The 72089-nt window shown below is 35.1% G+C and overlaps 2 protein-coding genes and 1 long non-coding RNA gene across 3 annotated transcripts; 1 reads left to right on the top strand and 2 right to left on the bottom strand.

Moving 5' to 3' along the window:
* Positions 1-27922: 27922 nt before the first annotated feature.
* LOC131943058 (uncharacterized) lies at positions 27923-34033 on the bottom strand. Its single transcript, XR_009386837.1, has 3 exons — positions 33921-34033; positions 33162-33274; positions 27923-28003 (listed from the first exon to the last, which is right to left on the bottom strand). It is a non-coding gene; the product is annotated as an uncharacterized LOC131943058 (long non-coding RNA).
* Positions 34034-54059: 20026 nt separating this feature from the next.
* Positions 54060-56632, bottom strand: LOC131943080 (uncharacterized). The gene is made up of 3 exons (XM_059303091.1): positions 56514-56632; positions 54933-55059; positions 54060-54218 (listed from the first exon to the last, which is right to left on the bottom strand). Exons 1-3 carry the CDS (start codon positions 56548-56550, stop codon positions 54068-54070), a joined length of 315 nt encoding a protein of 104 aa, XP_059159074.1. The 5' UTR covers positions 56551-56632; the 3' UTR covers positions 54060-54067.
* Positions 56633-68459: 11827 nt separating this feature from the next.
* LOC131943059 (alpha-N-acetylgalactosamine-specific lectin-like) lies at positions 68460-69903 on the top strand. The gene is made up of 3 exons (XM_059303070.1): positions 68460-68503; positions 68665-68814; positions 69404-69903. Exons 1-3 carry the CDS (start codon positions 68460-68462, stop codon positions 69795-69797), a joined length of 588 nt encoding a protein of 195 aa, XP_059159053.1. The 3' UTR covers positions 69798-69903.
* Positions 69904-72089: the final 2186 nt, after the last annotated feature.

The raw sequence follows: 72089 nt of genomic DNA, 5'->3' as shown, positions 1-72089 counted from the left end.
ATATTTTATTTTTAAAAATAGACAAAATAGGACTCTTTAGAGACCTGACATAACAAAGGGCTCTTTAATCTGTCCATAGTGGAAATACCTTTAGTAAAACAAACCTACCATCACTTTATCGCATGTTGAAGTATGTGAAATGGGCGTTTAAAAATGTAAGTGGCCTTAAAAGTCACTTACATTCAGATGCAAATAAAACAATGTCCTAGAAGTAACAGATATGTTGTTTTTTTTATTATTATTATTTATTATATTGACAAACATATTAAGACATTATAAAAATAAAGTCTTCTTAGTTTAGTGACGAAGTCTGAATATAAACGGGGTATTACACACACACACATATTATATATATATATATATATATATATATATATATATATATATATATATATATATATATATATATATGTGTGTATCTATATATATATATATTTAATTGCCAAAGAGAGACTATAGTTTGACCTGACTAGGAGGTAGTTTAGAAGTATATTCACAAACAGTATAAGTCATCATTAATAACAGTCACCGTCATGAAACGAAGTTAGGGTCATGGTGAAGATTCATATTTTTTAACAATCCGTATCGGACATATAACATTAAAAAAATTAACTGGAGGTGGCTAAAATGTAACGTCATTTCAAGAGGTGTCTGAAAGTTTTAAAAAACATTAGAGTGAGGTCGATAAAGTAAACACTTAAAATATGTTTTCATCATCATTTCCTGTTCGTGCCCAAGACACATGGGGCAGAAGTAGAGTTCATCTGCTTCAGAGACCTCGACCGATGAAGGGATAGTATAGTCAGCACAATTCCCAGCCGCCTTTGTTTCCCTAAAGAGATTTAGGTGTACGCTCCACAGATTTGAGGGGTTGCGTGTGGAGGGGGGGGGGGGGGCTGGTGCTAGATAACTAAAACCTACACTCCTAAAAATGACCGTCGTCTCATGCTTATTTAGAAATCTAAGTATTACGTTGGACGCGAAGCTTTCTGTCAACTTTTAAACGATTTTCAATACCTGAAAGTAGCACTTCTTTTTCGTGGCAACGCTATCGGAACTTGAGTACTGTTTCAGTTTGGTAGTCTAAATATCATAAATATACGGTCTCATACTTGGGTTACGCTCGAATTTTTAGAGACGTCCGACGTAAAGTATTCAATAAGTTACACATATAAAACACGTTTTGGTTAGACCTTAAAGAAGGGAATTATTTTAATCCGCCTTCAATTATCAACTAAGTTTACTTCCAACATACTGGCTGCTCTCACGACTGTTTGTAGGTTCTTATATGCTAATTCAAGTTGCCACACTATAGGGGGTTGTATGTAAATATAGGATAGCAAGTGGTTCTAATGTTATTAGAAAATGAAGGCGGTGGTAACATTTGTCAGCTATCCTCTAAGCTTGTATCCACCGCAGGAATAACGCTTAATTATCAAAGAGGGGGCGTTACATACTTTCAAACGTGACGGTCTATGGGGCAAGTGAAGTAGAGTTCACTTGTTTCTGTGAACTCGGCATATGAAGAGATAGTGTGGTCAGCACTATGCCTAGCCGCCTTTAAATTCCCTAACTTGAGTTAGGTACCCACCAGAGTTGGGTGGACTCAGGGACGGTCTACTAACGTGGTCATTACGTAGTCATTAAGTGGTCATTACATGATAATTACGTGGTCATAACGTGGTCATTACGTGGGCACTACGTGGTCATTACGTGGTCATTACGTGGTCATTATGTGGTCATTATGTGGTAATTATATGGTCATTACGTGGTCATTACGTGGTCTTTACGTGGTCTGATTCGAACTCGAGACTTACTGGTTAGCAGTCCAGCTCTCTACCGCTAGACTACTCCGTCCACTCAATTATTTTACACACACAAAAAATTATCTGTGATTGAAAGGTCAAATGCAATGTACTAAAATATCAAGTTAAAAATTAGTACACTTTAAAATTAAGAACATCAATAGTATAGGATTTTAGTTTATACTAAACTATATTAAATCAGCACAAAAAAACATACAACATGACGATGCTTTCTAAAATTAAAATAAATTTATTTACAAATGTATTGGGAAACACAATTTCATTCACTATTTTGTAAATTTTCTGAAAAGAAACATTTTTGGTGAGTGTTTTACTGTTTATCTCCCTTATTGTATTTAGTATAATGCATTCTGCATTGATCTTAATTTTGATATATTTTACAATGGTATATAAGTTCCATTAACCATATTATCCCAAGTTCTCAAATTTTTTAAATTTCTATTATTCAGCTTTTGGGCACAGAATAAAGAATATCTTTTCACAAAAATATAAGGTATGTTTAATGTGTTTAAATGGGAACAATAGGATCTGTGCTCTTCATTTTTTGGACATATCAATAATCACGATACGCTTGTAGTTTCACTTGCTAACATTGAATACCAATGTAATAAATATAAATAGTAAACACATATAAAGCGTGACTAATTTAGCAGCTGTTTGAAAAAAACAAAAACTATTCTGACAGTGATAAGTTCTACATTTTTACTTTCTCGTATATACGAAGTATAGAGAAAGTATTGTAATCGTGCAAAAAAAAAAATCGAGATTTTTACAAATCTCGACGTTTTACACCTCACTGATACGGAAAAACATAATTTTGCAATCTTGTCCGTATGTCTGTGTGTGTGTGTGTCTGTGTGTCTGTCTGTCCGTGTGTAAACACGATAACTTGAGTACCGTTACAGCTAGGTTGATGAAATTTCATATATAAGTATTATATCAAAATCGTAGATCCGTATCAACTTTTGAGCGATTTCCGACAACCGGAAGTGGTACTTTTTCTACTTTGAATTTTTCAGAAGCCTATAACTTGAGTACTATTTCAGATAGATAAATGAAATTTCACATGTAAGTAAAAGATATAATTCTCTACCTTCTGTTAAATTTTGAGTAATTTTTAAAGTACTAATAATATTGCGCACTATTATTCACTTTTTTATTGGGCATTAACTTGGTGTGCAATTAATTTGTCTACTAGATTTTATTCTATTTTTAAAACTTTAAGTATTTAAAATGGATTAAAAATCATGTCTATAGCCCGAGTTCCCATCCCCTGTTGTTTTATATAAGAATATTCGAGAAAGTTTAGGGGAGATCACTCCCGGTTTATTCATGCTGTAGGAGAAAAGACTTAAAATTATCAAGTTTTAAATTACTATTATAGTTGATCAATTTGGGTCCTGATTTATGTTTCTCTAGCATCCCCCGCCCCTTTCTACGCACACACTCTCATCTCATTATTTCACTATTTCAAATATCGTGGTACAATAATTCAGCCTCCGATGATAATTATCTACAGGGAATATATACTTTCAAAGGAAATTCAATTTATATGAGAGCATAGCATACATAAGGACAGTGGCGTAGCGAAAAGGGGGAAGAAGGAGGTGCGGACCGCAACGGATGAAACCATTTAGGGAAGTGACACCAAGGCAAAAAATAGCAAAATATAAAGAGAAAATGATAATTCCACTTAATTAAATGATTAATTCGATTGTTAAAAAAAACCTTTTAAGAGAAAATTTGACAAATCCTGACAAGGGTGGAGGGGGGAGGTGTGCAAGTTTGAGAGGGGGGGGGTGCAAATCGAAAGTTTGAAGGCGGGTGCAAAACGAAAAAAATTTAGGGGGGATGCAAATTAAAAATTGAAAGTTTGTCCCCGGGCGCTGGGAAGGGTCGCTACGCCTCTGGGGGTGTGGCACCAGACACCAGACCTCGCTACACCACTGCGTTAGGATCATTAATTAACTGACAAAGTAGAAAAAATGTAGGCAGCAGAGCCAAATCGATCATGCAGTGACTGGCTGTGTAGTATTGGGAGGCTTTACATCACAATAGGGCAGGAAACTTAAAACAGATGAGGGCGGTACCGTCAACGTTTTGATCCAACCATGACGAAATGCATTACAAAACCTGTAGGCGGTACAGCCAACTTTGAGCCAAAGACAATGAAACACTTTTTTTCAAACAATCTTCCCAATAACCAGCCAAAAAAAACAAAGAAAAAGCAGTAAATATGCCACGCTATTCAGCTAACATTTAAATCCATTACACAAGTTATGACAGAGGGGGGTTTTTACGGCAGGGATGAATGGGTATTTTAGTGCTGTTTGTGAAGGATCTTTTATGACCGAAACAGGGGCGGAACTACAGTGCCGCCAGACCCCGCAATGCGGGGGGGCCCAGACCGAATGGGGGCCCAAAAATCCCGGCTAAATTATTTAAAAAAAAATTAAAATAAAAAATTTAAAAAAAAAAAAAAAAAAAAAAAAAAAAAATAGGTCGAGGTCGAGTTATCTTTCTTCTACAGTTACAAAAAAACACGATAGTCGGCAAACGTCTTTGAAAAAAAAAGTACAGACTATAGCTCGAGAGACCGCCAGACATATAGACAACTTCAAAGACGCAGGGGCGGAACTACAGTGCCGCCAGACACCGCAATGCGGGGGAGGGGGGCAGACCGATTGGGGCCCAAAAATCCTGGCTAAATTATTTTTTAAAAAAAATGTAAAAAAAAATTAAAACAAAAAAAAAATTAAATTTTTTTTTTAAAAATTAGGTGGAGGTCGAGTTATCTTTCTTCTACAGTTACAAAAAAACACGATAGTCGGCAAACGTCTTTGAAAAAATTGTACAGAATATAGCTCGAGAGACCGCCAGACATATAGACAACTTCAAAGACGTAGCCTACCTTTTTACTTTTAGTGGCGTCGATTAGGAGAACAAAAAAAGGATTGTTATATTGTTTACATTATTAAATATATATATATATATATATATATATATATATATATATATATATATATATATATATATATATATATATATATATATATGATTGTGTGTTTAAACTACTGGCCTGGACTCTACAAAAAATATAATTATTTATTTCGATGTCATACATTTATAATTGCGTTCATTTTTACTTTAACAACTGTATCAATAAACTTGTGAAAGTTTAAGTTATCTCCCTTTAGCGAAGCATCTGAAGTTTTTGCCGGCACGCTTTGAAATCGGGCTGGGGAAATGTTGCGGCGACTATTCTGGTCTTCTAGACGACCGGAAAAAGTCGGCACTATTGATGTAGATGTTTATCGGCACTTTCTAGTCCCCTTCCCTTTAACCTTCCCAACTCTCACCCCTCCCCCCTCACCCCCCTCTCACCCCTACCCCTCACCTCTACCCCTCACCACACCCTTACTCTTACAATAAGATGTAATGCATAGATTAACGAACCGTCTATGAACTACTGAACTGTAAACTGACTACTTCTGCACATTTTGTTAAAGACACTAGTCAGTAGTTGTTCATTTACCTGATGAAGTATTTTGTTGACGAGTCTGATTCACACAACAAGGAAGGTAAGGCTCGTCTTTATATTATTAATTGTTTTATAATTAGTACACGTATTAATTGAACATTAGTTATTAACACTAAATACATTAAAGTTAATCAAATTTAGGATACAATGATCTAGCTTTTAAGCCTAAAAACAACCAAAAGATCTATATCACCTTTGAATGTATTAATGTTTAATTTCATGTTTAGCCCGTAACGGGGAGGGGTTATATTCGGTTATAATATGGGTGGGTCTTTGGCAGTGTTTCTTCCAGACTTTTTTCTTCGGGGGGGGGGGGGGGGGGCACTTGAAATTTTCGGAGGGGGGGGGGGGGGGGGGCGGACACTGTTAAAAGTATATATTTTCTATATAAATTATATAAATTTAATTTCTTTCGGGGGGGGGGGGGGTGCGGACCGCACCGGGTGACACCATTTAGGGGGGTGACACCAAGGCAAAAAATAGCAAAATATATAGAGAAAAACTCGAGGGGGGGTGCAAATCGAAAACTTGAGGGGGGGGGGGTGCAAATCGAAAACTTGAGGGGGGGGGGGGGTGCAAATCGAAAATTTGAAAGTTTGTCCCTGGGAAGGGTCTCTATGCCTCTGGGGGGGTGACACCATTAAGTGCCGCACCGGGTGACACCCGACCTCGCTACGCCACTGCACCCGATATATATATATATATATATATATATATATATATATATATATATATATATATATATATATATATATATATATATATATATACATATAGATATATATATATATAGGGGCCTAAAAAAATTTTTTGCGGGGGGGCCATTTTTTTCTAGTTCCGCCACTGGACCGAAAGTGAGGTTTTTATGACAGATAGGGGGGGGGTCTTTTAAGGCAGTTTGTAAAGGACTTTTATGACTTCTTTATTGTTTTGTGTTGTAGATTACCCTCATAAATAACTTAAAGTAAACTTCTCTGCGTAGTTTCGAGTAATATTAATCTAGAAAAATAGGGCTCAAGGTACCCCTAAACTCAGTGGTCACGTGATTATTAATAGAATGAAACGGAATCCCTTCTTCTTTTCTCATCTTGCATTTGAGTTACAACTATTGACAAGGATGGCACTCATGTTTATATATCTTCTTTATGTCACATATTTGTTCACATGTGCAATCTCAGATATTCTCTATAACGCAGCTCTCTATAAACCTTCTTTCCAAAGCTCAAGTTATCCGCTTAACGACAAGGATTTTCTTACAGCTGATCTAGCTAACGATGGCTCTGAAGATTTTTATTTGAACAACAAGCACTGCTCTCATACTAATGATGACAACCCCGGTTGGTGGATGGTGGATTTGAGAGGACTTTACACCGTGGAGCAGATTGTGATAATTAACAGGTGAATAATAATTTCATTACAAAACATTGTTAAAATTTACTTTTAACTTAAAAAAGCATCGAAATAGATAAGCAAAGAATTTTTTTAACGTAGGCTACATACCTATATTTAAGACTTATTCCCATTTTAAAATGTGCACTTATTTTGTAATGGCAAGTTACAATAGTTATTTATTTACTAGTTAGTGAATATAAATTACATGAATGAATTTTTAGAAACCAAAAAAAAAAAACACATGTATTCATATCTTTCAGAGGGGACGACTACATTTCATCTGTAAGAACAAGCAACTTTACGTTTGACGTGTTTGAGATAGACCCCAGGTTGTCCCCCAATTTCCCCATGGAACCAGGTCATGTCTGCTACTCCAGAACTGACCCGCTGGGCATTGGGGAGACGCTCACACAGAACTGCGACACGCCCATTGTAGGAAGATACGTTAGATTTGTAAGGTATGTTGTGGTCTCATTGTCTTTTTTTCCCCATTTAGTGGGTTTAAAAAGATAATAACACTAACAAGGATTAGACACAACGTGATAGAGCGCTCAGGTTATGAAAGGTTAAAGCGGCTTGGTATAATACGGACCACAAAATCTCTTAATAGATTGTGGCCAAAGAAACAGATAAAGTGTATTTTATCTGTCCAATCAACCATCAGGTACAAAACTGACATTATTTTTAGTGTAGGTGCATTATGAGGAATGCATAAACTCTTGCTTATATGTTCTATTCCTATTAGTAACTAGTTTACATGAAGAAGTGTACATGTCAAACTAGAACATTAGTAAACCCGTTGAGTTTGCTTATGTGTGATAATATAATAAAAACAGTTATTTATTAACATATTTTATTACAATATTTTAGTAAACAGGTTTGAGTTTGCTCATGTGTGATAATATAATAAAAGCATTAAATTATTAAAATATTTATGAAAAACAACTTATAATAGTGCTGAATGTATTTAAAATACTTTTTTTCAAATCAAAACCAGTAGATACTGTTTCTCATTGAGAAGTTATTTTTTTATTTTCCGTTTATATACAAAAACTAATTTTGTAAGCAACAAATATTTTTTTTAGACTTACGACTGCATATTTACTATTTGTGTTGGTCTACTACAGGTACACACGCGGTTACATAAATATATGCGAAGTCAAAGTCATGGTCAGCTCAGTAATGTACAGAGAAATATTTTATTCAATGAAGAAAAAGTTTGCTCTACAAATGATACCTCTTCTGACGACCTACGCCACCAACGCGGTGACATGCACAATCCTGTGTCTCCAGAGACGAGACAACGAAACGTGCACCGCTTTCAACTGGATCCGAACCACCAACCAGTGCCAGCTCTTAAGGGTTAATCCGCGCATGCGCGATTTGACTCTCAACCCTGACTTAAATACTGACTTTTATTTAGAAATTTAGTTAGGCTTCTAGTTGAGGTTAGATGGCTCATGGTTACAGGGTTACAGTTTTGGCTAAGATGTTGTGTGCTGGGTACTTTATGTTACCGTTGGTCGAGAAAATATTTCTATAGATAAATCTAAGTATCTATTAAATCCCATACACATTTTCGAAATTCTCTTCAAATCTGTTCTTTCGTTTACATAATCCCAACCTCCCAATATAAGTTCCGAGTTCCCCCTATATGTCTGCATCTTCCCTCACAGAAGTTCCAACCTCAACTTTATATTCACATCTCCCCCTTAATTTCAAAGTTCGCCTTTCTTTATGCACCTCCCCTCATGGTAGTTTTAACCTCCATTTTATACCTGCACTTATTATCACACATGTTTGAATCTCACTAACATATTTCACCCCCGCATGTCTTCAGTACCTGTGCTTAGATACACAAAACGTACACTTTGAAACATATAGAAGGCTAATTTCATCTCCATCTTTTACACGGTCCTTAAAGGATCCACGTATTGTGGAATAATGTAAGCATCCTTTAAATTACACGGTTATTGCATGCTTTTTAAAATTATTTTAGTTTTGAGCATAAAAAGGACAAAACAGTAACTCAAGCTAATTACTGTTCAATCATTTATTTAAGTATTTTGTTTTTTTTCTATTTTACATGTACCTTTTATACCGGCGACTTTTAATGGGTAAATTTTGATAGAGAAAATTAGTAAAATCTCAATACTCGCGTTTAAAGTTACCGAAAACTGACCAAGACTGACCGCTGCCTTATAAAAACTATACAATTTTAAAAGTTCTTAAATTAGATCGAACACTTGCAGATGAGACAAAAAGTTGGTATTTGGTAAGGTGATAGATCTAGTGCCATAGTCACCTACAAAATACCATATTGTCAGAAATGTCATATTTAGCAAATAAAAATTGAAAGGTTTTTTTTTTTTAATTATTAAATGGGCGAAACAGCGTCTGGAATTCAAACTTTTAATTTCCCCCTTTCTTTGACTACACATAAGCGAAGAAAACATTTGGATAAAAGAAAAATTATTTTAAATTTTTTACTTAACTGCTTTTGAATAGGTGCGAAAAAATTATAAAAAATTTCAATTTTTATAGCTCAACTCTCATCTCATTTTTTCACTACTTCAAATATCGTGGTACAATAATTCAGCCTCGGATGATAATTATCTACAGGGAATAGCTGTTTTCATTGGGAATTCAATTTATATGAGAGCATAGCATACGTTTGGATCATTAACAGTGGCGGAACTAGAAAAAAGGGCCACCCCGCAAAAAAAATTTCATATATATATATATATATATATATATATATATATATATATATATATATATATATATATATACAAACACAAACACAAACACAAACACAAAATACGAACATAGGATACTCATTGCTGGCGTGATCGGTTTTTTTTTAAAGAAAATGTATTTTTTTCAATAAAAACAAATTACAAAATCATATTATGTGTGTAAGTGCATTAGTCTGTTTTGTGAAAATCAGTTTTATTTCATCTCTGCTATAAAACCTCATAAACTCTTGTCGGTCAAAAGAATATAAAACATGAAAGCCTTGTATAAATAATGGTGTCTCATGTTATGTTCATTTTTATGTTTTTTTTTGTATTTATATTATTAATTTTAAATACTTTTCCTTTTCATACAATGGCATTTTTTAGTAAGTACTTTATAAAAATAATAATTAAGAGAAGTAATTGCTTTTTAATTTGTTTAGTACAAAATCTATTATAAGGAGCTTATGAGCACCCCAATTTGACTATGTAAAAAAGAAATAAGTCATGGAAGTGGTTTGAATGTTTGCTTATCTTTGATTAGTTTGATTGTAGGATAAAGAGGACTCGGCTTTCACAGTGGTTTAAAAACAAAAGGAAAAAGAATATACAAGAGCGCGGAGTAGTGTCTATAGAATAAAAATAATCCAACCGCAGCCACGGTTATCTTTTTTACAAAACAGCCATCAAGTTAAAAATGTAAGAAAAGTAAAAAATGTAACAATAAAAAAAAATTATAATGGTCGGCTGTGGGCCCCTAAATGGCCTGAGCCCCCGCATTGCGGAGTCTTGCGGCACTGTAGTCCCGCCACTGATCATTAACAAACTGATAGAGAAGATTAAATTGTAGGCGGCAGAGCAAAATCGATCATGCAATACTTGGTTGTATAATATTGAGAGGCGTTACCTCACAATAGGGTAGAAAACATATAACAGATGAAGGCGGTACCGGTAACGTAGTGATCCAACAATGACGAAATTCAGTACAAAAACTGTAGGCGGTACAGCCAACTTAGAGCCAAAGACAATAAAATAATTATTTTCAAACTATCTTCCCAACAACCAGCGGCGGAACTACAGTGCTTATAAAAAAAAAAAACTATGCCACGCTCTTCCGCTAACATTTAAATCCATTAGACAAATTGTAGTGTGAAATATAGCCAAACATCAAATTGAAATGACTTCTGCGATCCTTTGCTCTTCTTTGATAGCCAAATAGAGAACACGTAAGTGTTTGACCAATCTTCCAACAGTTTATTGTGGCGTATGAGGCAGGTGGGGGATGGGGACAAAATGGGGGGCTCAAAAATTGTCACTAATTGAACTTATATATTTAAAAAAAAAGTTATTCGTATTTCTATTGTTTTAACCATCGTCAAGGACGAGTTCTATTTCCCTTACAGCCAAACACGCTGTCGCCTGCAAAATTATTTGTAAAAAAAATCCATAGCTCTAGAATCCGCTAAATTTGTAATGGGCTTTCATGATGTACGGTACTTCTTTAGTTAGGGGCCTGAAATCCATTGTACAGTTTGCAATGTTAATAAGTGATTGTGATATTTATAGAACTTCTATGCTGTATCCTACAAATAATAAAAGATAATGTAATACTAGAAACTTCGGTTTTATAAACGTTTAGTTGTTTTTGTTTTTACAAGAAATGTCAAAGTGAACTTTTAAGGGCCTATACTTTGAATTATCTCCCCTACGTAGGTTTTATAATGGGCTATGTTGACGTACAGAGGCGCTTTGTTGTCTCATTCACGTTTTTTTTCTCGAGCCGACCCCCATCCCACCCCTCGAACACATAAATGTATCGCTTACGATCCAGTTCCTAGCCGTACATTCACCACTTTAGCACTAGTAAGCAGATATTAATTTACTTACATATTATTAGGTGCATCTCATTCACAAAACAGGGAAGTTAAAATTATTTTTCATATAATTTTTTAGAAATTAATTAGAACGTTTTGAATTAATTGAACATTAATAATAGTCAATTACTATTCAGAAATGAAGTTATGGAGGAGAGGTATGAGAGTCTGTTTTTTTTTTGATTCGTTAAAAAACGTGACGTAATATGTAACCCCCCCCCCCCCTCCACCCCCTCCTTAAATTAGAAGGTTATCCGACGCAGGAATTTGCCGCATACAGCTGTACATGTGAAGAAAATGTTTCTGTCTTTTATGCATTACTACATCATTCATCCGTTAGCCATCAAAATCGGTCATGCCGTTAGTGGCTGTATAAAACTGGCCCCGTTATATTCGAGCCAGATGTCATTCAATGGCAGCAAACTGGAAAATATGTAGGCGGGCCGGGTAACGTCGTGACACTGTCAAACACGGTGGGCGATAGGATCAATTGGAAGCCACTATCATATCGGCAGCCAGAACACAAACTGTGGGCGGTGTTTCATTCAAGCGGGAAGACTTTGCGAGACGGTCGAGAAAACATGAGTCGTTATTTAGCCATGCGTTCGGTACTGAGGTCAACGGATGATATAGAAATAGAGAGTCAGCTTTTGACCGGGGGGAACTTGTTGATTAAATATTTTTCTTTAGTGCGGACTGTATTTAATTAATTAGGCGTTAATTAGTGATAGTCATGGTTTTGTTAGCGAACTCGGTGAAAGGAATGTGACTTTCTGTAGTGGCAGGGTGATTTGGTGCGTGTAACAAACTTTATGGCAGGAATGAATGGTTATTTTAGTGCAGTTTGTGAAGGATCATTTATGACAGGGAGGGAGGTTTTACGGCAGGGAGGAATGGTTATTTAAGTGCAGTTTGTGAAAGATCTTTAATGACAGAGAGGGAGGGGTCTTTAAAGGAAGAGAAGGATATTTTACTGCAACAAGAAAAGGATCTTTTACGGCTGAGCCCCGCCCCCCCCCCCCCCCCGCCCCCCGAAGAGAGTCTACCGCCCTCCCCCCGAACGAGATGGAATTCATGTAGTAAAATTATACTTTTACTAGTGTCCACTCTCCCCCCCTGGAAAATGTTGACCACCCCCCCGAAAATATCATGTGTCCCCGCCCCCACCCCTCCTTCCCCCCCCCCCCGGAGAAAAAAAGTCAGGAAGAAACACTGGTTGTATGTTCTAATGTAGAGACAAAAAGTTAATGAACCTTTATTTTTCCCACGCATACTGGCTAATACAATACTAGTAAATTATACTCTAATTTAAGTTTGCATAAGGATTCTTATTTTAACTAAAGAAAACAATCTCAGAACTTTACTTTTTATTATTTTTAAATATTAAAATGTCCTGACCATACTAATTACTTTTGTACATGAATTATACCTAAATATCAACTTTCTTCATTCCACTCTATCGAATACCATTTTCATTGCCACTCCCAGTTGTATACCCTTCCATTCTTCGAAGTTATTTGTTTTAAAGGGGTCGGCGTGGTCGAGCTGGTGAAGCTCATGGCTGCGAAACCAAAAGTCTTGAGTTCTAAATAAAAAAACTGCTGTCTTTTGGTTTTGGTTGGACAAAGGCTATGTAGGCAAATAAAATAAAATACTTAAAAAAAAACTTTTTAAAAAACCACGTTTTTCTTGTGGACTAAAAAGTAGAAAATAACTATTTACATACATTTGATGACAAAAAACGTGGGTCGGGCAGATGGGTCGGGAAATTTGATGGTGAACGTACCCACGTTTTTTGTCATCAAATGTATGTAAATAGTTATTTTCTACTTTTTAGTCCACAAGAAAAACGTGGTTTTTTAAAAAGTTTTTTTTTAAGTATTTTATTTTCTCCTTTTTAGTCCGTTGCTACACATGAAAAACGTGGTTTTTAAAAAAGTTTTTTATATAGTTTATTTTCTACTTTATCTAATGACTTGATTAAGTATGAATTGACTAAGTGTTTATAAATACACGGACTAAAAAAATCTTGAGCGACCAGGATTCGAACCTGGGTTGTCGCGGCCACAACGCGAAGTACTAACCACTATACGATCACGGCCAGCGCGCTCACATCGATTGGGGCCGAAGTAACTGTGTCAATAAGCCTCCAGTCTTGTCGGTATCTTTAGAAATCATGTCCTCAATTTTATGGTCCTTGGGGCGTAATTAAATTAAGCTAATTACGGTCTCTAATTGCTAGTTTTTATGATTGCATCTGAAATTGTTAGGCGAAAGTAACCTGCATGCCAAATTTCAGATCTATAGAGCAATCAGAAGTGGGCTAATTTTCGATGTCAATTTTAACAACAAACACACAAACGCGAAGCTGAGTTAATAAAAACGTGTTAAAAAGCAGGCTGAAATTGTAGTTATATGGTGCGTAACTAGTTGACACGTATACTAAATTAGATTTAAGGGAATCTCTTCCGGAACTAAAATTAAGAGCGCAGAAGAAGAAGTATTTTTTTTAAACAATAGCCATGTTATTAATGATTTGAACACACTACTTTATAGATTTGTGTTGTAGCTTACCCTCATAAAAACTTAGTAAACTATTCTGCGTAGTTTCTAGTAATATTACTCTAGAAGAATGGGGCTCAAGGTACCCCTGCAGTCAGTGGTCACATGATTATAAATAGAATGAAACTGAATAGCGTGTTCTCATTCTCATCTTGTATTTGAGCTACAACTATTGACAAGGATGGCGCTAATGTTTATAATTCTTCCGTACGTCACATATTTGTTTACATATGCAACCTCTGATATTCTCTATAACGCAGCTCTCTATAAACCTGCTTTCCAAAGCTCAAGCTATCAACTTAACGACCAGGGTCTTCTTACAGCTGATCTAGCTAACGATGGCTCTGAAGATTTTTATTTGATCAACAAGCACTGCTCGCATACTGATGAGGACTACCCCGCTTGGTGGATGGTGGATTTGAGAGGACTTTACACCGTGGAGCAGATTGTACTAATTAACAGGTAAATAATAATTTCATGACGTCAGGTTGTTAAAATTGTATTTAAATTTTAAAAGCATCGAAATAGCTAAGCAAATATTTTTTTAACGTAGGCTACATAACTATTTAAGGCTTATTCCCATTTTAAAATGTACAATTATTTTGTAATAGTAGTTATTTATTGACTAGTTAGTTTATTTAAAGTACATAAATGAAATTTTAGAAACCAAAATAACACATGCATTCATATCTTTCAGAGGGGACGACTACATTTCATCTGTTAGAACAAGCAACTTTACGTTTGACGTGTTTGAGATAGACCCCAGGTTGTCCCCCAACTTTCCCATGGAACCAGGTCATGTCTGCTACTCCAGAACTGACCCGCTGGGCATTGGGGAGAATCTCACACAGAACTGTGACACGCCCATTGTAGGAAGATTCGTTAGATTTGTAAGGTATGTTATAGTCTCATTGTCATTTTTTTTCCATTTCGTAGGTATATAAAGGTAATAAGAATAACAAGGATTAGGCACAACGTGATAGAGCGCTCAGGTTATGAAAGGTTAAAGCGGCTTGGTATAATACTGACAACAAAATCACTTAATAGATTGTGGCCAAAGAAACAGATAAAGTGCATTTTATCAATCCAATCAACCGTCAGGTCCAAGACAGAAATTATTTTTAGAGTACGTGCATTATGAGGAATGCATAAACAATTGCTTAACTGTTCTATTCATATTAATAACTAGTTTACATGAAAAAGTTCACATATCAAACTAGAACATTAGTAAATCGGTTTGAGTTTGCTTATGTGTGATAATATAATAAAAGAAGTTATTTATTAACATATTTTATTACAATATTTTAGTTAACTGGTTTTAGTTTGCTTATGAGTGATAATGAAATAAAAGCAGTTATTTATTAACATATTTTATTACAATATTTTAGTTAATTGGTTAGAGTTTGATTATGAGTGATAACATAATAAAAGCAGTTATTTATTGCCATACTTTATGAAAATATTTTTGAATAACAACTTATAATAGTGCTCAATGTATTTAAAATATGTTTTCTCCAAATCAAAACCAATAGATACAATTTATCTTTGTGAAGTAATTTTATTTGTTTTCCGTTTATATACTACAAAAACTTAATTTTGCAAGTAACAAATACAATTGTTAGACTTCACATACGACTGCAGATTTACTTTTCGTGTTGATCTACTACAGGTACACACGCGGTTTCGTCAATCTATGCGAGGTCAAGGTCATGGTCAGCTCAGTCACCTACAGAGAAATATTTTATTCAATAAAAGAAAATTTCGCTCGACTAATGGAGCCTCTTCTGACGACCTACGCCACCAACCCGCTGACATGCACAACCCTGTGTCTCCAGAGACGAGACAACGAAACGTGCACCGCTCTCAACTGGATCCGAACCACCAACCAGTGCCAGCTCTTACGGGTTAATCCGCGCATGCTAAATTTCACTCTCAACCCTGACTTAAATACTGACTTTTATTTAGAAATTTAGTTAGGCCTATGTATAGGGTTCTAGTTGAGGTAAGATGGCTCATGGTTACAGGGTTACAGTTTTGGCTAAGATGTTGTATGCTGGGTACTTTATGTTGCCGTGGGTCGAACAAAATATTTCCATAAATAGAACTGAGCACCAACCGCCCATGTAAACATACAGCTCCAATGCATTATGTTAGAAGATCATCTTTCTATCCACACTCCCTTGACATAAAGTCCAACCTCTACTTTAGATCCACACCTCTCCACATATAAGTTCCGAGCTCTCCCTATATGTCCGCATCTTTCCTCACAGAAGTTCCAACCTCAACTTTATATCCACACCTCCTTCTTAATTTCCAAGTTCGCATTTATTTCTGCACCTCCCCTCACATAAGTATTAACCTCCATTAAGTCATTTTATATCTGAACTTATCATCACACATGTTTCAATATCCCTACCATATCCCACCCTCTCATGTCTTCAACACGACAGTACATGTGCTTTGATACAAAAAAAGTCCATTGTGAAACTTATGGAACACTTATACACTAATCTCCATCTTTTACACTGTCCTTTAACGATCCACGTATAGTGGAAAATATGTAGACAGTCGTCTTTCACACATCTGATGTAGGCATCATTTAAATTACACAGTTATTGCATGTTTTGTTTTTTTTAATTATTTTAGATTTGAGCATAAAAAGGACAATATTGCTTAGCTGTTTAATTTCAAAACAGCTTTGTTTTGGGATTGTAAATATACTTTTTTTTCAAAACGTTTGACCCAAGTTAATTACCGTTTAATTATTCATTCAAGTAGTTCGTTGTTTCTATTTTACGTGTTCAATTTTTAGCGGTGACTTTTTATGGGTAAATTTTGATAGTGAAAGTTAGTAAAATCTCAATAATCGAGTTTAAAGTGACCAAAAACTGACCTAGGCTGACCGCGGCCTCAGAAAAACTATATCATTTTTAAAGTTATTGAATTAGATCGGACACTTCGATGAGACAAAAAATTTGATTTTTGGTAAGGTGATATATTTGGTGCTCAATTTTAGCTAATTAAAGGGATATAAATGCGTAAGGAGTTTAAACTATTAATTTCCACCGTTTTTTTTGCGACAAAAATAGACGATAAAATCATGTGGATAAAAGAAATAACACCTTTTTTAAAATTTATTCTACACTGTTTTTAAATAGATGTAAAAATTAATTAAAATGACTAATAATTAATTTTTGGATTGTTACTTGATGTAAACAAAACAAATGCGTCACAAATAAACAATGCCGTTCATAAGTGTGTTTATAATGTTACACTTCAGCCCCCACCCCATCCCAGCACAATTGAAATTATGTCTTTCATATGAACACTCTTGGCTCTGTTTAAAATAGGAACATGAAATTTTAAAAAAAACTAATAAAATATAAATGCCCATGAGCGCACTTATCTTTCTCCCTCTCTCTCTCTCTCTCCCTCAGTCCGTAAAATATTTTCCGAGGCTATGAGATCAGTATCTTAAGGGATAAATGGAGAATTTAAGGATACGAAGGAACTTTAGTTGCAGGTAGTGCGGGAACTTTTGTGAAAATTTCGATTTAGATTTATGCACGTTTACATAGCACCAATTATATTCCGTATAAGATAAAACTGAGGAAACTGTCATAATCTCATTTAGTTGCAGTTAATGATTTCAATACTATTTCTATATAACGTTTTCGGTAAAGTGCAAATAAGTGCGATAACACAGTCATCCGAAAGCTCATTAGTAATTAATTAGCGCTTAGAGAAACGTGAATACAGCACATACATTAACACAGAATACAGATCTGTATAAATGATCAAAGCAGACTTTCACTCCCTATCGATTTGATCGTGGCATACAATTCCTGATAGATTCGATTAAAATAAAACTTTTTTGGCGATAGTGTAGCACGAATAAATAACATTTGTGTAGGATGGCATTACAGTCTTCAGTCTCTCCTCCAATGTAGTCACCTACCAATGTGGCGTTTCCTTGAATGTCTACATATGGATTGCACACGGCAAAAGACATTTTTCTTGCAAGGTGTCGCATGTGCAAGCTACCCAGCTGAGAAGCTATACAGAATGCTGCACGAAAAATTACAACGTGCTGTCTAGACATATCGTCAAACAGATGTATTGACATATTTGCGTGCTATAGCACATCTGTCATCTAGTTAACCATTCAAATATTACTTCTTTGACTATTCTGTTGGCATGCTTTTTTATCCTTAATTTATTCTATGTATTTTCAGGTACATCTACATTATTTATTTGTGAAACTTTTTATGTCTCATTATTTGTGTTCAATTTATACTTAAAATAAATCTATCATGCCTAGCACCAGCCTTTATGTGGAGACTAAAATATCGTTATTGACTTTTTTTTAGTAAATGTTAATTTCAATTAATGTACTCTCGGGAAACATGTATAATGCCGTATGAATCGTATCATAAATATAAATCAAATAACAGTTTCTAATTTCTATTTTTAAATATATTATGGCTAACCCCCCTATGTGGTCAAGCTCCGCTGTAGTCAAAGCCCCTCTGTAATCAAACCCCCTATGGTCAAACCCCCTATGGTCAAAGCACATGTGGTCAAAGCACCTAATACTGTTTTTTTGTAAGACAGCCTAGTATTGCCTTGTCATTGTTTTTATTTTATATAACTTATCAAAAGCACAAGTAACTTTTACTATTTTTTAAATAATTTTTTTTTTTTTGAAAATGCTAGCTAGCAAATACCAAAATAAGAAGTTGGCTACTTACTTACAGGTCATATTAAGCTCACTTAAAATTGTAACTATTAGGTTTTATATAGACACTATCATCAGTTTTCAGCATAGGGTCAAATCTCACTCTGTCTCGACTACTGTGTATGTGAATTGTGTGCGCGCGTATATGATTGATGTATAACGTATAAGAATTCTTTTTTTGTGTATAAGACGCCGAGGCAAAGATTAAAATAAAATACTTAAAAAAAACTTTTAAAAAAACCACGTTTTTCTTGTGGACTAAAAAGTAGAAAATAAATTTTTCTTTTGTGCTTCCTCGAGCTGTGCAGGTTCTTGTGATGACTGACAAAAAACGTGAGTACGTTCACCATCAAATTTCCCGACCCATCTGCCCGACCCACGTTTTTTGTCAGTCATCACAAGAACCTGCACAGCTCGAGGAAGCACAAAAGAAAAATTTATTTTCTACTTTTTAGTCCACAAGAAAAACGTGGTTTTTTAAAAAGTTTTTTTAAAGTATTTTATTTTCTCCTTTTTAGTCCGTTGCTACACATGAAAAACGTGGTTTTTAAAAAAGTTTTTTTATATAGTTTATTTTCTACTTTATCTAATGACTTGATTAAGTATGAGTTGACTAAGTGTTTATAAATACACGGACTAAAAATCTTGAGCGACCAGGATTCGAACCTGGGTTGTCACGGCCACAACGCGAAGTACTAACCACTATACAATCACGGCCAGCGCGCTCACATCGATTGGGGCCGAAGTAACTGTGTCAATAGGCCTCCAGTCTTGTCGGTATCTTTAGAAATCATGTCCTCAATTTTATGGTCCTTGAGCGTAATTAAATTAAGCTAATTACGGTCTCTAATTGCTAGTTTTTATGATTGCATCTGAAATTGTTAGGCGAAAGTAGCCTGCATGCCAAATTTCAGATCTCTAGAGCAATCAGAAGTGGGCTAAATTTCGATGTCAATTTTAACAACAAACAAACAAATCCACAAACGCGAAGCTGAGTTAAGAAAAACGTGTTAACAAACCCAGTGACCTTCAAACCTAGCCTACGCTAACAACCCGTATCCATAGTGCTTTCAGCGCCAATGATATCAACAATACATTTTTTTTAAAAAGGATTCTAAATTAAATGCATGAATTTTTAAATGATTAAGTGACAGAGTAGAATGAATAATAGGCTTTGTTCAACCAACCAACCCACCCCCCTCTCCTTCAATAAAGTATTCTTAAGAAACTTGTTCTTGCACAACTTACCTTAGACGACACTTCATTAAAAAAAAACTAACATTACACACGGTCAATAGCGAGATAGAGTCGAAAGAAATCTTTTAATCAAAGACGTCAACGTTCAAATGAAAACCGATATCGATTTTTACAAAAACCAAAATAGTTAAACAAAGTCAAATTAAGTTCACTAATTTATTATGTAATCGATATCGCTTTTTCTATCCTTACAGTCTTAATAAAAAGAAATGTATTTTTGTTGTTTTGTTTTGGGGCTTTTTCGATGTAAATTATGATACAAAGCATCGTGTATTTGTGAAAAAATGGAGATGTTAAAAAACAATATATATAACAGGAGCCAGAAAAAACTGTAAGCCCACACCTGTGAAGCACAGTGGGGAGGGCTCGCGTGGTCGAATGCTAGTGCACACTTTAACTAACCTGAATTTTTATATAATCCAAAGAAACGTTTTGAGTTAAATCAGCTGGAATGAGTATCTTAATCCAGAAATAAAAAGTGTTGAATGCTATTCATAGAGCTCACTATCATGTCCTGTGTAAAGAAGAGAAACTTAAATTCATCTGTCCAGTTGGACATCTGCTGTGAGTGAGTACTTTACTTTATGTGAATCAAAGGCAATAGTCCAAGCACATGCACATACATTATTTCCCCAACTGTGGATAGGTCTTTAACATTAACACAATGTACAGACATTTTTTGTCCATTCAATTTAGCTCTTGTAAAAATCTGTTTCAAATAGCTTCAAATGAAAAATAATAATGAAAACAGTTGAAAAAAATAAATTTAAAAAATGGCTTAGCATAAAACGAGAGGACTCCACATGGAAAAAAATTCCACTCTGAATTGATATTTTTGTTATCAGAAAATACTTTTAGTAAAAATTACTTGATTCTTCCAAATATTAAAAGCAAATAAAATACATTCATAGAATTAAAAAATATATTTTTAAATGAAATAGAATTGGGGCTGAATTAAACCGAATTTTCTGGTCACCCCTGAATAATAGTTCAGTCTTTTAAAAACCGAATTCATTACTCACTTACTTTAACAAACTGCAGCAGAATGATGTCTAAGTTATCTGCATGTCTCCTATGTTTCACCTATTTACATATCCTCATCTATACGGAGAGCCTATTTAATGCAGCACTCTATAAGCCAGCATTTCAAAGTTCGGAGTATCTAGTGGCATACTTGTATCATTTACCGGCTGATATGGCTACGGACGGTTCGGATGAAAATAGTTGAGTAGCAACCACTGCACGCATACAAATGAAGATTATCCTGGATGGTGGATGGTGGATTTAAAAGGTCTTTATAAAGTGGAGCAGATTGTTCTGATGAACAGGTTAGTTGATTTTTCATTACAAGAAATATATATATATATATATACATATATATATATATATATATATATATATATATATATATATATATATATATATATATATATGCTTCAAGGTGAATCTTTTTAAATGTACCAACAGAACAATACCAAACACAAATACAAAGGAAAACAAAGTCACTTGAACATTTTTCAATATTTTACATTCGGTTTGTTAACGTTGACGACAAGTGGGGTCATTGGGTCGGGTGTAGCCCGGTGTGCGATAATTGATGTTGTCACCTTGTCCCATTATAATTTGACTTCAACTCAAGAAGTTCTCTCCGACTAAAAACTAATGATGTGTAGGACTCTAACCTCAGTTTACCTATTAAGTTAATCACGCAACAATTAACATGGTTTTCTGTCATTTTGTGGGTACAACTTTACAGTTGCGTGTCAATAAAAGAGGAAAAGCCCTGTGAATATGTAGTTAAATAAAGTGCCTACTTTTATTAAAATATATACTATTATGTTACAACGGCTACATTTTCTACATAGCGGCAACAAATAACACATTATGATGCGAAAACGTAACGCAGTCACTAAATGAATAATGAATGACACATGCATTCATATCTTTCAGAGGGGACGACTACATTTCATCGGTAAGAACAAGCAACTTTACGTTTGACGTGTTTGAGACTGACCCCAGGTTGTCCCCCAACTTCCCCATGGAACCAGGTCATGTCTGCTACTCCAGAACTGACCCGCTGGGGATAGGGGAGACGCTCACACAGAACTGTGACACGCCCATTGTGGGAAGATACGTCCAATTTATAAGGTCTGTGATCCTAATTAGTGTCTTCAACATTTTTGTCACGAAACTCACTTTGTAAACATTGATATGACAAAAATCATATCATTTCCGGAACAAATGAGAAAAAACTATCTCGATAAATGAAAAATAATATATACGAGCCGGCCCGCGGCGTATTATACGCCGCTATTTAGTTGTTTTATTTTCTACTTTTCAGTAATTCATAATTAGTGCATTCGACAGTACCAACGCTGCCACTTAAAATATTTGCTTTAAAACACTATCAGTAGCTCGTTAAGGACGATAAACCCCCTCCTTTCCCCTAAGCCCCCCCCCCCCGTGAAAGTAAACTCCTCTTAGTTACCTCCCCTAAGTTTAAAATCGTTTCAAACTATATTATCTGCCCCTAATAGCCGTCATTAAACCCGACTCCACTAATGTAAACATAGCGTGAACCACAGCTCACCAGACCATGTGGGGGTGGGGATGGTAGGGAGCGCGCTTACAGCTTGTTTTCTAGCGGCTCCCAGAAGAGAATTATATATATATATATATATATATATATATATATATATATATATATATATATATATATATATATATATATATTTCTCCAGATACACAAAAGATTATATGAATATTTGCGAGGTCAAGGTCATGTCCAGCTATGCCATCCAGCGAGAGAGTACATTTACAAAAACTGCCAACACGCTGCTACAAGTGACCCCTACCTACACCACCTACAAGTCCAGCATGTCAACCTGCGCCAGGGAATGTCTAGAGAGACAGGACTCCGACACTTGCCGCGCCTTCAACTGGGTTCGAACCAAGAATGAGTGTCAGCTCTTGAGCATAAACCCTCGTGATTATAATGACTTGCTCGTTTCTGACTCGAACACTGATTTTTATGTCGAGTCATAATTTCACTAGAAAGTCAGGCCAACGTTATTTTCCCTTGTCAGTATAGACAGAGTATTTCTAATTGCTCGATTCTTCTTTTAACTTCTCGTATACGAAGTATAGAGGAGGTATCGTAATCGTGCAAAAAATCGAAATCGAGATTTTTGCAAATCTCCACGTTTTACACCTCACTGAGTCGAAAGGACATAGTTTTGCAATTTTGTTTCTATGTCTATGTGTGTGTGTCTGTGTGGATGTGTGTCTGTGTGTCTGTGGACACGATAACTTGAGTACTGTTACGGCTAGGTTGATAAAATTTCATATAAAATTATTATATCAAATATCTAGTTCTGTATCAATTTTTCTGTGATTTCCGGTAACGGAAGTGGACCTTATTCGTCTTTTGGTTTTTGCTTTCTGTCAAATTTTGAGTAATTTCTGTCTACCGGAAGTAGTACTTTACGCTATTTCCAATTTCTCAAGAAACGCCTTTGAATTTATAAAGTACTAATATTCAGAACTATTATACACAGATTCTTTGCTGTTCACTTGGTGCGCAATTTTTTTCCTAGTAGTTTCTACTAGCCATGGGAACCCGTTACACGTGAAATATAGGCCTATCTATTTCTAACTTTGTACTTGTTTGGAAAAAATAATTTATAAAATAGTTATTGGTCAAAACACAATGTGCTTTACTACACGTTGAACAATATTAGTGACAAAGCAAGTAAATGACTAAATAGCTCTAAATCCGACACATTTAAAATAACCAATATCTATTAGAAAAATTGAAACCAAATTATATACTTTATTAGTCACCGCAACACCATATTAAATCACACATTGATTAAGAGAATTACATGACCCCATTAAAAACCCGGCTGTTCAATGGTATTTATTTTGTTTTGTTTTTTAAATATTTTGTATTAGTTTTGGTCTAGATAATAGTATGCTTTTTATAGCGTACTTCTTGATAAGTAGATCCATAGATCTAAATCAAATTAGAATAAAATAGTTCATTGTGAAGTCACTTGATTCATTTACTTGTTTCCGCAACAAACATGGCGGCTTTCATGGAAGGCCATGATGCACATTCAAAAGTTTAACACATTATACATTTATAGAGCTAAATTTTCTGTCGACTGAAGATTTTTACGACACGTCTGTATACTATTTTATTAGGTTCGAACACTATGTTTTTTTTATATGTAAACTGAGATGTGACTTATTTTTAGATGTGAATGATAAAGGCGCCCTTTTGGGACTTGGCCGGACACTTGGCAGGTAAAGTAGAGTTTACCTGTGTCTGTGATTTAACTTACTTATTCCATTTTAAAATAAGACACACGTAGCCTAACCGTTGGCTGTCTGTAATATAATGTACCCACAAACTTTCCCTTCTTTTATACACGTCCTAATCTCTAAGTCATAACTTCAAGATATATTACTTCCCTCACAATACTTCTGATGGTACCGAAATGGGTGTAATATTAGTTCACATTTTAATCCCAATATAACCAGTGTTTCTTCAGACATTTTACCTCCGGGGGGGGGGGGGGGGCAGAGGCGTAGCGACCCTTCCCGGGGACAAACTTTCGATTTGCATCCCCTCTCAAACTTTCGATTTGCCCACCCCCTCGAACTTTTCATTTGCACCCCTCTCCCCTCAAACTTTGGATTTGCACCCCCCCCCCCCCTCCTCAAACTTTCAATTTGTTTTTCCAACCCGTTTTGGTGCCCCCCCCCCTAAAGTCGGCGCCCGGAGACATATGTCTCCCCCCCCCGCCGCCCCCCTTCGCTTCGCCTCTGGGGGGGGGCACTTGATATTTTCGGGGGTCAGAAAATTTTCAGGAATGCGGACACTGATAACAGTAAATATTTTCTATATAAATTCTATTTCGTGAGGGGGGGGGGTGCGGTACGGTAAACTTACTTCATCCCCCCCCCCCCAAGAGATGCCTGGAATAAACTCTGAATATATATAACAGGCTAAAGATTGAAGGGTAATGTAAACAAAAAGTACAATACTCTAAATCTACGCAAATTTGTATATGCGACAATCGTAACTTAAAACTATGTAATAGTTTAAGAATATATATTTTTAATAAGTCAAAAAATAAATTAACCAATAAAACTAACACACATTCTAATCTTGAAAGAGAAGCCAAATTTTAACATTTTTAGATTAAAATAAGTAAATACAGATACTAAGTTTGTATAAAGTATATTAAATTTAATTTAAAAAAAAACTGATCTAATGAGGTAAAGGAGGTACCCGTTATAAAATGTGATCAACATACTCAGTTTAACATTAATCTTATTTCGGAAAGACCAGTATTTGCACTTTACATAAAACTAACCAAAGAATGAAATAATTTATGGAAAGGACTTCATTTTCCTTTAAATCAAAATAGAACGCGAAATTTTAAATTTCATGTACAAGAGCATTTAATGTAGAATCCAAATGACAGTTTTACATAGATATAATTATATACATATTTGAACGAAAAGTGGTTTAAGAACAGTGTAAAATGAGTATTTGTAAATAAAATACATTGGACTTTGTATACTATCAAAAGTTTTTAAAAAGTTCAGCTTTAAATAAATTTTCTATTTAAGATTGTATACATGTATCAAAAATTTTATATGATGATCAAGACACATTTTATATATATTATTAAAATGTATTAGTTTATACTCAATCATTTAGACTTAATGTTATAGGTAACTTTAATAGAATCTAAGTATTATTTTAAATAAATTATCAAGTGTTATTTCCCCTTAATAATGTAATGCCCTTGAATACGCTTTTACTTTACGTTTATATATTGGTTTATTTCACTACCAAAAGTCAGCCAAGTCAAAGTCTCTGTGTGGGTATGACGGTCGTGTATGTTCTACACGACTCCTTTTTCCATACTTCTTGTGTTACAGCGGTCACCAGTACAAAAACATATGGATATCAAATTGTGGGTCAGGCATTTGTTGGTTGGTTTGATAGTCAGGTCGGGGAAGGCTCCGTCTGAACAACCACGAATAACATCTAGAACATAAGCAAATACAGCCATTATTAACAAATTATAAGCTAACTTGTTTAAAGCGTGATTTTTTTTTATAAATGAAGTTTATTTATATTTATATCGTTTATATCATTATTTTGTTAAGTCAATATTCGGTAGGAATTTCCAAGAAATAAAGTTTCAGATGAACCAATGTATAGATTTCATTTAATGGTTGATAATTCTCCATGTCAGCATACACTTGTTTTATTAAATGCCGTTGCGCATATTGTTTGTTATTTCAATAATAACAGAGAAATGTGTAAACTCTACTTCAGCTACGCCATTTGTACCTTTGTACCAACAAAGTTTATGTATAACATTTGAACGATTGCTCTATCTACATTAACTAGTCGTGTGTTTGTTTAGTTGGGGCTTTGATCGCAGCAGCATTAAGATAGAGCTGCTAATATTTGCTCAACTTTCTGCAATTTTAAACTTATGTTTAGAGTATAGCTATGATTTATATCTTCTTCTTCTTTCTTCTTCTTCGTTCTTAATTTTAGTGTTGGAAGGGATCACCTCCAACACAATTAAGGATTACGTGTCAACTGGTTATGCGACAATGATGCCATTGACTCCGAATTCAGCCTGCTTTTCTTTTTGGATTTGCTTCCATAGCCTTTGTCCAATCAAGAACAAACTACACGGCAGCAGTTGTTTGATTTTGGAGTTGTCTCTCCTAAAAGAGTGGCTTTCCCCAGCTAACGAGCCTCATCTGCCCGAGGGTTCGAACTCGAGACTTTTCGTTTTAGCAACCACGAGCTTTACCGACTCGATTACACCGACCCCTTGATTTACATCTGATAACAAAACAATCAATACTCACTGGTTGTGTTGACAAATGACATACAAGGGCCCGTGCACTTGATGGTCGGTGTGTTGAACCTCATTTTACCGTTGGCGGGACAATTACGGTTTGGTTTCTTAATGTTGCAGCCACTGTTACATTTGTAACACTCAACATTAGGTAGGGTTTGTGTGGTGGTGGGTTGGTTCGATGTTGTTGTTCTTACAGGGGTAACCGATGGTTGAGTTGTAACGGTGGTAGCTCCTGCGTTGGTAGAAGCTGAGATAGTGGTGGTGTAGGGGTACGTTGTGGTAGCGTCATTGACAGTCCGGGTGGTGAGTGTGTCGTTTGGTTTGCTGGTTGTTTCTTGAGTCGTAACATAGCTAGTCGTCGTGGTCCTGATTGTGGTGCCTGAATCGCTGGTCTTTTGTGGCGATGTGGTGGTGAATGATGAGGCTGTGGTGGCAGATGCTGTGGGGGTAGAGGTGGTAGTGTTGGTCTCATTCGACTTGCAAAAAAATGCTTCCACTGTTGATAAAATGCTTTTCACTGAATTGTAAACCCTTGCTTTATCCCCAGGCTTGCAGTATTTATCGGCATACTCTGTTAGACAACTCCTCATTGAAGTCGGGTACCTTCAGTTAAAATAGTTTGATTATAAAATCTTTACATTCCATACATGCTGAAAGAGAGTATAGAAAGTAAAAGAAATTCAAAAATATCACTGTTTAAAAAAAAATTAAATAAATAAACCACGTAGAAATAATGTCAAATATATGCCGGCATTATATTTCCGACAATGCACCAGGAACACGAGTACAAACAATACTGTGGAAAAAAGCAGATAACATAAAACATGACAGACGACAGGTTTATAAACTGTTGAGATGTAATTCTACTATACAGACTATCGAAGGTGAAGAAAAATTCTAAGTGTTAGCGCACAAAGAGAAAGACTCCAGACATTGACTTAAAATACAAAGCATTTAGAACTTTTTTTTAAAAATGTGATGCAAAACAGGGTTGAAAACTATAAAGAAAAATGTTAAATAACAAGAGCACAAGACGTAAATATAGATCTAATAAACAGAATGTCGAACAAAGAGCATACATGCACTCATCCTCACTTGGTCTCGATTGAAAATCACCGACTGACGATCTAAAATTTTCATGTTGTAAACAGGACTGCAATGCAACTAAATCTGTGAAATAGTCAAACCAACGTATGTATCAATGTATGTATGTATCAATATATATATATATATATATATATATATATATATATATATATATATATATATATATATATATATATATATATATATATATATATATATATATATAAGGGGTCGGCGTGGTCGAGTCGGTAAAGCTAAACCGAAAAGTCTGGAGTTCGAACCCTCGGGCAGATGAGGCTCGTTAGCTAGGGACAGCCACTCTTCTGGGAGAGACAACTCCAAAATTATACATTTGCTGTCTTGTAGTTTGTTCTTGGTTGGACAAAGGCTATGGAAGCAAATCCAAAAAGAAAAGCAGGCTGAAATCGGAGTCAATGGCCTCAATGGCTGATAAATTCGAACAAAGTCTCGAGTTCAAACGCATTGGCAGATAAATCTCGATCCCCTTCAACACTTATCATTAAGAACGAAAAAGAAGAAGATATATATATATATATATATATATATATATATATATCGATGGTCTCGGTCGCAAACCGTCTAACTCCGAAAATGTAAATTTTACAGGAGAGACAAAAAACTGATTATTTCCTCTTCGATCGCTCTAATACAAATTTTTTTTAAAGATATCTCCGAAGAAACTCTCTACCGACTATACTGTAGCGTTTTAAAATGGGTTTTGTTGATATTTACAAAATTATAGCAGGTTTAAAAAGATAGGCGGTTTGCTCGGTCTAAAATTCTCGGTGCAAACCGTCTATCTGTGCGCGCGCAGACTTAGCTGTTTTGAGCCGAGAATTTCGGTCTCAGTCGCGTTCGTTCGTTTTTGTCCAATGAACGTGATTTAGTTATGTATTTGTTTTTAAGTTATAATTAACACTTCATAATATTTAGATTATAGTTTTGGGCTCATATTTTAATTATTTGAGTTTATTCTACGATATGGGGTCAGTTTAATTTTTAGTAGAGATGTTTAAGTATGGCTTTATCGCTTTCGACTGTATTCATTATGTCTGTATTTAGCACTAGACTTGTTAACTGTTGAAGGTTATGCTTTATTTATTACATCTTTCTATTTTACTAAATCTGGTGGGTGCTGGGTTTGTAGAATGATAATAGTAAAAACAGAAACCGTATTGTCAGATATATTATGAATGAGATATAACACACTAATCACATTAATACTGACTTAATGTTTACTTATTTTACAAAAAATGTATCACAAAAAAATGTGTTTATTTTTAAAATGTATTCTTTGAATAAACGTTACATCAAGAAAAATTAAAATGGCATATATTTTTAAAATCAGAGAAATCATCATAAAAAGGTGTGTTTATGACTTGCTTTTAGGTGCTGAAATATGACAGCTTTTATCTTTTTTTTTTCCTGCTCTTGTACAACTTGACAGGGGTACAGATGATATCATAATCTTACGACCTAGCTTAGCAATTGCCATCTATCTGCTAATTCACTTTTAAGTAGACAGTAGCATCAGGCTTGTACTGCAGTGCACGAATATCTGTCGCTTTGAATTCTTGATAGGTCTGACTTGTCTTTTGAGATCAACTGGTCTCTTGTAGGGTAAGGCTGGTCTTTTTGAGAGAGGTTGGTGTCTAATGTCTGTTATGTGAGGCTGGTCTATTGTATGTTACGACTGGTATATTGAGAAAGGCTGGTTTCTTGTATGGTAAGACTGGTCTGTTGAGAGACTTGTATCTTAGAGGGTAAGATTGGTCAGTTGAGAGAGATTGGTCTTTTGTATATTACGACTGGTCTGCTGAGAGAGACTGGTCTCTTGTGAGTTACTGGTGCCTTAATGTTACGACTGGTCTGTTATGAAAGGCTGGTGCCTTTACGATTTGTCAGTTGACAGATGCTGGTGTCTTGTATGGTAAGACTGGTCTGTTGAGAGAGATTGGTCTGTTGAGAGAGGCTGGTCTGTTGAGAGAGGCTGGTCTGTTGAGAGAGGCTGGTCAGTTGATAGAGACTGGTCTGTTGAAAGAGACTAGTATGTTGAGAGAGGCTGATCTGTTGAGAGAGGCTGGTCTGTTGAGAGAGGCTGGTCTGTTGAGAGAGACTAATATGTTGAGAGAGGCTGATCTGTTGAGCGAGGCTGGTCTGTTGATAGAGACTGGTCTGTTGAGAGAGACTAGTATGTTGAGAGAGGCTGATCTGTTGAGCGAGGCTGGTCTGTTAATAGAGACTGGTCTGTTGAAAGAGACTAGTATGTTGAGAGAGGCTGGTCTGTTGAGAGGGGCTGGTCTGTTGAGAGAGGCTGGTCTGTTGAGAGAGTCTGGTCTGTTATGTGGTAAGACTGGTATGCTGAGAGAGGCTGATCTGTTGAGAGAGGCTGGTCTGTTGAGAGAGGCTGGTCTGTTGAGAGAGGCTGGTCTGTTATGTGGTAAGTCTGGTCTGTTAAGAGAGGCTGGTCTGTTGAGAGAGGCTGGTCTGTTATGTGGTAAGTCTGGTCTGTTGAGAGAGGCTGATATGTTGAGAAAGGCTGGTCTGTTGAGAGAGGCTGGTCTGTTATGTGGTAAGTCTGGTCTGTTGAGAGAGGCTGGTCTGTTGAGAGAGGCTGGTCTGTTATGTGGTAAGGCTGGTCTGTTGTAAGAGGCTGATATGTTGAGAGACTGGTCTGTTGAGAGAGGCTGGTATGTTGAGAGAGGCTAATCTGTTGAGAGAGGCTGGTATGTCGAGAGGCTGGTCTGTTGAGAGAGGCTGGTATGTTGAGAGATTCTAGTCTGTCGAGTAAGAAGGGTATGTTGAGAGAGGCTGGTCTGTTAAGAGAGGCTGGTCTGTTGAGAGAAGCTGGTATGTTGAGAGAGGCTGGTCTGTCGAGTAAGGAGGGTATGTTGAGAGAGGCTGGTCTGTTAAGAGAGGCTGATCTGTTAAGAGAGGCTGGTCTGTTGAGAGAGGCTGGTCTGTCGAGAGAGACTGATCTGTTAAGAGAGGATGTTTTATTGATAGAGACTGGTATGTTGAGAGAGGCTGCTATGTTGAGAGAGGCTGGTCTGTTGAGAGAAGCTGGTATGTTGAGAGAGGCTGGTCTGTCGAGTAAGGAGGGTATGTTGAGAGAGGCTGGTCTGTTAAGAGAGGCTGATCTGTTAAGAGAGGCTGGTCTGTTGAGAGAGGCTTGTCTGTCGAGAGAGACTGATCTGTTAAGAGAGGCTGTTCTGTTGATAGAGACTGGTCTGTTGAGAGAGGCTGCTATGTTGAGAGAGGCTGGTCTGTTGAGAGAGGCTGGTCTGTTGAGAGAGACTGATATGTTGGGAGAGGCTAGTCTTTTGAGAGAGGCTAATCTGTTGAGAGAGGCTGGTATGTCGAGAGGCTGGTCTTTTGAGAGAGGCTGATCTGTTAAGAGAGGCTGGTCTGTTGAGAGAAGCTAGTATGTTGAGAGAGGCTGCTATGTTGAGAGAGACTGGTCTGTTAAGAGAGGCTGGTCTGTTATGTGGTAAGTCTTGTCTGTTGAGAGAGGCTGATATGTTGAGCGGCTGGTATGCTGAGAGAGGCTGGTATGTTGAGAGAGGCTGGTATGCTGAGAGAGGCTGGTCTGTTGAGAGAATCTGGTATGTTGAGATAGGCTTTTCTGTTGAAAAATTAATCATAAAAGCATTTACTAAAGACAACTTACCATGTCGTTGAACATGTACGCCAAACATTTTGTAACCTACCATATAAACATTTCTTCACACGTATCTAAACCCTCAATCTAAAGCTAGTAGTGAATTAACAATTATTAAATTCATTGCACATTCTTGTAGAAATATAATTCGAATTATATTGTTTTGATTGATATTTAGATTCTAGAATGAAGATCTAGTTTCAAAGCATTGTGTTAGCCCAAAAAATTGTAAACAAATCAGTTTGGTTATTGACAATCTGGAAATAGGCTATATTAAACAAATACTATTTGTTTTTTATTCTTTAAAATGATAAAATGTAATAAAATAGTTGAATATAATTAATCAAATATCCTTACCTATAAGTACTGTGACTGCTGTGCTGTAAAATTGTGTGATTACGGCGTGCGACTGCGTTCCCGATCAAATGTGTATTGACAAATGTAGCGATATTCGTTTTGCGCCGAGATTTTTAGTGCTAGAAATTATAGGCGGTTTGTTCAGATGATTATATCTCAATAATCATTCTACAGATTTCTCTAATATTTTCAGGCATTATGGGGAATCATATTGGCTTTTGATTTATGTAAAAAAAAGAAAATCGAATTTTTTTGAGTTAGACGGTTTGCGACCGAGACCATCGATATGTATATATATATATATATATACATATATATATATATATATATATATATATATATATATATATATATATATATATATATAGAGAGAGAGAGAGAGAGAGAGAGAGAGAGAGAGAGAGAGAGAGAGAGATAAACTATATATATATATATATATATATATATATATATATATATATATATATATATATATATATAATGCATATGTATATTTATCATTCTGACTATAAAAATTTCGAAGTCGGTTTCTAAAAATAGATTTCACGTCTGCAGTTTACATGTGCATGTTTTGACGTCAATTGTTTCTTTTTGAAATTTAATTTGCATAATTAATCCGACAAAGACGCTTTAAATAACACAAGAGGTTAATCATTTTTGACACATTAGAAGGGGTCGTAACTTATGAAACGATGCATATTTTAGCAAGCTCAAAATAAGGCTATGGTGTAAATTTAACCCCAACAAAAAAAATCATCTCCTTTTAAGATGAAATATTAAAGGATATTTAAATAAAAATTTCAATTATAATAAAAAATCTAAAGCAGTAAAACGTTGTAGTCTTGTTTTAAGTTAATTCGAATCCACTACATTTATATATTGTCAGGCTTTTTATTTACATATTATAAATAGTAAAAATCAAATCTGCTTAGAGAGGCATAAAGATAATCAAACATGTTGTTACGATAGAATTTTCAGAAATCATATTTTGTAAACATTAATATTATAGCCTTTGGAATATCAACTAAAATACTTTGTGTATGAAAAATGCATTAAAAAACGTTTTAATAAAAGGCTTTATTGTAATAGTGTTCTAAAATGAAGAAAATAAATGGTTTTTTTATTTATTTCCTCCATTCTTATAGCATATTACATATAAAAGCTTGTTATTCAAACCTTTTTATACTATAAAAGAATCATCACCTGCATAGCCGTCTTCAGTGCAACCCCAGTCAGCTAACCCTTTATGTATGAGGAAGCCAGTCGTATAGCTCAAACTACAAATTTTAAATATCTGCCCCAGCAAGGAGCTGGCACTGTAAAATAAAGTTTAAGTTGTAAAATCTAAGGAGGACAAGATAGATAGATAGATAGATAGATAGATAGATAGATAGATAGATAGATAGAGAGAGAGAGAGAGAGAGAGAGAGTGAGAGAGAGAGAGAGAGAGAGAGGTAATGAAATCTTACGTTTCATATAATGGATCATCTATTAAATCCGAAATGGTGTTAGCTTTTATTATAATTATGAAAGGTATAAAAAAAGATCAAGTGAAAGTTCCAATCCAAAATGTTCTGTAAATTCTTTCCATATCAGTCGTATATTTCAGTCGTAATATTTTTTTTTGGCGGCAGATAATGGCCCGCGAGTCTCTAATTCGGTCATATGAAACAAGAGCATTATCCTTTCTTCGTTGGATACAGCCACGATAAATACCCGACTTGAGTTTGGAAAATTCAAGGTAGCTGGCAATACACCTGACCCTCCCTACCTCATGTGTTTAGGTCGGAAAAGCTAAACTCTACTCTCGTTGGCCGGACATAATAAAAAGCAGAATGGTATTCTGTCTTCCAAATTATTTTTGTAATTTGAAGATGTACGTAAAGTGATTGATATGTAAAACAAAATATTACAAATCTATCGTGATTATTATAACAGAACTACTAAGAAATAACAACCTACTTGCAGAAATGTTCACGTTGTGACGTCGCATTCTCCGCAAACATCGAAAAGTTGTTAAACCCTTGAAGCTGAACATACCAAATTTCATTAGTCGCAACAACAAGAGTGTTGCATTGGTCATCAACTGAAAAGTGTGTTACTATTTTTTTTATTTTTAAAAATATCACGAAACTGCTTAATAAGTACTACTAAATGTTTATATTAAGCATCCATGTAGCATACATTCACATAAAACATAAAGCAAATACAAATAATATAGATATAATAATAGGTCTACCACTATATAAAATGACAGTATTTCAATTACCATTAATGCAATAGAATCTACATGCAATAACTTAACATAATAAGAATATTATTACCACTACTGGTTTGATTAATAATTAAACGTAGTTCAAATCTACGTTCCTTTAATTAAAGTAAATATAATCTACTACCATTTCATTAAAATAATTAAGTTATACATACCACTAATTGAAGAAGATGTTGTGGTTTCCGTGCAGGATACTAATAATTGTTTTAAAAAATAATAGTATATATATATATATATATATATATATATATATATATATATATATTATAGAATTTATGTGTATAAATATTATAAACTATCAAAGAAAATTAATTGTACTGTTAACTTAAACTGCTTACATTTATTAATAATTTAAAAAAAAACACTTTACGTAATTAAACTTTATATTTAAATGAAATAAAGCGTCATAATTCCAAAAGAAAAATGAACTGAGCTTTATTTTCAGTTATAGGCTCATAGTTACTTTTTAAAAAATCATTCAAATCTTACCTTTTTTATTCATTGTAATAGCAAGCACCAGAGAAACCAACCAAAGAATCCCTTTCATGGTGCACAGGCTGTGTTGTAACCACATTCTGGTTCAATGCTCTTCGCCACACAGTTTGTGTGTGCAGGCAGTTAACCATAACTGTCAGAAGAGGATTACACCTGTCAGTTTATTACAAGCTAGTGCTGTTTTTGTCGGTTTGTGTTATACAGGGACTGACAGGCTGGAGTGCATTTTTGTCATAGCGTGCTAGCAGCATTATCAAGTGAACTTTGTAACACATGTTCAGAACGTTTGTTCATAGTGCTGGTCAAAATTAGCTTCATATGTCTGTGAATAAACATCGTTTAAAAGAAGGAATTAAAACTACTAATGATGAACTACTATTTAAATAATTAAAAAGAAAAGCCAGGGTCATTATATTATGTATTGAATATCTTTGCTAGAATTTAAGAAACGACCCACGCTTTTATTTTTGTTTATTTAAATAGTAGTTCATTATTTTTATTACTTCTACCTTATCTATTTGTTTTCATGCTCATTTTGTTAATAATTTTTTGTCACGAGATTCTTGTGTACTAAAAATTTAAAAACTAATGAAAAAATGCATAATAACAAACTTTAATGTAATAATGTACTAAAATGAAGAACAAATTTTATTTATAAAATAATGTATATATATATATATATATATATATATATATATATATATATATATATATATATATATATATATATATATATATATATATATATATGTATATATATGTATATATGTATATATGTATATATGTATATATATATATATATATATATATATATATATATATATATATATATATATATATATATATATATATATATATATATATATATATACTATTTAAATAAATTCCAAAAAAGCATAATTCTCTTTCTAAGTATTAGGAAAGGTATCCAATAGATAATATCTTGACTTACACATGTATTTATATTTAATTAAATAGTAGTGTATTAGTATATATTTAAAGATAATTATTTATTTTCTCATTTTTAGTGTGTTTATGCATAAAAGCTTGTTATTAAAACGTTTTAAAGCTTTTTTCCTTCTTCTTCGCTTTGTTATGTACGGACTGTAGAATTAGGGTAAGGTGACCCAGACAGGTTTATCAGTCTGCTGGGGCACGGAGTTTTAACACTCCAGTTTCGATCCATGACAAAGCTCGACAGACAGAAGACAAAGAAACAGAGTTTCTTCCAGGCATCTCTTCGGGGACGGAACCCCCCCCCCCCCATCCGGAATAGAGTCTACCGGCCCCTCGAAAGAAATAGAATTTATATAGAAAATGAATACTTTTTGCATTGACCCCCCCCCCCCTCCCCACAAAAAAAATTCGATTGCCCCCAGAGAAATAAGTCTGAAAGAAACACTGCAGAGAAACAAAGTTTTAAAAAAGTTTGTAATAAAAGCATGTAAAAAAAATATTGGCTTTGGTTAAACTAATCGGGGCTTTACATCATTACTTCTCTTAGACCAAAATTTCGGTTTCCCTTAGGTAAATATAGCTGGAGTGATCTCCTCTAAACCTTCTCGAATATAACAGTTAAGGGGTGGCACTTTCAGTCCAATCGTGCTATATAAATCTTTTCTATTATTTTTTTCTATAATTTTTTTAAAAATATAATAGAATCAAGTAGAAAAAGGATTGCGAACCAAACAAATGCTAACACGGTGTGCACGATAGCGAGAAAAATTAGTACTTTATAGATAAATCTGTAATTCATTTTTTAAAGGTTAGTTAAACATTTAATTAAGACACGTCTTATGTCAGAGTGCATAAGTCTTGGCCTACGTGAAACGTTTGAATAAAATCGGTCCGGTAGAAGTGCTATTTTTTTCAGTATTAAAAAATAGTTTAAAGTAATGCTTTCGATCACCGTAAATCACTCAAAATTTAACAGAAGCAACAGATAAAAATCCCATACCCGTGTATAAAATTGTGTCCAGCTAACTGAAAAAGAATTTAAGTTATCGGCACTTTAGAAACATGAAATAGACTAAACGACCCAGTCGTGTGCCAGCGCGTGGACCACATCCCCGTATGCTGTCTGTGAAGAGTATTTTCTAGAGCCCAAACGGGATTCGACTTAACGACAATTGATTTAAGCTGCAAAGTCTAATCTTTTATTCCGTTATGTACCGGCCTAAACCCACCATTCGATCATCTACACGTAGCACTCTCACTTATAAGCACAGAATAACATTGTCCACAGCTCTCTCTCTCTCTCTCCACCGACCCCTCCCCACCCGCGTCGTTCGAATCACCCTTGTAAAATACCGCTCCACAACACATCCTATTTCACTCGACCCGGTTGCTTCCCTCTCTAAATTCATTCACCAATAAAGCTTCAAAAAAGATTAATTCTATTATTAATATTCTCTACAGCTTCAGTCATATAATTATGTTTAACAGAATTAAAAAAATAATAATAACTCAATTCAGAGCTTGAATTTCCTGGATGTTTTAGAGACCGATCTCGCTATTTATTCCAGCCGCCGTTGAGGTTTAAACATGTAACCACTCAGGCATGTATGGCAAAACCATCCCCCGGGTCTGTTAACGTTGGCAGAGCCCCCCCCCCCCCCTCGCCCCAATGTGGGCTAGTTGTTGTATGTGTCACTAATACTGAACGTTGTGCAGTTGTGTGCTTGAAACAGACGGCCTTGCTGATGATAGAAGCTAACTCGGTGACGACTACAGAGGAAGCAAGCTTGTAAAAATAATGTTTTCTTTATATATATGATAATGAACTACTATTTAAATCACAAAAATAGAAGCGTGGGTTGTTTCTTAAATTGTAACAAAGTTATTCAACACATTATATAATGACTCAGGTTGAAGTCGGTGAAGTTAAAGGTGTAGCGTAGATGAGCAGTCACCGTCAGGATACATTAGGAAGCAAAAAACAGAAATCCTGCATTGGTTAAGTAGTACATAAAGAGAAGTATCCAATAGAAGTATAGTGTCATTGACGCTCACTGCGGTCTAGAATGTATACAGCCTTCTCATTTCGTAATAAGATTCAAATGGTGTATATTTTAACTACCCATTGTTATTAAATTGCTGTTACTATACCAAAATATAATATGGTTTACAAACATAAACATAAAAAGGAAAGTAAAATTATCAACATCAAGAGATTTATTTATGTATTTACTCATGGAAATAATAAGATATATTTGAATTAATGATTTATATACTTCTAATACTAAATTAATTAAGGTTAATAAAATGTCATCTGACCCATGGACCTATGGAGCGGCAGGCTCAAAAAGACATTTGTTTTTGAAGAATTAATCTATTTCTTCAATTTTCTTAAAAATGTATGCATGCATGCTTGGTTACTTTTCACATATTTTTGTTTTTCAAAACTGTAGATCGTGCTAGAGGACCATACACATATAGTATACAATGTAACACTATTCAACTACTCCAAGGGTCGGCAACCTGCGGCTCGAGAGCCGCATGCGGCTCTTTTGATGTCTAGATGCGGCTCTTTAGCTCCATGCACAAATATTAATAATTGTTTTATTTTCAAAACTTTTAAACATATTGTTCTTCAACACTCAGTAATGAACGATATAATAATAAATATAAACAATAAACACTCGCTATTTTATTAGAATATTTAGTTACTCCATATTTCAATGTGCTTTCTGTTAAATTGTCCAAAGTGTGGATATTACAAAGAAACTAATCGAGCTAAATGTAAAACTGCAAGGAAAGGAAAACCCAGCCTTGCATGAAGTAGTGGGTTGTTTCGAAAAATAAATTACTTTTTCTTGTTGAAGACACTGAGAGCGATACATTACTTAATTTCGAAAAATCTTTAAAAATACCATGATGAAACCAATGCTACTATTAACATGAATTACTTCATTACAATAAACTAATTGAAGGATGGATTCACCGAGAGATTTGAGCAATTCAAACAAATGCTAGTGCTCGAAGATTCTTAGCAGATCCTTTTAACACAAAAACAAATGAGATCAACATTGAGCCGTTTGGAATTGATGTTGGTTTGCTTCAAATGCAATTGCTGGATTTCAAAACGAAACATTTGTTTCAGTTAGGAGAGTTGGAGGTCCGGAGAAACATGCATGTTACGCTGCACAACTGGGCAGCTCTAAAGTAAATGCCGCGAGTTGAGGCCAGAGTTTCTTCCAGGCATCTCTTCGCCCCCCCCCCCCCCCTGAACGAAATGAAATGTATATAATTTATATAGAAAATATATACTTTTAACAGTGTCCGTCCCCCACCCCCCCGAAAAAAGTCTACCGCCCCCCTCCCCCCAAAAAAAATTTCAAGTGCCCCCCCCCCCCCCCCGGAGAAAAAAGTCTGGAAGAAACACTGGTTGAGGCCCTACTATGTGACGCATGGACTAGTCTCCCATGATGCTACTATGAGCTGAAGAAGTTGACATTTGGAGTGCTCACGATCTTCGGGTCAACATATTCATGCGAGCAAGCGTTTTCTTCCATGAGTATAATAAAAAGTAAAGAAGCCCCCCCCCCCTCCCCCCCCCCGAACGAAATGGAAGGAGTAATGAAGTTTATATAGAAAACTAGCCGTTGGTATCCGTTACACGTGAATTATCGATGTATATATTTTTAATGGTATACATTTTTTAGAAGAATATTTTATAAAATAGTTATTGGTCAAAACGCAATGTGCTTTACTACAGGTTTAACGATATTAGCGACAAAGCAAAGAAATTACTAAATAGCTAAAAATCCGACACATTAAAAATAACATAGGCTACTAATACCTATTACAAAAATAACACCAAATTATATACATAATTAGTCAACACAACACCTTATTAAATTCACACATTGATTAAAAGACTTAAATGACTCCGATAAAAACCCGGCTTTTTAATGGTATTTATGTTGTTCTTTTAAAGTAATTTGTATTAGTTTTGGCAGAGGAAATTGTATAAATTTCATAAATTACGTCTCGATAGGTAAATCTTTAGATATAGATCTAAATCAAATTTTAGTGAAATAGTTCATTTTTTCGTATTCTAAAATTGGAAGATGAAGCCATTGGTTTTGTGTACTTTCCGTACTTCAAACATATGACATGTGACGTCATCGATTTCGGCGTTCTTGTCACTAAATGAATTTGCTACAGAAGGGTATAATGAAAGGTAATGAAATAAAATACAATTTTCTGTACAAACACAAATATTTTTTCTTGTTTTCTTGCCAGGAAGATCATCCATGTAAAAACTCAACGGCTGCTGGTGAAACACAAAAAAAGTTTTTTTCTCTTAAGACAAAAAGGTAGTTAACCTATTTTTAAAACTACATTCAAGGGAAGTAATTTTATTTATTTTGGTAAGAATATATTTAACTTTATTTTTTATCATTTTTTATGGGGTATTTTTTATTATAAGCAATGAATCAAACATTAAAATAAAAGAAAAACTAGACTATGCATTTTATATGGTATCTGTCTCTAAAATTTAATATTTAAATTAAATATTTGTTATCTTTACCCCATACCGTTTGACTTAACATTAAAACGTATTTATTTGAACTCTGTGTGACCGAAGTTCAATAGGTATAATCCGCCAGCATCAAAATTTCATTGAAAATGTTGATTGCAATTTCTGATTTCATGTACGTGAGAATGTGGACCAGCTGATCACCAAGAAGAAGCTGCTAGCTACTGATACAAATGGATTCTAGAGAATTTTAGTAGAGTAACATGAAAAGAAAAGTTAGAAGCATCACCAAACATATGACCAGGAAACACTTCATATACATTTCAAAATCATGACGGTGAAGAAATATGAAACACGGCACAAGTTCTCTCAGAAGAAACAGATTATGCCACACCAGAAATAGTGTCTGACACCACACCATTGTAGGACCAATAAATAAAATCTACAAGTTGTGGACAATTATGGGGATATAAAAGATACGAATATAATAATATAATTGGCTCTCTTGTTGTAAAGTGATAGGTGTATGGGAATTGTGTAAATAATTAAATTTTGAAATTCAGTTTTGTAAAAAATAAATTTTAAAAAGTGCTAGAAACATTTTTGTTACCCATCATAATATAATTATGTTAGTGTTGTAAATATTTGTAAATATTCCAGCAACTATAATACATGGTTATTATCTGGTAGATATTTTAATAATCACAATAATGTAAGGGGGTAAAAAGTGTATTGTACCATGCAGTGCGGCTAAAAGAACAACTATCACTGGACTATTGATGTGCTTGTATAAGTTGTTCTTTTAATACATCTCTTAGCTACCAGAAACTTACTACAACAAGCACGTTCAAGAAATACACACTTGTGTCAATCCCATTAGGAAAACTGCTATAGTGTAACGGGTACCAACGGCTAGTTTTCTATATAAACTCCATTACTCCATCCATTTCGTTCGGGGGGGGGGGGGGCGGTGGAAGAAACACTTGTTGGCTTCTTTACTTTTTATTATACTCATTTAAGAAATAAGTATATGCTTTACTAAGTTACTCATAATGCTTTCCAAATTTACCTAAACAGATAAATAATGGTACTTATTGTGTTATGTCCAAAATAAGGGTTAGGATTATAATGCAATTAAATAATGTGATAATTGATTTCAATACCAAACATCCAACACAAGTTTTGGAAGTTTATCTCTTTCTAATGAGTTTCATATATAAATAAATACATTTTATGTGTTTTAGTAGTATGTGAAAATTACCAATATGTGTTGAAATACGTACATTATTGAAATGTTTAATAAATCTTTAGTTTGTACTGCCAAAAAAAAAGAACATATTGATTGATTCATGTTACTCGTAACAACATTTGTTATCGGCCTTAAAATAGGGGTCGACATTATGCGGCTCGCAAGCCGCCCGCGGCTCCTTTATTGTAAGGATGCGGCTCGCCAGTTCAATAATAATTATATATTTTTTTCATTATATATATATATATATATATATATATATATATATATATATATATATATATATATATATATATATATATGTATAATATTATACTATAAAAACAACTTTAAACAAGATCAAAACACTACGAATTGGTTGAGTAGAGCTTATACACACAGCCGACACATGGCCCAGCTCCAAAACTGTGCTGTGACCATCCCCCTGGCAGTGGTTCCAGACTTTCCACTACCGAAGTGCACGTTTTCCCTCGAATATTTTCAATGGTAATTGTGTTTTTTTTTATTCAGTAGGCGTATTTTATGAGTCAGTGTGCATTAATTTAACTCGAGTGACAAAGTTTTTTAGTTATTAGCTTCTAAATTGGGTAAGGATAGTCTATAATTATATAATTTGATTTTATTATCCTAGTAGAGCTAGCTAAAATACTTTATTATGCTTTGTGCGAAAATATCTAAGGGGAGAAACGAGAGGTAATCTTATTCACTCATCTGTGCGCCTTCGTTGGAACAAACCAAACTAAACTAGACTAGGTAAATAAAAAATCAATGTCAAGAGTAACTACTATATATATTATTTGATCTTTAGAAAACCGCCTAAAAATTTAAACTAAAAGATCAAAACTCAACAAAAATTAAATTTAAAAAAAAACATAACTAAAAAAAAATAAGAAAAATATGACTTAAAAAATTGCTAAAAAAATCGATAAAAGCTGCTAAAAAAACCAACGCTAAAAAACCCAGCCAAAATAGGCCTACTACTATCAACACTGTAACAAACAATATCATAAGAATATGGCTACTTGAATATTCACTACATTAATAAAACCTGCACAATACAACTATGGTTTTCTATTAGGCTAGTTTGCTTACAAAAATAAAAATGTCTCCCACTTACGTTTCGAGAATTTGACCTCACAAAACAAAAATATCTTCAGGTTCCTAAATGTACACAATGTTGGCTTCAGAAATTTTTGAAACAAAATATATCCTATCTTCAAACTTAAATTTTATCATCTAAACTAGTTATGTTTTTATATGAATAAATATTATTATTTTAAATGCATTTTCCTAATCCTACTCAAATACCATAATATTGAAAATAAAATTGTTAGTGGCTTTTTAAAAACTGGGAGATTTTGTAAATTCTAACTTTTGGCTCACCGTCTCAAAAGGTTGCCGACCCCTGAACCGTATCATATCAGGTTATATAAATTGTCCAAAAGTCAATATTGTTTAGATGTTCCTAAAAAACATTACTAACGCTCTACCTTTTATCCCGCCCAAAATATACCTCCTACCCCGAAGTACTCAATATAGTGTAAATTATAAAATACATTGTGAAATCTCTGTATTTCATTCGAGAAATTCATTGTTGCTTATCAGTCATACAATTAAAATTATTATATTGTATTACGGGGAATAAATTTGTGTAAATTGGTAAATATTGTCAATGAAATGATTTTGCTAAATAAATAAAATAAACATATTCTAAGGCTGTTCTTTAAAAAAAAAAGAGTAACATTTATTTTAATAACCAAATTCAAACTCAAAACAAGGTACACACAAAGTCCAAAATCCACGACTAAGTAGGCCTATAACCTATTGACGTATGTATCGTTGTGAGCTTCATAAAACTTTGTATGGGAATCAGTCCTCAGTGGTTTGATCACAATCAAGGGCGTGCAGTAACCCGTAGCCGCAGTACTCCCAAGCTATTCTGGACAAGAACTCTTCAACAGACTGACCACAGTCTTCTCGTACAGCATCCCTGAAGCATTGCTGGGCGCCTACAATGTTGCTGGGGTACGGACATTTGTACACGTTATATACAGTTAAGACATAATTAAAATACTAAATACTCTCAAAATACGTAATCTTATACATTTTATGCTAAGATGTATTTAAAGATATACATTTCAAGCTAAGTTATATTTAAAGAATTGAATTTTACGCTAACTAATAATATTCATTTATGCATAAAAAAAAGTTGATAATCAAAGACCTTTAAGAATTTTAGTTTTCAAGACCTTTAGAACTAGCATTATTAGGGTCAATATTTATTTTTATTAAAGTTAATTACAAACGAAATTTGTATAGGCCTATAGGGTTATATGCAATCGAAATGCCTAGTTTGTGTATAAAAGGGAGATAAATTCACTCGCGTTAAATTTTTATTACGAATTGAAATTTTAAAGCAAGCTCAATATCATATTTTCATATTTTAGAACTAATTAACCCCCACAGAAATCATGGCAATGCTTGTGTCTTACTTGCACGTTGCATTAACATCTGTCTCTAAGTGGTCAGGGTATACATTTTGATTACAGCAGCTGTTGAGGTTTCCAAGAACACGAAGCAAATTCTCCGGCTCAGACAGACAGTAGAGCTGTTCGATGGCTGGATATACAATGTAATCAGCCGTTAATATTAGAACAAAGGACTTTGACTCTCTTTATGACTTTGTAGTAGACAACATAAATTAGAATAGATGACAGTAATGAGGGGAGGGAGGGGGTGGGTGGCAAATGACAGCCAAAAATGTGTCGGTTAAAAAAAAAAATCTATTCATTATAATTTAATATTTCTTGAAACCACGTTTTGGACATTACTGTAAAGATTACAATAGAAGAAATCTAATACAGATACTATTCTTATACCGGTTAATCAAACATAAGGGTAGCTTGTTGGGGAAGAGAGTTAAGGACGGCTTACAAAACTTGAGTGTTTCACAAAAAAACAACACGAAGTCCGTGTATATTTTCTTTAATTGCTTGATCAACAGACATCAATGACCTAGGACTCTCTATGAGATAATGGACCCCCAAACTTTCCCAACCCCGATCTTACATATCAGCCTAACCTCTATGTTTTTACTGTAATTTTACTGTGATCCCTACCAAATGTTCCTATGCTCCCGATATGTGTGTATTATTTATTTACTTGTTAATCTCAATATTACTAAAAAAACAGACTACAGTTTGAAATGTAAACAATATGCGGTTATAAAGCTTGTCTTCACGAACTTACAAATTATCGGGTTGATTATTGTAAGAAAATAATAAGCTATTTGAGTTTCAGTTAAAGAAACATTTTATGGTAGCAAATTCTGAAATAAAACTTTATAAAATCGACATTATCAATACGCGATCCCCCCATCTGTTTTACCTCCACAACCCCCCCCCCCCCCAGTACCTACCCTGTCTCCCGGCGTCGTCACAGACCATCGTGGACATCCGGATATACGACAGAATAAACTGCGACTGGAAGCTGTCGTCACAGCTGCCAACCTTGTCGTCGACGCAGGTTCGATATTCATCCAGGGCGCTGAAACCGATCACGTGATTCAGGTCAACTACGTGATCACCATGCGATAACGTGATGCCGGTAAACCATGTGATCACGTGATGCAGGTCAACCATGAGCCGAAATACTTATTGTTGCCTGGGCTCTGAGCGTGCCATTGATATATGTTTTACATGGTTACAAACAATACTATGTCAATATATACAGTTTCTTTCAGGCATTTATCCCGAGCGAGAGTGCCTTTTCCCCATCTATGTCAGCGTATATATATATATATATATATATATATATATATATATATATATATATATATATATATATATATATATATATATACATATATATATATATATATATATATATATATATATATATATATATATATATATATATATATATATATATATATATATATATATATACAGAAAGAGAAACAGAACAACAACTCACGCGCATCCCGGAGCCAGCAATGTGTTATTGAGGGTCAGTAGAGGATTTTGTAGATCAATATCGAAGGGAAAAATACATGTCTGTATAACCGAGCAGATTTCTTGTATTATGACCTCTTGGCTCTCTGATAAAAAATAAAGTTTTAATTTTGATTTTATTTAAGATGCCAGTTCATAGAATTTAATGTTCTACTTTTTTTTTTTTAATGTTCGAAGGGATCCCCTCAACACATTTAATTTTAGGGTTGGTAAGTAGGTCACCAACCAGTTCTACGGCTCAATAAAACCTGCATGAGCCATAAATAAAAATGAATGCAAATTGAATATTTATTTTTGCAAGTTTCAATATGAAAACCATCGAAAAAGAATTTTTTTTTTTTTTACAGTAAGCTGTACAGTATAAAATGTTGACAATTGAAATTCATTGACAAACCACTTACCGGCCAGAATTACAACGGCGACGAATATCAGGCAAACTTTCAACATGTTGGACGTAAAGGCTGAGCGAATGTAAACTTTCTGCTGGGCCAAAAGTTGTCTGGACTATTCACGTGTGAAACGTTTTATAGGGTTTCCAAAGTTCAGTATAAACAGGTGTTAGATAATGGAACCAATTGCCCGAGTAAAAGGATACTGGATAATTATATGATGACGTGCATCTGTTTAGTTGGAATAAGGTTTGTATGTGGCATCGTTTGTAAGTACAATGATGTAAGTGTAATCTGTATTTTGCCCAAACGCTTTGTTTTTCCTTAACATGACAGGTACCCCTTAGGGCTGGGTTGATTCTGGGTTTGGAGTCGAGCCAGGATTCAAACTCGAGACTTTCTGGTTAGAATGTGTGTGCTCTGTAATCCGAACTATCTGTTCCATCGACTGACCATATTATGATGGGCTTGTTTTTGTCGCATCTGTGGATAATGATGGTGGGGCAAGCAATCATTTGGGCAATAATATAATGAGCTATACAATGATGAAATGTGAACTATTGGTTAAGATTATGTGTTGTTTATAACAGGCTACACCAAGTGTATTGTACATTTTACTTTTTATGTCTAAAAAAAATACGTCCATCGGTTGTTTTGTGTGAGTTGTATTGGTGAATTGTTTACACTGAGTGTTCATCCAGATAGGAAAAGTAAATGGGGTTAGGATTAGACGAATATAAAAGCGTTATAATACCATGTTTTAAATGTCAGAAAATAATAAAATAAAAACAATTTGCCTTCTTTAATAAAATTGTTGGTTTTTCATTGAGATCTGTTACAAAGCTTTTATTAAAGAAACCAAATTTGTTTTATTTTTTTAATTTCAATGGCATACAAAAGCTTGTTATCATTACGTTTTTTAACGTTATATTTTCCACTGTTCAGTCACTCGTTCAAAATGACGTTGACACTACATTGGCTTCGACTATTGATCTTTTCTATCAAAGGATTTTAAGCTATTGTGTAAGTCTTGTTATATCGTATAAACTATTTGGCAATTCATTCTGAAAATATTCGTTACTTCATTCAACAGACAAATACTGTCACATTTCTTGTGTTGTTAAACTTCAAAGTTTAAAAAAAAACAACTAATGTAAGTGGACGCCTAAGTAAAAAAAAATAACCTGCTGGAAACTGATCTATGGCACCCCGTCAAAAGAGCGCACGACAAAAGAGCGCCGACATAAGAGCGCAGACAAAAGAGCGCCGACATAAGAGCGCCGACATAAGAGCGCAGACAAAAGAGCGCCGACATAAGAGTGCAGTCAATTAAAAAAACACATGTTGTATGCTAACGAATATGACATGGTTAACACTTGTTTTAATCAAACAATCGGCGGTACCATAAAACGACATGTGTTTATTTATATATTATGTTTAATATGTTATTAATGCAGTTTGAAAATAGTTCTAACCCAAGTAACATGGAGAAGATCGAATCACAGAAAGGGAAGGTTGTTATATAGGTCGAAGGCTACAGATATCGAAAGGACAGAGCAAATGCTGATGGAAATACGACATAAAGATGCTTCAAGAAATATATTGCTACCGAGGACGGATGAAAATGCTGAACGATGTTGTTCTGACATTATCGAAACACTATCACGCTGCTGATCCGGCTGAAATTGAAGCAGCGAAAGTTGTTTCGGCTATACGAAAACGGGCAGTAGAAGGGGTGGAAAAATCAAGGCAGTTTATACAACCAGCAAAGAGCAGGAATTTCGATGGAAGTAGCACCTCATTTTCCGGCATACGTCGCTTCACAACGTGCAATAGAAAGACAGAGAAAACACAAGCAGCTGCCATACCCAAATCCACAGAACGTTGCAGGGATAACAATTCCTGATAGAATATATATTCTATATATATTATAGATAAAAATTCCTGAACCTCTTCAGACGACAACAAGAGGACAAAATTTCGTCTTTTGGGATTGTGGGACTGACATTTACAAAAGGATGATGTTCGGAACAACGAATAATATCAATCGTCAATACCAGGTTTTAGTTTAAGAAACTGAATAATTCGTTTTTTTAATGAAACAATAAAGAGTTAACAACAAACAATGCCTTCTTATCTGAGTTAATTTTCTTGTTCCTATTTATTAAATATGGTTTTTCGATCTTTAGTTTGCGCTCTTATGTCGGCGCTCTTTTGTCGGCAAATTAGTGCGCTCTTATGTCGGCGCTCTTATGTCGGCGCTCTTTTGTCTGCGCTCTTATGTCGGCGCTCTTTTGTCGTGCGCTCTTTTGACGGGTCACCCTGATCTATAAATGATGACTCTAGTCTTGACGTCACACCACTTAAGAACAACACGTGTCAGCGTTTATCCTGCGTGTCATGAAATGTTTGTTGCGATAACCATCAGCAATCGGTTGAAACTGGAGTCATCCAAACAAGCCATTCAACCTAGACTAGTCGCCGCATATACAGATACGTGAAAAAAACTAAGTTTTTATTGCATTCACATCTAGTGAGAGAAAATATTGTATCATTATGTTAAACTAAAATGTAATATGATTGAAATCTTGAAAACGTAGTTAAACGCTAAAGGTAATATTAACTCTAACTTTTACGATCTTTTCTTCTGGCAATGTGTACATATAAACTAAAATTGTTATGTTATAAGAGATTTTCGACTTTTATTTTAATATTTTAATTGAGATGATAACTGATTATGTCAGTGGCATCGCTCTAAAATAAGAGCCTTCTTCAAATTATCAGGGTAAATAGAATTGCTAAAAAATGCCTTTGGGATTATCCAATTTAATGATATTTCAAAGGGGGATTTGAAACAAAAAAGAGTGATACATTTTTGCATTCACCTAAACAAAGTTATTCGGCTAAAACATGCCTAACGTATGTACAAAATAATTAAGGTAATCTAAACAACATCTATTCTTCTCTCAACTGTAGCTGTCTCGACGGTCGGTCTATTAGATATTATAAAATCTCTCGTGCGTTTTTATTTAGTACATGTGTCTATTAAGGCTGGATTTGATCGTATTGCACTTAATTAAAACTGGGACGTATTTGATGGTCATAGTACTTTCGAAAATTAAGCAAAAAATGTAAAACAAAATGTGGTTTCTTTCTTGTTTTCACTTGGTAACAAAGACGTACTGCATTCAGTGGCGGAACAAGAAAAAAAGGGCCACCCCGCAAAAAAATGTTTAGGCCTCTTCCCATATATATATATATATATATATATATATATATATATATATATATATATATATATATATATATATATATATGTTCGGGTTTTGAAACAAGCAGGGGGGGGGGGGGGCACGCCATTTAGGGGCCCACAGCCGACCATAATAAATTTTTAATGGTTAAAAAAATGATTTTCTTGCATTTTTAACTTGATGTTTGTTTTGTAAAAAGATTACAATAGCTGCGGTTGGATTATCTTTATTCTATAGACACCACCCCACGCTCTAGTATATTCTTTTTCTTTCTCCTACAATTAAACTTATCAAAGATAAGTAAACGTTCAAACCACTTCCACGACTTATTTCCCTTTTTTAAATAGTCAAATAGGGGTGCTCATAAGCTTCTTTTAATAGATTTGCACTAAACAAATTAAAAAGTAATTACTTCTCTTTATTATTTTTTTTTATAAAGTACGTACTAAAGAATGACATTGTATGAAAAGGAAATGATATTAAAATTAATAAATAAATACAAAAAAAAACCATAAAAAATAAACATAGCACGAGACACCATTACTTATACAAAGCTTTCATGTTTTATATTCTTTTGACCGACTAGGGGTTTGGAAGTGTGAAAGCAGAAATAAAATAAACTAGAGTTTTTAAAACAGACTAATGTACTTAGACACATAACATGTTGGATTAATTTTTATTAATTGAAAAAAAATACAGTTTTTTTTTTCAAAACTTGAACAGCAATGAGAATCCTATGTTCGTATTTTGTGTTTGTATTTAAATATATATATATATATATTTAAATACAAACACAAAATACGAACATAGGATTCTCATTGCTGTTCAAGTTTTGAAAAAAAAAACTGTATTTTTTTTTTATTATTTATATATATATATATATATATATGTATATATATATATATATATATATATATATATATATATATATATATATATATATATATATATATATATATATACATGTATATATATATATATATATGTATATATATGTATATGTATATATATATATATATATACATATATATATATATATATATATAAATATAGGGGGGGGCTAAAAATATTTTTGCGGCGTGGCCCTATTTTTTCTAGTTCCGCCACTGAATGGTGTCTCGTGTTATGTTTATTTTTGTTTTTTGTATTTATATTATTAATTTTAAATACATTTCCTTTTTATACATTTATACATTGTCATTCTTTAGTACGTACTTTATAAAAAAAGATAATTAAGAGAAATAATTGCTTAATTAATAATTAATTTTTAATTTGTTTAGTACGAATCTATTAAAAGGAGCTTATGAGCACTATTTTTAAAAAAAGGGAAATAAGTCTTGGAAGTGGTTTGAACGTTTGCTTATCTATGATAAGTTTGATTGTAGGAGAAAGAGGACTCGGCTTTCACAATGGTTTAAAAACAAAGGGAAAAAGAATATACAACAGCGTGTGACGGTGTCTATAGAATAAAGATAATCTAACCGCAGCTACGGTAATCTTTTTTACAAAATATCCATCAAGTCAAAAATGCCAGAAAATTCAAAACAATTTTTAACCATAACAATTTTATTATGGTCGGCTGTGGGCCCCTAAGTGGCGTGCCATCCCCCCCCCCCCCCCCCGCATTGCGGGGTCTGGCGGCACTGTAGTTCCGCCCGTGATTGCATTGCAATAGGCTAACCTTAATTATAATGAAATATCACACATATTTGTATTAAATTAGTCTAATAGTAGTAGAAGCAAAAGCTACGAAACAAAATGACAAAATTAAATATGTATAACAAAATAATATAAGTTAACAATGGTTATTTATTTGTTTACTGAAACGTATTCCCTAATCTAATTATGTCTCTTTTTTTAAGGATCCTGCATTAACAGCTTTTATAACAAAACAAATAATATAAATTTGAAAAATATTAAATTGAATATTTTAAGAATCAATATTTTTTACAGGTAATTTGAAAGCTTTTTTTTTTTAAATGTGTTTTATGTATGACAAAAAGGAGCGGTGGCATCTGGTCTAACTTCTTGGGAGCCATTGTATCTAGTACATAATATAAATACACCAGAGTTTCTTCCAGGCGAAGCCCCCCTCCCCCCGAAGAAAGTCTACCACCCCCTCCCCCCCCCCCCCGAACGTAAAGAAATGTATATAAAAAATATATACTTTTAACAGTGTCCGGACCCCCCCCCCCCGAAGAAAGTCTACCGCCCCCCCCCCCCCCTTCTGAAAATTTCAGGTGCACCCCCCCCCCCCCTCCACCCGGAGAAAAAAGTCTGGAAGAAACACTGAAATACACGTGCCGCATCGCTTTTGTTTAGTTTTATTGCTATATTAACCCAAGTCTTTTGAATGTGGCAAACAATGTCAACTGTGTTGTGTAATACGTAAATTGTCACTAAATAGAAAACATCAGTAAACATAATAATCAAAAGCTTAGTGCAGTAGAAATCGCAGTGGCGCGGATTTAAATGTTTAAATGTGCTCTAGTTCTAAAAAAAAGCATGCGCACTATGTGTATATTTTAATGTATGGTTGTTGTGGAAAAAAATAAAATGCATCATAAAAACATGATTTAGACTCATGAAAAAGCAAAACCACTAAAGAACATGACTATATTTTAAAAAGAATACTCGTTCGTGATTTGAATTAGTTTTATTTATAATCCTTTTTTATTCAATGTGCAATTTTCAATGTAAATTCAGAAAAATGTAAATTCGAAAAACATGATTTAATATGTCTTCATTACTTATAAATGCATTTATTTTCTATACTGGTTTTATCAATCACTTAACCGGGGTGTTTCTGTATTGACGTCTTAATGGATTGTCAGTCAAAGACACTTAAAATTACCAATGTGTCTGGAATTTAACCCTGGTTTTTAACGAAATGACGGGAGGTGGGTTGTCAAAACGCGATGCCTGTAATGCAAAATTATTCAGCATATTGCGAATAGATTGTGAAGTTTAGCCGGTTGTATAGATGCACTCTGTTCATGAATAAAACCACCAACAAATAAAACAAATTAGGACAAATTAAAAAAAACAACTAAAAACTCAACTGCTTATATCCAACTATGTACACATGTTGCCCCGTTCAACAAAATATATCAAAATAATATTCAATCACTTTTGCCGTTATTAATCAATAGTATGTGTGTGATGCCATAATTACAATAATAGTTACTGAAACAATCGTAATGCTTGAAAGGAGGAAAGGATCATTGCAACTTTGTACAATTGTAAGTTGGAAATCGTTCTACCAAAATCTCGTTTTGTTAGAACTGGTTGAAAATATAATTGTCTCTAGATCAACGAATCTGCTTTGCCTTATCAACGTGCAAAGTTTGTGTCAGGTGCTAGACATTCGAAATAAACAGTTGCATGCGCCGAAAACTTTACCAGAAACTTTAAACTCATGCTATAACTTATAAAAGCTGTTGATGTAAGATCTAGGAGGCCTCTACAGAAATATTTCTTAGGGTGAGGTTTACTTGGCGAAAATTATCCAATACTAATATAAGATTGTTGACGCTTCTGTGACATTGGATATATGCAGCCTATTCATTTCCCTGTAATATCAAATAATACAAAATTTAGTTCAACCTTAGGGTTAAATTTCTATATTTCTACGTAAGCTTAAAATAGTTTACCTACATCAACGAAAAAAATAATAAAATAATAAACACAAAGATATAGGTTTATGATTGCTTTATTTTTTTAAAACTTATTTTTGTGAATTACTAAATAAGTTAAAAGTATTTTCTATGTTGGAAATCTGAAAATAATGAGAAAATATAAATACATATTATTATATACATATTATTACATATTTCTAATAATTCATAAAAAATACTATCAAAGTAGGCTTTTAAATATATTTGTTAATGAATTTCGAGTTTGTGACTGCTAACCCAAAATTCTGGAGCTTGTATTAAAAGCTTCATTATGTTAAGTTCCTAAACCCACTCATTTCCAGAGGGTACTTCATTTACTTTTTAGACAGTAAAGGCGGCTGAGCTTAGCGTAATTCACCTTATACAATTATGAGCTGAGTGTGACTGAAAAACGTCAACTCTACTTCATCTGCCCCTTATACGACACGTTTGAAAATGGTAACTTATTTTAGAATGTAAAAAAATCTTCAGTCTTGAACTAATGTACGCCTGCTTACTTTACAGATATTTTATTTATGATTGTTCTATATTGTAGTGAAAAACGAGGATCGTGCACATCTGTAGCGTCACAAGGTGGGGGTGGGGGTTGCAGTCCGCACCAGGTGACAGTATTTAGAGGGTGACATCAAATAAATGTCCATATATTGTGTTAAACTTTTAAAATAATGAAAAAGTATGGGAAGGGGTAGCACCAAAGTGAGCATGCTGAATTATTCGCACCTGGTGGCACCCGACCTTGGTATGCCAATCGAGAACATATTTTAAAATTGTGACACTTTTCGCCTCCACCACCACAAAAAAACAATATCAACTTATATACAATCTCCCTGGTTTATAATTATTTCGAAATGTTCTTACATCTTCATCGCCCCTGCCCCTAATCAACCCTTATAGCCCCCCTTGCTCCTCCAGTGTAACAAAAAATACCCTCCCTCTCAAAATGTACAACTCATATTGTGATTTATAACATACATCAGGGAATCATTTTGTATTTAAAAAATCTGTATGGTCTAGATTCCAAAATAATTGATGTTCGCATTTTGTTTTACGGGGAAACATAACTGAGTTACACGGCGAATACATTCATTTGCATAGCTTTGACAAAAATTAAGATAAATAATGTCTACGCCAGCATTATAAACTAAACTACAACACATTTTCAAAATCAACGCAAACTCCGAACATTTTACCTAAAATGTACATACCTCACGACAAATAGAACCTATTTTCAATCAAATGTATTGTGCTTTGCTCTTTACTTACCATTTATTGCTGCTAGACTACAGTGGCAGACCCACATTCGACGGAATGCAGTATCCCGTAGCCGCAGTACTCCCAAGCTATTCTGGACAAGAACTCTTCAACAGGCTGACCACAGTCTTCTCGTACAGCATCCCTGAAGCATTGCTGGGCGCCTACAATGTTGCTGGCGTACACAAACAGATGTACATATTATGTACATTCGACATGTTTACATGAAATTACCTTCGAGTACATAATTTTATAAATATTAGGTTCACACCTATTCAAAGACATGTATTTCAGGCTTAGTTGTATTTCAAGAAAAAAATATAACGCTAAATTGTATTCAATTAGATTCATTCAAAGCTAGAAAAATATATTACTTAGAAATTTGAATTTTAGGATCTAAGAAATTTAAAACTAACATTATCTGGATCAATTTTTGTTTTATAAAAAGACAATAATCATATTTAAATACAAGCGAAAATGAAATAAGCGTAAGCTTTTACCTGTACGTAAGTCAATGAGAGAATAGATCGACTAGTGTGTAAAGTGAGTTTTGCTTAAGAGCTCGGCTGCTTTTGAACCCGGGTTCAAGTCAGCTTACTGTCCTCGAGTCCACTAAGCTCTGATGGGTACCTAACTCACGTACGGTAAAGCAAAGGCGGCTGGACAAAGTGCTGACCACACTATCCTTTCATATGCACAGGACCCTTTAACAGGTGAACTCTACTTCACCTGCCCATGTGTCATGGGGGCAATCGGAAAGGATGATGAAATTTCAAATTGGAATTAAGATTTTAAAGTAACATCAAGCATTGTATTTTTTTGTTTCTATTTTAGCTAAACATGCCAGTCAACTAAATTAAACTAATTCGTGACAATGTTTGTATCTTACCCGCATAAAACATTAACATTCGTCTCGGTATAGTGCGGGTACACATTTCGATAGCAGCATCTGCTGAGGCCGTGAAGCACATTAGGCGCCTTCTCCGGGTCAGAAAGGCAGTGGAGCTGGTCAATGGCTGGACATACAAGGTGACAGTGTCAAATGCGGTCGTTATTAAAGCAAAGAATTTAAAATTTTCTTACAATTGGATATTAGACAACAAATTATGTTAAAATCGTCAAACAGTATGGTGAGGTTGGTCGGAATGTGGGGTAGGGGAATAACAGACAATCGAATGCAGTGTTTCTTCCAGACTTTTTTCTCAGGGGGCACTTGAAATTTTCAGGGGAGGTGGGGGGGGGGGGGCGGTAGACTTTCTTCGGGGGGGGTGGGCGAAACTCTGATCGGATGTCTCCCGTTAAAAATATTTTTTTTCATTATACTTTTTTATGTTTATTGTAACACCTCATCTTTACATATGCAGCGGCAATTAAAATAGAAGAATAATAGTAGATACATTATTTCTATAGGGCTGGTAAGTAGGTCACCAACCAGATCTATGGCTCATGCAGGTTTTATTGAGCCGTAGAACTGGTTGGTGACCTACTTACCAGCCCTATACCATCAATGAACATCAATTCAGCTGATCCCCATGCCAAAGCCAGGGAAGAACTGAAGATAATGAAAAGGGTGAATGTTTGTATTTCATAACCAGTCCATTTCTTAGTGTTCACTCCTCAAGTTGTGAATTGTGTCGCTACTCTGTTATCGTCCGGGTTGTGTTTGTTTTTGTACGGGTATAAAAGGTTGTGTGACAGCGTAGCTAGGTTGCCTCATTCACTATGTCTATGCTACCAGGTTAGTGTAGTTGAGGTCTGTGTATAGAAGCCAATGTGGTGTAGGATTTAGCGTTTTACCTCCGTGTTACGTATCTAGAGTAGGCTGTGTTTGTGAAGATAGTGCTGGTAACTATTACGCTTTCTATTAGTGCTGTAACGAGACTTTGTTTTATTTAGTCTTGTGTTTTCGTAACATGTTAAGAAATCGGCTGTAAAGATCATGGTTACTAAAACGAAAACTCTCGAGTTCGAACTCCCGGTCAGATAAAGATCAATTGCTGGGGACAACTCTTCAAGGAGAGACAACTCTAAAATCAAACAACTGCTGCCTTGTAATTTATTCTTGGTTTATTCTTTCTTAATTATAAAATTTGAGGCCATTTATTACAATGCAACAAAGTGATAAGTGTCAGTAGCTTGTAGACTCCGATTTCAGCCTGCTTTTTTTTCGGTTCCACAACTAGAACAAGTCAGCAGTTGTTTTATTTTGACGCTTTCTCTTTTAGATTGGTTGTTGTCCTCAGATATCGCGCCTCATCTACCCGGGGTTCGAATTGGCGACTTCTCCATGAGCTTTACCGGCCCGACCTAGCCGCCACCCTAACGTTTCAGTACAATGTTATCACTATACATTTTTAAAAATCTGTTATGACATCTGTATTTCTGAAGCTAATGTATAAATACGGGACCCTTACCCTCTCTCCCCTCCCTCACCCCCCCCCCCCTCCCTCAACCCAAAAAAAAACCCTACCTTGTATTCCGGCGTGGCTGCACACCATCGCTGCCATCCTTAAATTCGCCCGAGTCTCCTCAGTCTGGTAGTCGTAGTCACACCTGCCTATGTTGGTGTCGACACAGGTTCGATACTCACCCAGCAAGCTGAAATCAATCACGTGATGCAGGTCAGAACTGGAATGTGTATTACCTGCCCATGCTCATAGCATGGCATAGTAAAGTACGTAAAGTGCCCTTTCAAATCTGCCGGCCAATGTGGCTAGTGAAGTTCAGCTGTTTCTGTGACCTCGGCAATATGAGGCGATAGTTTGGTCAGCACTATAATTTAGTTTGAAATGATTTTAAACTTAGGGGAGGTAACTAAGAGGAAGCTGCTTTCACGGGGGGTGGGGGAGGGGGTGTAGGGTAGGGATTGGGGGAATGGAGGGTGGGGGTAGTATCGTTCTTAACGACCTATTGATAGTGTTTTAAAGCAAATATTTTCAGTGGCAGCATTGGTACTGGCGAATTCACAAATTATGAATTACTAAAAAGTAGAAAATAAAACAACTAAATAGCGGCGTATGATATGCCGCGGGTCGGTTCGTATGGTTTAAAACTATAAAAATATAAGCAGGGTTTCTTTCAAGCATATCTTTTGGAACGGACAGCGCCTATCTTTAAGCACGGCCATCGTGCCTCCTCCCCCAACATATATATATATATATATATATATATATATATATATATATATATATATATATATATATATATATATATATATATATATATATAAATATATATGCTTACATATAAACTTAATAATAATTTTATTTAAAAAATAAACTGTCAAAAGAAGTAACGATAACTCACGCGCATCCCGGAGCAAGCAATGTGTTATTGAGGGTCGGTAGAGGATTGTGCCGATCAATAACAAAGGGAAGTGGACACATCTGTTCAATCGAGCAGGTTTGCCGTTTGATCACGTGGCTCTCTGGTTAACAAAGAAGTAACAGAATCTTAATTTTTGTTTTAGATACATTTTTTTCAATGTATTGTAAACTTAAAATTACTTTAGACACTGAACAGAGAATAACAGTTATTTATTTTAAATTATTGTCTAAGAAATTGTCAACAGTGAAGATAGGGCGCTTATAGTGGTGCGGAATTTCAGTAGGCAGCTTACTAATTTATAAGTTCCCGCAATTTCGATCACCCGTTTCGATCTATGACGACGGACAGACAGAAATACAGAGGAAGCAAGTTAAATAAAAGCTTGTAAAAACAGCAGCTAACTGACATTAAAGTAAATACGTTTACACAATAGTGCTGAGAATAAGAAAAACAAATTAAAATTATAAATAAAGTAAAATTTATTAGAGATTTCAAGATGAAATCCATCAACAATGTGAACATTTTTAAAGATGACACAAAAAAGTAAAAAAAAAACGTTTAACGGTTGAAAAGCACTGAAATATTATCAAAAGTCTAGTTAAATACAACAGAAAATATATTTAAAAATACGAGCTTAAAACCACAGAAAAAAGTACGAAATGTTTGAAAATAATTAAAATCACCGACCGGCCAGTGTTACAACAGCGATGAATACCAGGCAAACTTTCAACATGTTGGAAGTAAAGGCTGAGCAAATGTAAACTTTCTGCTGGGCCAAAAGTTGTCTTGACTATTCACGTGTGATACGTTTTATAGGGTTTTCAAAGTTCAGTGTAAGCAGGTGCTAGATAATGGAACCAATTGCCCGAGTAAAAGGATACGGGATTATTATATGATGACGTGCATCTGTTTAGTGGAAATAAAGTTTTTATGTAGCATTATTTGTAAATTTATAAGTGCATTGACATAAGTGTAGTCAGAACTTTGCCAAACCGATTTTATTTTTTTCTAACTCGAATCAGGCATTCAAGTCATTAACCAATAGAGCGTGCTGGACACAAGTCATGCACGCAATAGAGCTAGGTGGACACAAGTTATGTACGCAATAGAGCTAGGTGGACACAAGTCATGTACACAATATAGCTAGGTGGACACAAGTTAGGTACACAATATAGCTAGGTGGACACAAGTTAGGTACGTTATAGAGCTAGGTGGACACAAGTTAGGTACACAATATAGCTAGGTGGACACAAGTTAGGTACACAATAGAGCTAAGTGGACACAAGTTAGGTACACAATATAGCTAGGTGGACACAAGTCATGTACGCAATAGAGCTAGGTGGACACAAGTTAGGTACGCAATAGAGCTAGGTGGACACAAGTTAGGTACGCAATAGAGCTAGGTGGACACAAGTCATGTACGCAATAGAGCTAGGTGGACACAAGTTATGTACGCAATAGAGCTAGGTGGACACAAGTCATGTACGCAATAGAGCTAGGTGGACACAAGTTAGGTACGCAATAGAGCTAGGTGGACACAAGTCATGTACGCAATAGAGCTAGGTGGACACAAGTTAGGTACGCAATAGAGCTAGGTGGACACAAGTTAGGTACGCAATAGAGCTAGGTGGACACAAGTCATGTACGCAATAGAGCTAGGTGGACACAAGTCATGTACGCAATAGAGCTAGGTGGACACAAGTCATGTACGCAATAGAGCTAGGTGGACACAAGTTATGTACGCAATAGAGCTAGGTGGACACAAGTCATGTACGCAATAGAGCTAGGTGGACACAAGTTAGGTACGCAATAGAGCTAGGTGGACACAAGTTATGTACGCAATAGAGCTAGGTGGACACAAGTCATGTACGCAATAGAGCTAGGTGGACACAAGTTAGGTACGCAATATAGCTAGGTGGACACAAGTTAGGTACGCAATAGAGCTAGGTGGACACAAGTTAGGTACGAAATAAGCTAGGTGGACACAAGTTAGGTACGAAATAAGCTAGGTGGACACAAGTTAGGTACGAAATAAGCTAGGTGGACACAAGTTAGGTACGAAATAAGCTAGGTGGACACAAGTTAGGTACGCAATAGAGCTAGGTGGACACAAGTTAGGTACGAAATAAGCTAGGTGGACACAAGTTAGGTACGCAATAGAGCTAGGTGGACACAAGTTAGGTACGCAATAGAGCTAGGTGGACACAAGTTAGGTACGAAATAAGCTAGGTGGACACAAGTTAGGTACGCAATAGAGCTAGGTGGACACAAGTTAGGTACACAATATAGCTAGGTGGACACAAGTTAGGTACGTTATAGAGCTAGGTGGACACAAGTTAGGTACACAATAGAGCTAGGTGGACACAAGTTAGGTACGTTATAGAGCTAGGTGGACACAAGTTAGGTACACAATAGAGCTAGGTGGACACAAGTCATGTACACAATATAGCTAGGTGGACACAAGTTAGGTACACAATATAGCTAGGTGGACACAAGTTAGGTACGTTATAGAGCTAGGTGGACACAAGTTAGGTACACAATATAGCTAGGTGGACACAAGTTAGGTACACAATAGAGCTAAGTGGACACAAGTTAGGTACACAATATAGCTAGGTGGACACAAGTTAGGTACGTTATAGAGCTAGGTGGACACAAGTTAGGTACGCAATAGAGCTAGGTGGAAACAAGTCAGGTACTGAATGAAGCTGGGTGGACTCAAGTCTGGTACCGAATAAAGTTGGATGGACACAAGTCAGGTACCCAATACAGCTGGGTTGACACAATTTAGTTTACCGTCAGTTCTGGGTTCGGACTCAAGACTATATGGTTAGACGTGGTATACACTATCCTCCAAACAATTTGTTCCATCTCCTAACCATAGGATCAGCATTGTGTTTTTTCGCACGTGTGGTTAATGATGGTGTCCTATCAAACAATCGGATCATAATTTAATGAGGTGTGAAGTGATGAAATATGAACTGTTGGGTCCGAAATTATGTTGCTTGTTACAGACTTTAACCCATTGTACTGTGAATGTTACTTCTTATGTTAGAAAAAGTCTGGCCAACTGTTTTGTGTGAGGTGAATCGTTCGCACAGAATGTTAAGCCCAGATAGCACGAGTAAATGGAGGATATAAAGATAAGAAAATTGGAAGATACTCTGAGGATAATTGGCATATACGTATTACAATATTACACCAGTAGAGCTACAGCCTTTAAAATGTAGGTTAGTCTAGCTACGGAATATAAAAAAAAGTAAGTTACTATGTCTATTTAATGTAACATGTTATTTTTGTCTAACTAGGCGTGGGCATTTTTCGCATTTGGGCAAGTGTCCATTCGTGAAATTTGCATATGGGGAAACGGATTATTAGGGCAGGTGTCTTTTGGGAAAACTTCCGGCTCTATATTTAATTAATCTAAAGACACAAAATACAAACAACCATTTTATTTGATTGTTTTTGTGGGGCTTTTGCACCCTGTCGAAAGGTATGAAGCTATAATTTAACATTAATTTGGCATTAATTTGACATTGATTTGACATTATCTTGACATTAATTTGACATTATGTTGACATTAATTTGACATTAATTGACATTAATAACAGCCCTAATCATCAGTGGTGACGAATGGTACATTTCAAACAGCGCCTGCATATTTTTTGACAACATAAACTGTCGATATGATCAATGAACGGACTGTGTTTATGGCGTATGGCAAAATACAGGAAATGTGCAGAATAACTTGTAATCTTAACACACAACTGAAACCGATTCTATCATGATTGATATTAAAATTACTTTAGTGCCAAATGAAAACATGTAATAAGCGCAAACAATATTTCTTTTTTAAATGTTAATTAATTAAAAATATTTTTTTCTCTTGTGTTCGTTTTGTTTAGCTTTTGATTATGATTTTTGGTTCTCATCATCTTTTGTATTTCCTCAAACATACCTATATATGAGGGTTATTTTCTAGTGGTTTTATATCGAGGGGTTTTTTTGTCAATGGGGTTTATTTCGGAGGGGCGGGGGGTTATGTCTGACCAGTCTAAATGATAAGCTAGAGGAGCAATCTAGGAGAACATTATAAACCGTAACGCCATAAAAGCTATTGAATATAACCTATTGAGTCAGTCTTGTTATATCATAACAATTTTTGGAAAATGTTGGCCTCCATTCTGAAAATATTCGTTACGTCATTCAACAGACATAATTTCTGCTCTAATAATGCTGCTGGTCCTGTGTTGTTAGACCTCGCTGTTAAAGAAAAAAAAATTTAAGTGGACGCTCGCGTAAAACAATAACCTGCTAGGAAAAGGATCTGATATAATCATTCTATGACGTCACTTGAATAAAAAAAAACAAATGTCAGCGTTTATGCTGCCTGTCATGTAATGTCTGCTGAGATAAGTATCAGTAGTTAGTTGTAACTAGAATCTTCCAAATCAGCTATTTAGTCTAGTCATCTAACCAAATATATTACAACGTAAAAACAAAGTTTATTTACATCTCATCTGGGTTAAATCCAGCAAGTATTGTGTCATCATTTTAAACTAAATTTAATTTAAATCAGAATCGAAGTTTTAAAAGAACAGTTTAACTCGACGATAAACCTGATGATTAGCTAGATGATAAACCTGATGACAAACCTGATGATAAACCTGATGATAAGCTAGATGATAAACCTGATGATAAGCTAGATGATAAACCTGATGATAAGCTAGATGATAAACCTGATGATAAGCTAGATGATAAACCTGATAATAAGCTAGATGATAAACCTGATGATAAGCTAGATGATAAACCTGATGATAAGCTAGATGATAAACCTGATGATAAGCTAGATGAAAAACCTGATGATAAGCTAGATGATAAACCTGATGATAAGCTAGATGATAAACCTGATGATAAGCTAGATGATAAACCTGATGATAAGCTAGATGAAAAACCTGATGATAAGCTAGACGATAAACCTGATGATGCGCTAGATGATAAACCTGATGATAAGCTAGATGATAAACCTGATGATAAGCTAGATGATAAACCTAATGATAAGCTAGATGATAAACCAGATGATAAGCTTGAAAACCAACGTGATCTGTACTAAGCTTCTAAAACAACAAATTAAAACATATTATTTAGACCCACTAGCCGACATAGGTCTCTAGTACAATGTTTCCACAGTTTAAACATCACACTGCAGCTTATATTCGAATGCCAGACCTGTCTTATTTTACATGTTTTCTAAATGAAGTAATTAGTGCTAAAACTACTTAAGTCACAAAAACATTACTTTAACAACAAAAAGTTTAATTGGCTATAAAATGTAATGTTTTTAATTTATTTGCTTCTTTGTAAGAGGTACCTAAATAAATACTTCACTATTGATATCTTTTACGTAAGTTATTGTAATACTAGAGGAATAGTGGCTTTTAGTTTTTAGCAATAAACAATCTGATTTTATTATTTTAGCACAGGGCTCTTCAAATATTAAGCGTCCTTATTGTATAAGCGCCGCACGAATAAGAAAAAAAAATAGCCTCCTCAATAGAATAGGTAGTGAGCGTTTGTAAGTAAAAGTGCCCTTTTGAAACTGATGGTCAACTGGGCAGATGAAATACATTTTACCTGTTCCAGTGACCTAGGCTTTAGAAGGGATATTGTGGGCAGCACTATGCCCAGCCGCCTTCACTTTCCCTACCGTGGGTTAGGTAATCCCCAGAGCAGGGTGGACTCAAGGACATTCAACTGACTTGAACCCGGATTCAAACTTAAGACTTTCTGGTTAGGAGTCGAGCGCTCTGCCGTTAAGCCACGCCGTTCCATTGTTGTGACCTACAGTGATACTTATTCTGAGCGGTTACTACTCTTTAAAGTAGCACGACGCTTAGATGACCTAAGATAACTCTAACCTTTACGCTCGTTCTAAGGTAACATCAGGTAACTCTAACATTTACGGTCGGTCTTTTTCTTTGGCGCCATGTAGCCTACATAAAATCCCGTTGAAAGCCTTTTTTTTAAAACAGATCTTGTTCTGTTATAAACGTTTTTGGTTACAAAGAGTTACATTTTCTATTTAGATAATAAAAGCAAGTATCTGTGGCGTCTATGTAAACAAAGAGGGTGTTTATCAAATTATTCGCGTGAGTAGAATTATACAAATTAATTTTTAAAAAAAAACCAGGGGGTTCATCCAAACTACATCTTCTGGGCATACTTTTTTGTTTAAAAACAAGTCAAATAGGGGGAAAAAATCTGCATTTGTATAATATAATTGCACTAAGATCAATATATCTATTATTCGGCTGATCGGCTCTTGATTTCCGTATTGAACTTGTACTCAATGAATCAATGAGCAGCTATCAAATATACATCTGCTATGGGAAAGCGAAATAACGAAATATACCGAGGTTATGTTAGCGCTCAAGGATAAGCCGTGTTTATAAACATTCGCAAAACATAAGAACTGATGGTGGTTTAGAAAATGTGTCATTTGATTTCGTTTATAGGTAAGATTGTAAACATGTTTACAATTTTAAAACTTTTTTTGCTATGTGTTTTTCATTACATATGAATTAGTGAAGTTCCCTTTTCGAACGTACCGGTCAAGTGGGTAAGTGAAACAGAATCTACCTGTTTCTGTGATCTCAGTATGTGAAGATTTATGGGGTCAGTTCTATACACAGCCGCCTTTACCTTCCATATTCCATGAAGTTAATTATATTGATCTGAACCCGGATTCGAAATTTATACTTTTGAGTCTAACACTCGTTAGACTACACTGCTCCATTAATGTAAAATAATTGAATATAACTTGTTTTATTTGGAGTTGAATTTTCAAAATTACGTAATAGCATTTACTAAAGCGAAAAATACATTGTCTATTGCGTGAGCTGGCCCATTACAATTTTTCAAGTGAGCAGTTCTAATTATAAATTCAAGAATGTTATAATTCATAAAATGTGATTTTTATTTTTATTTTTCATTACTTATAAATGCAATTATTTTGTATACGTGTGGTATCAACTACTCCAATAAGAGCTTCACTTTTTGAAGAATAAATGGATTATTAATCCAAGACACTTAAAATTATAATGTGTATTCAGCTTTACCCAGATATTTACCAGAAATAGCAGAATATAGTTCGGCCAAACTACAAAATTCCGATACCTGTATTGCAAAACAATTATGCGTAGTGTGAGAGTAAGCGTGAATTTCTGCCCATCACTTGTGAAAAAAAGTAATCATGTAGACGAAGAGAATATAGTAGCAAGCTATTTCATGACAAGCAGGAAGGAAACTAGACATAATAGATCAGCATCTCATGTTTGTTCATAAGCTCAACGTGCAAAGATTAAACATTCAGATGCGAGGTTCCTACCAACCAAAGTGGAGAAACTGTAGGAGTTCGTAGATTCAATGTAGACAGAGCAGCAATCTAGCGGAGTTTATAAACATCAAATTATTTTTCTATGTTGCTTTGTGGCCCCTGGGGAGTAAAAGCTGAGGCCATACCTCTCCATCTGACTTGGTTTAGGGCAGCTCTCTTTCTTTACGCCAATGTAAGCCCGGCAACCTTTGCCTCTGTTTTTACTGCTCTTTTCATTACCCGATGATTTCAGTCTAACTGTGTCCTCGTGATATTATCCCTTTCTCATTTCAGAGAATGCCCAATCCATCCCAATGTGCGTGCTTTAATGTCCCTGTCTTTCGGCTTTCATCTATCTATGAACAGAGCATGATGGTTTTAATATCAAACAATTGTACTCCAAAACTTAGTTGACATATTTCTTCCAGAAAATCAAAACACTTCATGTCTCCCACATTACTTTACAGTGGTAAGGACTTCACCAGGTGCAAGTGTACTTCTTAATGAGCAAAAATTGTAGCAAATGAAACAGCATTATACAGTTGCGGTAATTTAACATCTCGTGAAGGTTCATAAAATTGTAACAAGAGCTGATTGAAATTACATGATCGATTTTTTCAACATGCTGGAACTTTCTTTTTTATTTTATTATTAACTACGAATTACTTAAATGCATCATTATGCTTTCCGAAAAAGGAAGTTATTTATTTCTTATTAATAATAATAAAGTAATCTTTGGCTAATCATCCTCGCCATTTCACAAAATGGCCAACCAAACCCTGAAATTTGGAACAAGTCGGGCATTAACCGGATAATTAAATGCAACCTTGGTCTTCTTAATATTTGCTTGGACACTTTCCATCTTGACCTGTATCAGACTTAAGCCGTAAGACGTAGACCTTCTGTTCATGTGTTTCTTTGTTTTTAACCACCAAATGCTTTTTATGTTAATTATTAAAACTGTTCGCATTATTTTGATAAACATTACATTAAATATATAGTGCAGAAAAGTGAATAATTTCAAGGTTTGATCGATACTTTAATAGCAATTTAGAGCTATTCAATCAGATAACTTCAGCACTTAATAAAGAAATCGCATACATCTCAAACCTACAATTACGGAGTGGATTTTTAATACCGATTTTTTCATCACAACCAATCATGATCGATAACGATTACCATTACACACCCAACGCTATTGTAGAAAAACACGATAAATATTTTAACCTAATACACAGCAGATAATTAGATCGATGAGCTGCTCGATACGAGGCGGTTGTTTACTTGAGGGTTGATCGATTGCACGTGCAGCATATCAATATAGTTTTTATGTCGTATAATGTATTACCTTTATATATTTTTTGTAAATATACGTCTTATTACAGCTATGTTTTTAAATTGTCGAGCATTAAAATATGTTCTTTGTAAAGTGAAGTACATTTCATTACGTAATCACAACTAATTTGCAATATTTCTTCCCAATAAACCAAACTGTTTATCTTATATATATGGGTATTTTATTTTAAGCTGAATAAACTATTTTGTTCAAAATTTCCCGAAATACAATAATGAAAGCATGTGGTCGTTACTCTTAAAAGTTTCCCTTTCAAACGTGACGGTCTATGGGGCAAGGGAAGTAGAGTTCACTTGTTTCTGTGACCTCGGAATATGAAGAGATGCCCAGCCGTCATTACTTTCCTTAACGTGAGTTAGGTACCCATCAGAGTTGGATGGACACAGGGACGGTCTACTGACTTGAACCCGGATTCGAACTCGAGACTTACGGGTTAGCAGTCCAGCTCTCTACCGCTAGACCACTCCATCCCTTGGTCATTACTCTAACCAATAATTAAACACTAACTTTAATATCATCGGTTTCTTAATGTAAACATTTAAAGGAAAACTAAATTTTAAAGATCTGAAAACATTTTCAAACGTGGAGTTACAACAGTCTGGTTCTCCGAAAGCTGGTGTAATCGATTAATCTTTGAAAATGTGTTTAGACAAGGTAATAGATCAAACACTAAAATGTTGGTTTGGATGTAGTACGATCAAATAGAATTGAGCCTATATTAATGACAAAATCAACTTAGCAGTTTGTAATTTAATATCTTGTAATGAACTGGTGTCAAGGCTGATATTGATCTGTTTGATTCCGTTCGACCTTCTGTGGACTTAGGACTGTTCAGGGTCAACCAACCGTATCCCCGCACCCCCTCCCCTTGAATCTACGTCACATGCAGCCAGAATAATGAGAAATAAATTAATTAAAACTCAATTCATAAGTTAAGTTTAGCGCTTGAATCGGCTACATTTTCTGTTTAGTTACATTCCAGCGCTATTCTACAGAAAGGTTTCTGAACCCGGGTTTTATTGAAATTCTGGGTTTGGGTGAGTCTTTCTTAGGGGTTCGGCGTATGTCAAGACACACACCCGACTCATATAATCGCGAATAGATTTTTTTAGTGTAGAGAATAGAACTATAAAGCCGTATTCAGTCAATGATCATGTAGGAAATGGTGTGGTTCGGTACCTTTAAGTAGGTTAAGATCCAATGCATTAGAGCCAGGTAATATTCGTATAGCGCTGTCTCTAGAACTGGTCTTAGAGGGTCATCCATAAATGACGTCACGTTTTTATTACGATGGTTACCTCCATCACACAGCATCACAAAAATCCAGAACCCCCTCCCCACCTAAAATGATGTTACACATGAGCCGATCCCCCCCCCTTCCACCCCCCCCCCCCCCTTTCAAAATTTCAGTTGAATATATTTTTAAGCATTGAATTTTTTTCTCAAATATTGACCGGGCTCGGTCACTTTAAAATATTTTAATCAATATATATTACAATATATTACGGAGTGTCCTAGAGGTAGCGAGTTGGACTACTAACTCATAAGTCTCAAGTTTGAATCCGGGTTCAAGTCAGTAGACTTTTTTCTGAACCCGCGCCCTCCAACTCATCACACATCGTCACAAAATCAAACCCCCCTCCGTCTCCCTACGAGTTTTACGTCATGTAAAGACGACTCGCTTAACGCTCCACTCATTCCAGGTGTGACATCACAGCTGCTACTGTTGTGGTCAGTGGAGGCTGGCCTGGAGAGTTTAACGTTCCACAAGAAAACTGTTAGCACGTGCGGCCCGGAGAGGCTGGGTAACGGATATGTGGAGAGGTCAAGGACGTCGTGTGCCTACAGCTGCATGTACAGGTAAGAGTTCAATAGATCATAGGTCAAAGGTCATGTTCCTATTAAAATTTTGTTTGGATTGAGATCGTGTCAAATTTAAAAGTAAAGATTAGAATAACCGAGTTCGGATGATCGTTAGTGAAGCTGAAGTAGAGCTCATAAGTATCTATGTCTGCAGCATGTAAACTATCGTGTTAGCTTTGTAATGCACATCTGATATTCCTTCCCTGAACTGGGTCGTCAAAAACGAAGGTTTATTCAAATGCTGTATTAAGAAGATAAGCAATTCTTTCAAGGAGCCAAAACTGACTCTTTACAACAACAAATACATTCTACTAGGTAGGGAAAAAAACGATGCATGCAAAACGTTAAATTACTTTATAATATTGCTGCTATCCGCACCATTAAAAATGTAGCGCTTTGCACTATAATCAAGATTACCACTCCTAAACTAAAAATCTCAGGTTTGGATCCTGAGTCCACCCAGCTCTGATAGGGTACCTAAGTTACGAATCAAAACGTGAATGCAGCTGAACAGTGAAATGAACACACTGTCACCTGATAAACCGTAATCAGAGAAAAATAAAATATCTACTTCATCTAGAAATCTGGTCACGCGAAGCATTTATATCTTTACTTTACTTTATCATAAAAAAAACAAATATATGTTTGAACTTGTAGGCCCTATAGAATTTAAATTCCAAACTCAAATATTTCTGATCATGGCAGGTACAAGACACAGTGCTCAAGTTTTATGTACAACCGGGTGACCAAACTCTGTACGCCTGGGTCAGGTCTGAGTCCACTATTTCCTCCACCCACGTCAACAGAAGGCGATCTCTTCCTTGGAGACGGTTGTGACAGTAACCAGAATTTCAGGTAAATCTAGGTTGGATACCTTACCTTAACACCTACCTTAACTCTTTTCATTATTTCCTATCACATGACTCCTTACTGTTGTATTTTTCAATACACGCTGTAGTAAGAAATGCTCAAATATACAAAAAACAAAGCGCATTTTAAAACAATAATGTGCGTGTACGTTAATTCTGAATTGTCCCCAAAATATGTAGGCCGATATTTCACAATATTTTTTACACAGAAACGTAACACTCGTTACATGTTTACATTATAAACTTAAATGTACACAACTATTATTGTTTTCATTAAAATCTTTAAATGTCGACAAAACATAATGCCGATAATATTATCCCTTAGTAAGTTAAAGATAAGGGTAAAAAACTTAAATCAATTGTTTTTACATAATTTAGCTGTCCTGATCTCAAATTAACCTTTAAAAGTAATTTTTACTGTTATTTTTCTGACGAAATCATTTTGTTAATTAATTTCTTATAGAACGATGGTTAATATTTTCTCCACTATATTCAAACATCAATATCTCATCACATTACGCAGATTATCTTATTGTTCGAACAAAATCAAAGTCTTTAACCTCTATCTGAAACAGGTCTTTCAGTTACGGGGGCGAGACAACCTACGCCGCATACTTCAACTCGTACCAAAACTTCACCGACGCAGAAACGACCTGCCAGTCTCTGGGTGGCCATCTCTTTGTGGCCAAAACCCTGGCTAGGTTTGATCTATTCAAGTTCATCGTCAACTCCACTGGCTGGGTGTGGATTGGCCTGAACGATATACAGGTGGAGGGGATGTTTGTTTGGGTGGACGATGGTCAAGAGGTGGACCCAGTGGTCAAGACAAATATTTTCGAAACCAACCAACCGGATAATTGGGAAAATGCCGACTGCGCCTACGGTTCGATATGGAACGGACGTTTTGTTCTGGACGATGCACCTTGCTCAGGGTTCATGACTTACGTCTGTGAAAAGCGTTCCTGTTGAATTATACTTAATGACGTTGTACGAATCACTGGAGCATTTGTATTATGGTATTGCCCATCTCTTTTGATCAGTGCAGGTACAAGACACAGTAAGAGAGCTTCACGTACAACCAAGCCAGTCTAGACTCTTATAGGGCAGTGTGGTGTTGTCAGGTAGTTGTTGAGTGTGTAGAGAGAACACAATAATTTATTCTATGCAACAAAAAATCAGAGCGTTTGTTTTATTTAAAGCTAATTAAATTATTTACCGAGAGTTATGGGGGGGGGGGGGGGGAAATTGTGACGTCGTAAGTATTATCAATATACCTATTCTCGGCGTGGATTTTATACCGACCCCTTAATCATCAAATTTCGTGAGCCAACGTGTTAATATTTTTGAGAGCTCATTAACACTAACGTAGTTGCCATAGTGCTCACATGATAGCTCGAGACGTCAAATCGAATACTGCTGAGGCGCAGGTGGACGCATGATATTCAATTTGGTGAACGACTATGATAACACATCCTATCCATAGCTCATCGCACTCTTTAAAACGAACGTATACTCCATAGTGCTTACATGAGAGTCCGGATAGCCAAAACGCCCGCTGCCGGGACGCCGTAGGATGCGCAAGTTTCGATATAGTCAACGAGTATTGTTGCGCATCGTGTCTTTAGTGTACATCCTTTTCTAAAAACAAACGTCTGCGCCATGGTACTCACGGGGGAGCCTGAGGCACTTCGGGCTACGTAATCGCTGGGGCGCGAGCGGTTGCGCCTAAAAAAAAGATTAGTATTGTCAGAAAAAGATAAGCCTCTTCTGAGTTTATAGAGTGAAGTTTGTAGTAGGCGCTAATTCGTTTAGTTCTAAAATGTGTTTTAACATTCTAAACCAATGTGAAAATCAAATGTATTGAGTAAAAATCTCACTAGGGATCTATAGCTAAATGTGAAGTAATGAACGGTCGTTACAGCCATATTAATTAGTGATGTAAACACTGCCGTTACAGATAGGTTAATTAGTAATGTATTGGACGGCCGATACAGCCAGATTAATTATTGAGGTTATGAACGCTCGTTTGATTAATTAGTGAGGGAGATTAATAAGTGAGCTTACTACATCAGAATAGAATTTATAATTTTAGGCATATACGCTTTAATTAAACCATGTGCAAGCAGAGAATAATTAAATCTATTTGTTTTTAAATGTTCTGTGATTTGAGTGATTTTTGGTTTTGAAAAATATGATTTTAACTTTCCATGACCATTTAACAGATTACATTATACAAAATTAATGTATTATAGTCTGGAAAAAAAATTGTGGTGCCCAAAAATAATCGGGGTCTCCCGGCTGCTGCTTTATTAGCCCCCCCCCCCCCCCCCCCCACTTTATTTCCTCACTGGCTGAGGATGTGTTCGTTTGTATTTGTGTTTGATTGCAAGTGTGTCTGAGTGCGTAGGTGCAAGATTGCGGTGTGTGTGTGTTTGTATTTGCTCGTAAATCAGTTGAATCAGGTATGAATATTTTATTCCCCAGAAAAATACTTGCGTCTGTACTTAATCAAACAGGGATTAGACAGGAAACTCATTTAGCTGTAGGTAAAGCTCAGTCTCTATAAGACTATAATACCTATTGCTTTAATTACACAGGAATGCAAGTTATTTCATTTGTATCACAAACTTGATTCAAAGGGAACACCTTAACAAAACGTTCTTTCTAACAATAAACTGGCTGATATTTAATGCTCACTTGCTCATTAGCAATGCAGCTATAAGCCAACCAGAGTTGAGTTATGAAAAATATTGAAATTTAATAATAACACTGCATTGGAATTTATTTAATAATGTTTTATAAGAACAAAGGACGTTTTACTGCTGTTGCGCATCTGACAAAAGAAATACTATTTTCACAGATTTACAAGCAACACGAATTATTACAAAAATATAAAATCACTTGTTTAATACTTCTCTGAATTCTTAGATGCTTTGGTCTTTATTTACTAGATAACTGGGTATAGCATTCATTTATTAGGGCACTTGTTGGAACAGCGGTCGTCCATTTAGTCACTTGTTAGAAAAGCTATAATGGCCGTCCAATTCGTCGCTTGTTGGAACAGCTATAATGGCCGTCCATTTAGTCACTTGTTAGAATAGCTACAACGGCCGTCCATTTTTTAAATTTTCAGAATAGCTATAACAGCGGTCCACTGATCCTACATTGAACATAGTTGTAAAGACCGTCCATTACGGCACTTTTTAAACTAGAAACATTGGCCGTCTACTACGTCACTGTTAAAAACTAGCAATGTCAGCC

Source organism: Physella acuta, unplaced genomic scaffold (genome assembly GCF_028476545.2).
Source record: "Physella acuta isolate Inbredline_101_S28 unplaced genomic scaffold, ASM2847654v3 ptg000440l, whole genome shotgun sequence".
Classification (NCBI taxonomy): domain Eukaryota; kingdom Metazoa; phylum Mollusca; class Gastropoda; family Physidae; genus Physella; species Physella acuta.
The sequence above is the reverse complement of the archived record's forward strand: the minus strand, read 5'-3'. Positions and strand labels throughout refer to the sequence as shown.

Excerpts from the sequence above, each read along its gene's own strand:
- LOC131943080 (XM_059303091.1), bottom strand. The coding sequence starts at position 56,550 with ATGGCAGCGATGGTGTGCAGCCACGCCGGAATACAAG. Across the intron at positions 55,060-56,513 it reads CAGCCACGCCGGAATACAAG|CCATTGACCAGCTCCACTGC; the intron begins GTAGGGTTTTTT and ends TTGTATGTCCAG. Across the intron at positions 54,219-54,932 it reads AATGTTAATGTTTTATGCGG|CAACATTGTAGGCGCCCAGC; the intron begins GTAAGATACAAA and ends TGTGTACGCCAG.
- LOC131943059 (XM_059303070.1), top strand. The coding sequence starts at position 68,460 with ATGCAGCTGAACAGTGAAATGAACACACTGTCACCTGATAAACC. Across the intron at positions 68,504-68,664 it reads ACACTGTCACCTGATAAACC|GTACAAGACACAGTGCTCAA; the intron begins GTAATCAGAGAA and ends TGATCATGGCAG. Across the intron at positions 68,815-69,403 it reads GACAGTAACCAGAATTTCAG|GTCTTTCAGTTACGGGGGCG; the intron begins GTAAATCTAGGT and ends TATCTGAAACAG.